Consider the following 72,089-nt stretch of genomic DNA (forward strand, 5'->3'; position numbering starts at 1 on the left):
ATTTAAGAGTCTTATGGCTTGGGTATACAAGCTGTTCAAGAACATGTTGGTGTCAGGCTTGGAGCTCCGGTTCCGCTTGCCGTGCAGAAACAGAGAGAACAGTCAATGGCCTGGGTGGCTAGAGTCTTCAACAATTTCCCGGGCCTGATATAGAGGTCCTGGATGGCAGGGAGCTCGTCCCAAGTGATGTACTGGGCTGTCCGCACCACCCTCTGTAGCGCCATGCAATCGAGGGTCAATGCAGTTGCCATACCAAGCAGTGATGCAGCCAGTCAAAATGCTCTCAATGGTGCAGCTGTAGAACTCTTTTCAACCTCCAGAGGGGAAGATGTTGTGCCATCTTCACGAATGTTTGCGTGTGTGTGGACCATTTTATGTCCTTAGTGATTTGGACACTGAGGAACATGAAGCTCTTGATACACTGATTGGTGAAGTAGCGAATCTTCACTGTGGAGATAATGTCTGCGATGTATTTTGTAATGAAGCCGGTGACACGGAGTGGTCCACAATCAGCACCTTGGTCTGAGGGAGACGTTGTTGTCCTGGCACCACACTGCCAGGTCACTGACATCCTCCCTGTAGGCGGTGCCATCGTCACCGGTGATCAGGCCTACCACCGTTGCATCGTCAGCAAACTTGAAGATGGTGTTGGAGTCGTGCGTGGCCACGCAGTCGTGGGGGAACAGCGAGTGCAGGAGGGGACAAAGCACATACCCCTGTGGGGCACCCGTGTTGAGGGTCAGCAAGGCAGAGATGATGCTGCCTACCCTCACCACCTGGGGTCCGCCAAGTCCAGGATCCAGTTGCAGAGGGAGGTGTTCAGTCCAGGGTCCCAAGCTTGTTGACGTGTTGAACACTGAGCTGTAGTCAATGAACAGCATTCTCACATAGGTATTCCTCTTATCTAGGTGGGTGAGGACAGAGTAGAGTACAATTGAGATTGTGTCATCTAGGGATCTGTTGGGGTGGTATGCAAATTGTAATGGGTCTAGCGTGTCTGGGATGATGGAGTTGATGTGTGCCATAACTAGCCTTTCAAAGCAAATCAAATCCATTTTTATTGGTCACATACACATATTTAGCAGATGTTATTGTGGGTGTAGCGAAATGCTTGTAAAAGTTGCTTGGGAGTTAGAAGCAGAGCTGCCATATCTGTCGGCTCCATTTTACTTGATGATTACAGATGTGAGTGCTACAGGGCAGTAGTCATTGTGGCAGGTGGCCTTAGGAAGGATGGTGGTCATCGTGAAACATGTGGGGATTACAGACTGGGACAAGGAGAGGATGCAAATGACCGTGAATATGCCTGCCAGCTGTTCTGCACCTGCTCTGAGAACGCACCCTGGAATTCCGTCCAGCCCGCAGCGTTACGAGTGTTGACCTGATTAAAAACCTTAGTCACGTCGGCCTCAGAGAGCAAGATCACGCAGTCCCCTGGGTCAGCGGGGTCGCTCATGCACAGCTAGGTGTTGTTTTTGTCCAAGCGTACATAACATGCATTGAGTTCATCTGGTAGAGAGGCATCGTTGGGCAGATCATGGCTGGGTCTTCCTTAGTAATCGGTAATGGACTGGACTCCACCTTGTTCCTATATTGTCCCTTTACTTGTTTGATGGCTCTGCAGACGTCGTAGCAGGACTTCTTGTTCGTGTCCTCAGCCGTTACTTCAGGGTTGGCTACGATAGCCCTGTGAGTGGTAGCCCTGTCCTTTTGTTTAGTGCTTTTGATTGGGGAAGTAGCGAATCTTCACTGTGGAGATAATGTCTGCGATGTATTTTGTAATGAAGCCGGTGACACGGAGGTGGTTAGCGAAGTTCTATCTAATACCACACCCCCTCGGGCCTTATTGCTTAATTATAGACTTGGTGGTTAGAGTCCTGAATGCTGATTGGCTGGCAACGTTGGTAAACAATTTATTATAGCAATAAGGCACCTCGGGGGTTTGTGATATATGGACAATATACCATGGCTAAGGGCTGTGTCCAGGCACTCCGCGTTGCGTGGTACATAAGAACAGCCCTTAGCCGTGGTACAGTATATTGGCCATATACCACTCCTCCTCTTCCCGTTTTGCTTAATTATACACCATGCTGGATAAACTATATATTACGTACCCTGCAATGTATGCTTAAGAAGAACCATTGTATAAATAAATACATGTTATTTAGGTATCTGGTCTCGACACAGCTCTTTTTTTTAAAGAAAAACATACTTGGTCAGGTAGTCGTAATACTCCACTCCAGTAGATGGCGATGGGCCACCGGTAAAGCACTTTACTGACCCCGAGCTGGCTAGATTATTTATTTCATTTCAACGCCATTTTCGAACACGGTGTGAAGACTGCTGCTCGCTGGTAAGATTCGTCTGAGCCGTGTTGGGAGACTTTGGCGCAGATATAACGGGTACAATTGTGATTAATGGATGTGGGAATGAAAGCCGTTTACGATTTAACAACATCATGCACTGTAAAATTGTTTCGCTTTAGTCGAATAGTTCGATTGAACCGTCAACAAAAGCCAGCATCTTGCTAAGCTAACCGCGATGCTCCTCCACGGCTAATATTAGCTAATGGAAGCTAACAATGAGCAGCACTGCCAGATTAATACAATACATGTTTTTGCTGTCTAATTTATGAATGCATTTATTCATGCACTTGTTACTTATATGTAACTAACTAGCGAACGTATTAAGCTCCATTTAAACAATCGCGTTGTTGGTAGCTAACTAAGCACGTTAACTTGCTAGCTAACAATATAGTTAACTAATCAATGCTAATCAAGTCTCCCTCCTTTCTTCCAGATTGATATTTTTTGTCAACCCTTCAACGGAAACAAGGATCATTCGAGATGGGAGGTAATTACCTAACGTGATATGCACCCAGCGTCTTTTCCGGTCTCATTTCTTATATGTAAAAAATAAAAAACTATTAGCTTGGTTAGGGGCGTTTGGCCACATAACACAGCGTTGTCACAAATTACGTCGATAGGAGTGATGTGATTTGTGTAATTCTAATGAATGTAATTGTGAATGACTGGATGTGATACTTATGGTATCATATTTTCCTCTTTCCTTTCACTCATAGAACCTGCTCATCTCAGAGATTGTCCTCTTGATTGTAAGGTATATGTTGGGAACTTGGGCAACAGTGGAAACAAGACTGAGTTGGAGAGGGCGTTTGGGTACTATGGCCCTCTGCGTAGTGTGTGGGTGGCGAGGAACCCCCCAGGCTTTGCCTTTGTTGAGTTTGAGGACCCCAGAGATGCAACTGATGCTGTGAGAGAATTGGATGGGCGGTAAGCCACTACTTAAATACATTGTCCACCAAGAATGGGAAATTCAGTTCATCACTTGAGCAAAACAGTAAGTCATATGCCATATTCCAGTCTAACTAGTATGCTTCTGCAATTACTTTGTGAACAGGACTCTGTCTGGCTGCAGAGTGAGAGTTGAGTTGTCCAATGGTGAGAAACGCACGAGGAGCCGCGGACCTCCCCCCTCCTGGAGCCGTCGCCCTGGACGTGATGACTACAGCAGCAGGCGCCGTGGGAGCCCGCCTGTCAGACGCCGGTATGATACATCACCTTTCACCTAGATTTATTCTCACTTATCTTTAACATGTAGGCCAACAAGTGTTTATAACCTACCTACCTTGCCAGTCAACCCCACACCCTCCCTTCCATCCCTTCCAACTGTATCATATGTCCTATCATTTCAATTTAGTGGGCTGGATTTGGCAGGTAGACACACACACACCTGCACTGTCTGTAGGTTGGTTAGTGCTGTGATACTTTATAACATTTTTACTATGGACACAATCAGAGCTGGGAAAGGATCATTTACTCATCTGAGGGATTGGGTCCTTTTTTCAGGTCAAAATTTAGGTGATTTCGAAAGGTTTAATTCAGGCATCATTTCTTGATCTGGGCAATACATTTTTTTAAGGTAAATTCTTTAAGATAATAAACATTTATCACCCATCAAATTTCGGAAAAAGGGGGCACTTGTTTGATCATTTAATTGCTATCTGGATGTCAGTTTTGTTTCATTTTCTCAGTTTCGTTTTTTGCCATCGATCTATATTAATAAAAATGAACCCCGTTGCAGAGTCATCACCATGCCTCTTCTCACCACCCTCTGAGACAGTCAGTCAACTAGTCCTCTTACAGCATCATGTGACCACTGACCAGCGCCAGCACTGTGCCCCACCCAATCAGCTTCGCTGGTGCCGTGTCACATGACCCAGGCATGGCCAGTCGTCATGTTCCGCTCCAGCCTATTGGTTCCTGAGCATGCAGCTCTCAGCTTCCTCCTCCTCCTCCAACCTTAACCCAATCGTCAGCGTCGCAGCCCACCTCACAATTCTGACCTGTCAGCGATTTAACTACTTTCCCCAATTATCAACACAACTACCTACAAGCAGCACAGCAGGCCCCGGCTAACCACACAAAGACAGGGAAAATCTACATCTACTGTACCCCCTCCAGCCAACCAACTCCATAACTCCAACATTTGCAACATGTGGCAAATCCTCTCTGCAAATTCTACCTCCCTCGCCATCAGTCTGGCTTCCTTGCGTCATTTCTATCTTGTGTCCAAACCCCCAAAAATAGTAAGTTGCTTTTCTCCTGCTTTTTGTAGTGTCATGCTTACCACAGGTTTGGTTTAACAGCTGCTTGACAATATGCAATTGGCAGTCATAGAAATTGTGGCTTGAATTTAGTTTCAAACATCAACTTGAGAGTACAATTATTATCATTTAGGATCTCCCTCTCATAGATTACAAATAAAAAGCTTTTGTCCTGAAACTCAAAAGTTGTGGGGTCTTGGAGCTGCCTTGGTTAGCATTTAACTGTGTATTACGATTTTATGAGGTCCAATATTGGTAGTGTTTTAAGAAATGTGCCCTTTGTACGTTTGTACAACAAACAGTACAGGTATGTAGCTTTTAAGTCTGCATACTTGTATTTTATAGCTTCTAATTCATTGTCTCACTTTGTTTATATGCTTGTGTTCATTTAAACTTCCCCGTTCTCCTGAGTTTATAAGAGGTCTCATTTTGACCTTAGTTGGTTGTCCAGGCATTCTGTCCTCTAGCAGGGGTGCAGAGGATCCCCTGATCTGTTCTGTCTGCAGAAAGGAAGGCTGTGTGTGGTATTGTGTACTGATTGGAATGATGCTTCTTCAGGAATAAGGAATGTCATGTTTGACAGGTGTTATTGATGCAATAATACCCTGTATTAAAACTGTTTTTCCTTCTCCGTCCAGCTCTCCTAGGAGGAGGAGCTTCAGCCGCAGTCGCAGCAGGTGAGCCTAAATGCCTCTACCTTAACAGTTCTGTGGTAGCTATCTAACTAGTAGGGATGTAAAGGTTCACCAATCTGCATTGGTCCCTGGTTTTAAAAAGTTTAAAATACAAGTTCATATTACATTCTTTCTACCTTCCGAAAATACCTCATCTTTTGTAACTGACCACTAAGAGTCATCACCAGTCCTCTCCTTTAGTGGCAAACTGCATGTAACTGTTGCCAGTCATTTATATTTTTTATATTTTTCGCCTTTATTTAGCCAGGTAGGCTAGTTGAGAACAAGTTCTCATTTGCAACTGCGACCTGGCCGAGGTAAAGCATAGCAATTCGACACATACAACAACAGAGTTACACATGGAATAATCAAAACATAGTCAATAATACAGTAGAACAAAAGAAAACAGTCTATATACAGTGAGTACAAATGAGGTAAGTTAAGGCAATAAATAGGCCATGGTGGCGAAGTAATTACAATTATAGTAAATAAACACTGGAATGGTATATCTGCAGAAGATGAATGTGCAAGTAGAGATACTGGGGTAAAACGGAGCAAGATAAATAAATACAGTATGGGGATGTGGTAGATAGATGGGCTGTTTACAGATGGGCTATGTGCAGTGATCTGTGAGCAGCTCTGACAGCTGGTGCTTAAAGCTAGTGAGGGAGATATGAGTCTCCAGCTTCAGAGATTTTTGCAGTTCGTTCCAGTCATTGGCAGCAGAGAACTGGAAGGAAAGGCGACCAAATGAGGAATTTTGCATGTCATTTTGCATACCGAACAACACCAGGCAATATTTGTAGCCTAGTCAAACTGCACTGTGCCCAGCTTTGCGTGCTGACCAACATGAGTTAATCGGCCTGTTCCTGATCGTGCACATCTGCTCGGCACCTTCAGCATTCAAATGCTAAAATGGCTTGCGTGATATTAGGCTTTATTAGTTGAGTGAGAACCTCTGCAGTTTGCTAGGTTGTTATCTCTGCAAATGTTAAATGGTGGTTTACTGGAATAAACACTTATCTGGCTATACCTGCTGAGCAGGGCTTACTATAGATTTCATTTTGATTGTTCAAGTTCACCAACAGCAATGGTTTTGGTTTAAAAACATTTTTACATCTTAACATTAAGTTCCCTATTTGGGGGACTTTGAGCGGTTCTGGGCTGGGCGTTTTGGTGTTACAAAGCGCTTTATGAATGTTGTCGGGTCCCGTGTCTTATAGTGCAAGAAAGCCCCATCTCTCCCACTCCTGCTCTACCAGCGGGGCTGACCTGAAGTGTCAGGTTTCAGAAGCTACATTTGCTGAGTGACTTGTCACATTTCTGTGCCTATCTAGACAAAGGAATTATTTCCTGTCTAATAGTGTTGCACAGTATACCAGTTATATCACGGTACCAAAACAACATGATACTTATGATACCAACATTTTACAATACCGTAGTACCGTTTCATATGTTACTACAAAAATGTTCGTCCCCACAAATCTAAAGAACCCACTGCCACCTGTTTATACATGGTTCAGACGTTGTCGATACTAATTGATGCTCTATAGTTTTAAGTGACCATTGTTCAAATGTAATATTTCTGATAGTCTGAATACACGTGAGTACATTGGAAACGCGCTCTAATTCACTTGTTCTTCTCTAGGTCTCTGTCACGAGACCGAAGAAGAGATAGGTCTATCTCCAGAGACAGGAACCATAAACCTTCAAGATCCTTCTCAAGGTCCCGGAGGTAAGTGTGTGTTCATGATGTTAATAGCATCTGTTTTTTGCCTTTGTGTATGCACAGGCGTCTTCCTATATGGACATGTACAGTGGGGTTATTGACACCCTTGATGAAGATGCACAAAAATGACTGTATAAAATACATAATTTTGAAACACTATGCGCTAACATTGTTGTAAATTAAATTAATACAATTGTGCATAAGTAGATTTTGTTTAACAATTAAGAAAAAAGATATGGGTCAATCATCGACACCCCTGTGAGGATGATGCCACTGAGCCTTTTTCAGAAATGTTTTATGAGTTGGTAAACACATTAGAAGGAATCTTAGACCATTCCTACATACAGAGTCCTTCCAGATCGTTTGTCAGCTCTTATGGATTGCACTCTGCAATTCAAACTACAGGTTTTCAATGGGTTTCAAGTCCGGAGACCGAGATGGCCATTCAAAAACATCATGAACTTTACCCAGTACCAGGACATTTTAGCCAAAAACCCAATGTGTTTGAATAAAATTATCTATATGCACTGAGCTTGTTTGATGCTTAAAGCGCACTGTTGGATGAAATAATTAAGACTCACAATTACTTGAGGGAGCCCAATGGCCACACGGTGTAAAAAAAATATTAAAATAACAGTGAGTGTCTGTGACTGGCGAACGTCACAGGCACTCAAACAGGTAGCACAGTGTTGTCCGTGATGAAGCTGCAACATAATTAGAGCAAGTTCATTTCTTTCTTGTTTCTGACCGAAAAGTTATTTTACCCAAATAGCTCATTTGTTTATGAAAAATATTCCATATTCCCTTGCTCGCTTTACGTGAAATATGTATGCGTTGCATGCACGTCACCAATAGGGCCTCGCCTATAGCATATCATCACATCAATAAATGAGTTATAAAGTCCGAACACCGTAACATGTAACAGCAAAATGGATGCGGGGGACGTGGGAAACTAGAAACGTGAATGTTTACTGGTTGCTCAGGAGGGAAAGAGGAAGTTGGAGGTAGGAAAGACATTTGACTTAGTTGTAGAAACTACTGGAAATCAAGAAAAAATTGGGTAGAGGAGCAAGTGCTGCGTGTGTATTGTTTGCCAAACAGGTGCTGTTAGATTAAGCTATCTGTTTTTTTTCTGACAATTTGTAAACGTGGTAATAACATTAAATGGATGATAAATGTACCAGTCTGTTCTAACAAGAAAATAAAATGTAAGAAGTGTGTGTGTATTTTTCTTAAAGCCTTTATCACAGCAGCAACTAAAAACAGTTGTGTGAATTGCGGTTTATTTATTGTTTAGGCTAATTATCCAAAGCTCCCTTTTTATTTCATTTTAAAGCAAATGCTTGATTGCATTTCAAAGCATGAATGGCTCGTGATGAAATTAACGAATAAATGATTGCTATATAGGCCTATATATCGAAATATAGGCCTAAGTACGTTACTGTATTAAGACTAAACAGGATGCACTCTTAGGCCTACAACTCCATGGTGGTTATACAGGGCCACTACTAACAGTTAGGCTATTGATTATGGACCTAATTAAGTTGGTGTCTTCTCTCCTCAATTTTCTTAGACAATTAAGGCACGGGTTGTTTCCTTGTCTTTTTACTCCACTGCTGCCTCCGCTGCATTGTTCAACACCAACGTGCTGGTTAACCTCGCTATTATGCACATAGCAACAAAAAATCTATTTGACTGCTCAACTACAGAAATCTGTCGACCAGCAGTTTTTGACCAAACAATCGCCAAGTCGACTAAATTGGGTCAGCCCTAGTATGCACACTACTGGACGTCGCTCTGGATAAGAGAATCTAAATGTCTTTACGCAGTCATTTTTGCTCGTCTTTATCAAGGGTGTCAATAATTTTGGGCCCCACTGTATTTGTAGGGCTATGGGCATTGGATTGTAGTGCAAGTTATCATTTGTTTCTGACAGATCCTCGTTTTTTTCCCCCAGCCGCTCTAGGACCGCGGAGAGAAAGTGAGTGACAGTCTGAAGTCTAAGTCCAACCCCGAGGATGTCTCTTGTATTGAATCAGGTTTTGGATGAGTGCGTTTCCTTTTTAAATAATCTTTTAGATTTGTTTTTTCTTTCTTCCTTTTTATGAAGTGAAACGACCGTGTCTGTCAATCTTTGAAACAATTCCGTCTTTGCAAACTGTATCATTCACAAATTACTGTCTTTATTTTACCAAATGTGTCCTGTTTTAATTTGTTTAAATTACGTGACGCATTGTCCAATGAGTTAAAGGATTAATTTTGAAAATGTTTTCAGTCCACTTGGCAATTATTTCCCCCATAAATTCTGAAGTAAATACTTCATACAGGAAGTAGCTGTCACACTGCATGTTGAATAGAATGTGGTAACTCAACTACTTTGTATTTGTTTCTGTTAAACTGTTTGAAGTGATTGAATTAAACATTTGGTAACAGGTTTCCCTGGGCATAACTTTTTGGATTGTTTTGAGTTATGTTTCATTTACTTTTGATTGTGACTCACTGAATGCTAGGTTCTTGGATGGGAGATGGAAGGATAGGTGTGTAAATCAAAGCTTAGTCATTCAATTGTTCTTAAGATGGAAATTTGTGTGACTCAGGTTGAAAATCTGAGTCACAGATTGAATGATTTGGGTAACTCCATCTGCATTGCAAATGTATACCTTTTCGATTTATTCTAAGTTGAATAACTTGCAATCCCTTAAGTCATAGTGAAATAGGGCTGGGAAACAATGACCACTGCTAATTCAGAGCTGTATTTGGTTAAACAAAATCTGACTGATATTCCCTTTCACCCATCCAGGATTTACTGTAATCATAACGCCAGTTAAACCATGAAGGGTAATAGGCCCCTGTGTGTGATGTGTAAATACATCACTATTGGTTGGTAACAGTAAGAAATGGTCATGTTTTTTTTACTTTGCCATAACGTATTCACAGTGAAGTTCCATGACCAGAACTGCCTCAAAGCTATTAGTTTAGCAGTTTCAGGAAGGATCCTTTTTGTACAAGGATGTTTGCGCAGTACAGTTTGTTTCGACATAAGTGCTAGTCTCAATTGCACAGGAAGTCTTTGGTCACAGTTGCTGAAATCGGAAACGGTTTCAACAGAACAGTTAAACCTGGCATGCTGTACTAGCTAGGACATGACACCATAGTGTTTTTGGAGGTGTTTTTTTTTTTAAAGCATTTCCTGAACATCTCATGTGAAGGTAGTGGATTCTGGAGGTGAGTACATCAAGTATTGTGGTTGTTGGAGGAAGGTGTATGTCAGGGGTTCATTTGCATTGGAATTTTTCAAAAGATTAGGTATTACACTGACTACAATTCTTTAAACACATTTGTGATGACATGGTTTCAGCAATGAAAACACCAGCATCTACATTTACTGATGTCTGCAAAACTCCTTTTAAAGAGGACATTTGAATTTGAGAATTATGAGTAGGCAGTTTGATCTGCGTTTTTAAAAATGTTTTCCTCAAACCAGACCCTGGGCAATAAGCCGGAGCAGTTGAGAGGCAATGCGGATGTCTTGAGAGACTTCTGTGTGAGACTCTGGGGTGTTGTTGACACTGGAAACAGGAAATTATTCATCACACAGTGTTTTAAAATGGGGGGTAGTTGCAAACCTATTGTTTGCAAAACTTACATGTAATTGATAACCCCGCTGTGATTATTAGTTGGTGCATTTAATGTAAATGTGTATTTGCCTTAGCTTTTGTGAATATCGTGTCTAATCTTGGCCTTGAGTTAAATTATTTTTCAGCCAACCATTAGTGCATTAGTTACATAACTGGGAGTGTCGGCTTAAACATCTTAGTGCCTAAACTTTTGTGGTACCTTCACAATAAGTAATTGTATTGTGTAAAAGATGCAAAGAGCATATAACTGGAAGCCTTTTTAATTCCATCAAGGTTTAAGGATTAACAACCTACCGTCTGTGTGGTGGTATAGGAAGAACCATGTCTGACAAGAAATCAAGAAAAGTGAAAATGGGGTCATCACGAAGACGCCCTCGGAATCAAGATGAAAATGAGACTAAGAACGATGAGTCGGAAATGTCGTCAGGGCAAAGGAAAGGAGTTGGGGCTGATTCAGTTTCATTAACCATACAAACAGACCTTTTCTCATCAAAGGGCTTATATTCAATAACACCACAATTCGCGGAAGATGTTGATCCATCACTAAATGACCTTGCAGAGTCACAGCTGTCTCAACCTGAAAACCCATATCTACTACAATCACCTGACACCGCAGGGAAGAGGAAGAAATTGGGGTCTACTCGTAGGAATAAAGGCAAACAAGAAGAGACAGACTTTGGGGAGAAACAACATGACGAAACTGGAGACACAGAAGCATCCTTAGAACTTCAGGCATCCGTTGTGGAATATGAGTCCCACAGCAACACTGAAGGGCTCCTGGGACCAAACAAAATTGAAATGGACACTAAGAGCAGAAGTCAAAGTGAGTTTCTTTTGTTTGCTTCTAACACACCCGACCAATCAGATGACAGATGTAAAGAGGAAGTTGGTGAGGATACTGAACCTAGTAGTGAAGCTGTGGCTAGTTATAGCAGTGAATTGCTTCAAGATACTCCTGGAACTGACTCACTCCCCCATCTGTCTCTTGACCTTGCATTGCAAGCTGTTCAAGGATTCACTGCTGAACCCATAGCAGAGGATTGGAAGAAACAGGAAGAGGGGAGGCAGGAAATTCAGTATGCGGAGTCCTCCACATTAAACAGCTCTATGCGTTCATCAGATCAATTCCTTGAGTCAGATGCTTCAACCATCACAGAAGATTTTGAGTCATTCAACAACACAATAGTCCTCCAAAGTGGAGAAGGTGAAGAGAAACTTCAACCTGATCTAAATGAGTCAGAAGTCCAAGATGATATTAACTCTATTGGACCAGGCAATCAGGAAGCATTGCACCAAAGAGATGAAGCAGAGGATTTTGTTGATCTGATAGTTGAAGAAAATATAGTACTGGCATATAGACCTCATTTAAGACAACTAGACAATGTAGAAAGCTATCAACCTGAGCGAAGTGAAGATATCACCTCCTTTTTAAAATCAACCCCCTTAGACAGCTCTTTGGGTCATGCCGAACGTGCTCACACAGGATCCAACTTTCCAGGGAGAAGAAGAAAGATGGGTTCCACTCGCAGGGTGGAAGAACATGGAGAGAGTAAGATACGTAAATATCGCTATCTTTATGGTGAGGGTGAAGAGGTCATCATGGGAAAAGAACAAGTGTGTGGCATCGAAGAGACTGAGCGTGAAATGTCTATGGAGCCTAAAGGCAGCGCCAGTGGAGACGAGAAGGAAGGCGAGAAGATGGAAAAGGAGAATTTCCAAACAGAGGAAGACACAGAAAACATAGAAGAGATAGGAGAGCAGTTAGAGTGGGACATGGGAACAGTGGAAGGATTCGGTGTTAAAACATTGGAAAAGTCTCTGATGTTATTGGAACCGGAGCATAGAGCAGATGATGAGAAAGGAGAGGATGTTCTGATTGAACCAACCCCTTTTGACCATGCCATCTATTCATTTGGTATTGAGGATCAATTGTATAACAAAGACAACAGAGCCACTGTATTTATAGAAACTGGCAATATAGAAACTGAGAGCAACAGTGAAACAAGCATGGCCCACATAGTTGATCCATTGGAGGTCTTCAGTGTTGGACTGGAACAATCAGGAGACCCTTTTCTCAGCGAGGAGGAAGTTGGTGATTATACGTTGCTTGTGAATGATTCTGAAGTGAGTGACAGCAGCCAAATAATATATAATCATGCTCTTACAATTGAGTCAGATGACACCCCGAGCACTGATCCCAATATCTCTCCCAGTCAACTCATCCATACTCCATGTGTGGAAATCACTAACCCCTTTCTCAACCCACTATTACTACAGAGTATTCAAGGGAATGAGGAGAATGCAAACACTGACTCCAATACCATAGGCGGACTGGACACATCAGTCATTTTACTCAGCGAGGGGGAAGTTAGTGATCACGTGTTGCTTGTAAATGAAGTGAGTGTTGGCAGCCAAATGACGTATGATGGCGCAACTCTCACAACAGAGCCCTGCCAAACAGATGAGCCTTTGAGCACTGATCCTAATATCTCTGCTAGTCAACTCGTTCAAGCTTTATACTCGGATAAAAGCACCAACACCTTTCTCAAACCACCCTTACTGCAGAGTGTTCAGGACCAAGGTGATAATGCAGCAAACACAGACTCCAATCAGAATTCCTCTCCAAGCAGGAGGAGAAAGATGGGGTCAACTCGCAGGCATCCTGCACAAAGAGAAGAGGACACAGAGGAAAAACAAGAAGAAATAAAAAAAACGGAGGTGATAGAAGACAAGGGAGAGGACGTGGAGTTTGAAATGTTGATGGAATCAAAAGATGGCGCTGGTAAAGAGAAGAACGAAGGAGAAAAAAGAGATGAGAATGTCCTGACTGACCTCAGCTGTTCTGTCAGTACTTTAAATCAAAAGGGAAGAATGGATGGTAACGAAATGGATAGTAAGAGACAGTCAATCATAAATGATGAATCCATGCCAACACAACTCATTCTTCAAAGTGAATCCGAGTTGACTGATAGTAGCCAAACTCTTCGCAACCCTGATTTTCCCACTGTAGAGTCCTACCTGACCAATGACACACTGAACTCAAATCCTTACGTCTCTGGTTTGCAACACGAAGAAACATCATTGGAGGTAACACTCTGTGAATCAAGAGAAAACACTGACTCCCCTCCAGATCCCCCCTCACTGCAGAGTTCTCTTAGTCCGAAAGAAACGACAGGCCCTCCACAGAGGAAAAGGAAGATGGGTTCCACTCGCAGGACTCTTCGAGATAGACAAGGAGAGGAGAGAAAGGAGGATGAGAAAGAAAAAGATACAGAGGTTATAGAAGATGTAGGAGCGGTCGTGATAGCAGTAGAAATTGAGTCTAGCATAGAAAAGACTGAGCTTGAGGAACTTCTAGAAACGGTGACAGTGGAGCAGGTGACAGAGACAGAGACCTTAGTAGTAGAAGGAGAATCTGCCTTAAAGTCTGAGCTTGTAGAACCTAACGAAGTTAGAGAGGCGGAGGAGGTAGAAGTGAAAATAGCCACTGAGAGCGAAAGCAACCGAACGCCCTGTGGTTTAGCAGCCCAAGAGTCAGGTGATATGGTTTGTATAGATTCTCATAGACTCGCCCAAACTGCTTACATGGAACAACACCTTTCAACACCAAGCCCCAGTCTTCCTTCGGAATTCTCTCTCTCTCTGAGTTCCCAATCTCACAAGGATGTTGGTCAATCCAAAGCTACAGGGAAGAGAAGAAAGATGGGCTCTACCCGTCGGACACCAGGTGGACTCCACTCAGAGGAAGAAAAGCAGGAGACAGGAGAAAAGGTAACAGGGGAAGAGGTTCGAGGGGAAGTCATTGGAGATCCGGACGTCAATGTTATTTCGGAAAGATTTCAAGAGGAGCGCAGGGCTGAAGCTGTCAGTCTGGAGGACCAACAGGAGAGGAAGAGCACAGAGAAGGAGACAATATTCATGGAGGTACTGTGGCATTCCTTACAAATGATTCTCATAGCCTTCTTGACGTATGTAAAAATGTTATAATAAAGAAAAGAGAATTGTCACAACTAGGAATTTGATGTGTTTATCGGTAGGCTCATTGGATTTATTTATTTTTTAACCTGGCAAGTCAGTTAAGAACAAATTCTTATTTACAATGATGGCTTACAGTGGGTTAACTGCCTGGTTCAGGGGTAGAACGACAGATTTTTACCTTGTCAGCTCGGGGATTCGATCCAGCAATGTTTCGGTTACTGGCTCAATGCTCTAACCACTGGGCTACCTGCCTACCTGCCGCCCCAGAAAGAGGAACTTGTTTGAACTTCTACCTTTTGTCTAATATGTTTTTATATATATATATATATACTAGGAAATTGTTCATAGGCTGTAAGTCTGACCTCGGCCCTAACCTTTCAAAATACAGTGCCTTCAGAAAGAATTCATACCCCTTTCCACATGTTACAGCCTGAATTAAAAATTTATAAAATAGGTATTTTTTTTCCTCACCCATCTACATTCAAGACCCCATAATGACAAAGTGAAAACATGTTTTAAGATTTTTAGATTTTGTTTTTACATTTGAAATACAGAAATATCTCATTTACATAAGTATTCACATCCCTGAGTCAATACATTTTAGAATCACCTTTGGCAATGATTACAGCTGTGATTCCTTCTGGTTGCTTACCAGACCGCTCGCAGGACTTGCATCACGTCAAGCGTCACAAATAGAATCAAGTTCTAAATTAGCGCCTGGCTACGGTGATTGAATAACATATGTGTACATTTATATTGCAGCGCACGCGTTGCAAAATAAATGTACACATACATGTTATTCAATCACCGCACCCACACTGCTCGCACGCGTCTGCTTTGCCAGGCGCTAATATAGAACTTGGTTCTATTTGTGAGGCTTGATGCACTGCAAGTCCTGCCTCTCCCATCTCCTCATTGGTTTTGAGGAGCATTTACCCACTGGGGTGATTGAAATATGAACTGAGGTCCACAGTCCAGTTGGTGGTGGTAATGCACCTTAAAGTTGGTCGCCAACCATCATATAAAGTCCACTGAAATGTGTCCAACCCATCCGAAGAAGCCTAAAGGAGGAGAGATTACTAGAAACAAACTCGGCTTACCATTTTATCAGGTAAAATAACAACCCAATGTTTATCCCAGGACAAATTAGCTAGCAACAGCAAGCTAGCTAGCTAAATTGCAATAAATGTTTAATGCTTTTCGACCTGTCCCCAAATGAATATAGTTGGTTCAGAGTTAGTTTTGATATTTCAACCTGCTGATCACGTTTGGTGTGGGTGGACAAATCAACATGTGCGTGATGGCAGACGTTCTGGTCAGCATGAACTTTGCACACCTGGATTGTACAATATTTGCACATTATTCTTTTTAAAATTCTTCATGCTCTGCCAAGTTGGTTGTTGATCATTGCAAGACAGCCATTTTCAAGTCTTGCCATTAGATTTTCAAGCCAATTTAAGTCAACTTTAACTTCGCCACTCAGTAACATTTCAATGTCGTCTTGGTAAGCAACTTCAGTGTATGTTTGGCCTTGTGTTTTAGGTTATTGTCCGGCTGAAAAGTGAATTTGTCTCCCAGTGTCTGTTGGAAAGCAGACTGAACCAGGTTTTCCTCTAGGATTTGCTTGTGCTTAGCTCAATTCCATTTCTTTTTATCATACAAAAAAAACTCCTTAGTCCTTGCCGCTGACAAGTATACCCATAACATGATGCAACCACCACCATGCTTGAAAATATGAAGAGTAGTAGTCAATGATGTTGTGATGGATTTGTCCCAAACATAACGCTTTGTATTCAGGACATAAAATCATTTCTTTATCACAGTTTTACTTTAGTGCCTTATTGGAATATTTTTTATTCTGTACAGGCTTCCATCTTTTCACTCTGTCATTTAGGTTAGTATTGTGTAGTAACTACAATGTCGACCTTCGCCTCTCCTGAGTCCGTACGGGAGTTGCAGCGATGGGACAAAAAAAAACGGCTTGCCATAACAAAGGTGTTGAATAGTTCATGATTCAAGACACTTCAGCTTTTCATTTTTTATTAATGAGTGAACATTTCTAAAAACATAATTCCACTTTCACATTAGGGGGGTATTGTGTGTAAGCCAGTGACATAATAGCACAGGAGTGGAAGAAACAGGAAGAGTGGAGGCGGGAAAGTGAACATGCTGAGGCGGAGTCCTTCACATTTCCCAGCTCTAGGCATTTGTCATATCAATTCTTTGAGTCAGATGCTTCAACCATCCCAGAGGATTTTGAGTCATTCAATAACACAATAGTCCTCCAAAGTGAAGGTGAAGAGAAACTTCAACCTGCTCTATTTTAAATTCAGGGTGTAACACAACAAAATCTGGAAAAAGTCAAGGGGTGTGAATACTTTCTGAAGGCACGTATGTTAAACTTCTAATTTGTTACATTTAAATGTTTTACGAACTGTGTATACCAGATAGTATGTAGGATATTGAACACACAACAGTATCACACATTTCATGTTGAAGAGATTAGCATATCCTTTTAGTTTTGAGAGATAACGTTTTCTATTTGTCTAAGGTTGTTCCCTCAAGCACTGCTTTGAGTGGAGGGTCTGAACAAGTGGCTGCAGCTCCACAGCTAGGCCATGGGAATAAAAGAGGTCAAGAAAAGGCAGAGCGTGTGGAGAAGAGCCCGGTCACCAGAGAGAAGAAGAAACAGCCATCTGGTAAGAATTGAATGGCAGCAGTGAGGCAGTACACAGGGTATAAGGTTAGTCTTGAGTAAGTAAGTCAACCTGGAATTCATTTGCTGGAGATGCGTTGTTGAGGCCCTTTGCTCCACTTGACTTTGAGTGAGATCAGAGAAGTGATAGTGACTGTAATAGACCAGTCTCTCTGATCCCCCCCTCCAGGTACCTTAGGAAGCAATGGCTCTAGATCAAACCCCTACAACGTGGTGATGGTTGGGAACAGCAGTGTGGGCAAAACCTCCTTCATGAAGCGCTTCCAAAGTGGCGAGTTCTGTATGGACCACTATGCTACCATTGGTGAGTATCATTATCCTATTTGTATGTTTGGCACCATGCCCTTCCATGTCGTGTGAAGAAACAAACACCATGGTACAATATTACTGTGCTGCTCATTCATGTCTGGTTTCATGCTTGTTTGTTTCTGTTCTGAGCAGGTATTGATACCTGTATACAGCCTGTGACAGTGGATGGCAGCCCAGTGACTTTACAGTTATGGGATACTGCAGGTCAAGAAAGGTGACACTCTAGCCCTAAGTTCATCACAGTTGGTCATTGTACATCATGCATCCATACAGAATCTGTTCCTCTGTTCTGGTTTGAACCCATCATGTGTGTGTTTTTATTTGTCCGTATATAATTACATTCATATTAGACTATTGTAACATTTTATTATTTACTGTCTTCCCCAGGTATCACAGTATCACCAGGCAGGTGTTCCACAGAGCCCAGGGTCTAGTGCTGATGTATGACATCACTTCCTCTCAGAGCTTCTGTGACATCCGCTACTGGGTCAACTGCGTTCAGGTAGGGGGCATTTAAATCATGCCTTTCATTTTAGGACCAAAGAACAACTATGTAACAACACAAACAATTGTTTGCAGGATTCACTGTTTTTCCATTGGTATCTATTGTACCGTCATTAACTTTTGTATTTTGTAGGAGGGGGCCCCAGATGACGTCATCGTTATACTCCTTGGGAACAAGGCTGATTGTGCTAATCTAGAACGAGAGGTTCAGACTCATGAAGGGGAAAACCTGGCAACGGTATGTTAATGTTACTGTAACTTGAACAGCCAGAATTTGGGAAACTGGGCTGTAGGATTAACATGTGGTATGGGATGTGTTCTGAATGGGTATTTTACAGTTTTGTAGCTGGTGCTGAAATTGAGGTGTGTACCAAAGCAGGATTTAAATAATTCATCATAAATACAATACTATTATTGATGTCACTCTTACAGGGGTACGGCATGCTCTTTATGGAGTGTAGTGCTGCCACAGGTGACAATGTGACTCTGTCTATGGAAACGCTGGCAAGGTAAGACATGCAGACTTTAATGTAGAAGCTGTTGTTTGTGTTGTGTGTGTGGATTTGGCTGTTGTCTGTCTTGCGCATTGTCATCTTCTGCGTGTGGAAAATGACTCTCTGTGCATAGTCAAGCATTGATTTGGTGTGTGTTGCTTCAAGGACGATAAAGCAGTTGGGAGAGGAGACACGACAAGAAGAGGGAAGCTTGGTGTTGCAGAAAGAACCCCCAAAGAAGAAATCAGGCTGCTGCTGATCAAGGTGGAGAAGATTGGTACATCTCACAATCTGCAGCACAGTCGCACGCACACGCACGCACACACACATTTATGCCTCATACGCCCTTATGATTGTATTTTATTTCTAAATGTAATATATCAAATGCATTGAACAAGTCATGTAGTAATAGTGATGTGACACTTGAAATGATCCTCCCTTTGGTACTTCAATGACTGTTTATGGGGGGGAGAAATATAAAATCATTGAGGTATATGTTCATACCAACACTATTCATTTATAGTAGATAGTTATATATTATAGTTGTAGGGTTTCTATTTGCAGGAAAAACATCAAGCTATGCAGCTTATAAATGCCTAATAAATTCCTAATACATTCAACTGCCTCCATAATTAGTCATATTGACAGAAAATATGACTATTTATTTAACTATTACTGGGAGTTCCAGGAGCTGCCACTTCCGTTCCGCTCTTATTGACACAGTGCTTGATAGCTGCTGTTACATCACATTGTATCTCATCACTATATAGACTAGAAGACAGAGACGTTCAGAGTGTGATTTCATCGATTGTCATTTGTTACCTCGTCCGTCCTGTGGGTTCCAGAGCCACAGTAGGACCAGTACCATCAGGCTGAGGAACACAGCAAACACAATGAAGAAGACCTCTGCTGCCCACTGGCTGCGCTGCACACCTGTCACCACCAGGGGGAGCTCTGAGGGGATCAGGTTGGTCAGGTTCAACATGTAGCCCAGCGTCCAGCCAATGTCTGTGTCTGCCACCTGATAGACACCGATGATGTATATATAAATATATACTGTATCACAAGAGGTTGGTGCCACCTTCATTCGGGAGGACGGGCTCGTGGTAATGGCTGGGGTGGAATAAGTGGAATGGTATTGATGCCATTCCATTCACTCCGTTCCAGCCATTATTATGAGCTGTCCTCCCCTCAGCAGCCTCCACTGTCCTGTGTGTATGTATATGATAGATACACAGCTTCATTAGGGAAGCACGTCTATTAATATTGACTGCCGCATAAGAATATTGAGTTTATTCTGTGGTATAATTTCATTCATTTTGTGTCCTGAAATCTTTCAATAGGATGTTGACGTTTTTACATATGCTGTACAGTTAAACACACCTGTCTCTGGAAGTATATGTTTCCCCAGGTCTGGTTGAACTTGTAGCCGTCTAGTAGTACTGTCATTATGTAGTTGGCTGAGGCACAGTAATCACGAAGGTACTTGTCTTTTACAGCATACTCTTTCTTGAGCTGCCAAAAGAGTTATTAAGCATGTTGTAGCAACATTGGAAATTAGATCATTACGAGGTAAAGTTTGTAGGCTACTGTGGATTGATATCTGTGCTAAAAAGAATGACATGTTATGGATGCTCATACTCATTGTTCATTCTCAATCACCTGTTTAGCATGTGATTTGAGTATGATTCGATGAATCTGTGTACTGGTATACCGTTTCAAGGAAGTGTACCGGCAATGTGAAAGGTCAGCAGAGGTCTCTGTATCTCACCGAGTTCCAGGTCCTTTTGCAGAAAGTGTCTATTGTGGTGGTAGCCTGAGACAGAGAGGACTGAGGAGCCAGACCAAGGAAGTCAAAGGTGTAATAGTATGCTGAGAAAGCCTGGGGAAAGGGAACAGAATGATGGTGACGATATACACTGAGTGTACAAAACATTAGGAACACCTTCCTAATAATGACTTGCACCCCCTTTTGCCCTCAGAACAGCCTCAATTCGTCAGGGCATGGACTCGACAAGGTGTCGAAAGCATTCCACAGCACTCCATTGGTTCCCAGAGTTGTCAAGTTGGCTGGATGTCCTTTGGGTGATAGACTATTCTTGATACACACGGTAAACAACCCAGTAGGGTTACAGTTCTTGACACAGTCAAACCGGTGCGCCTGGTATGTACTAGCATACCCCTTTTAAAGGCACTTCAATATTTTGTGTTGCCTAGTCACCCTCTGAATGGCATACATACACAATTGTCTTAAATCCTTTAAGCTGTCTCTTCCCCTTCATCTGCACTGATTTGAAGTGGATTTAACAAGTGACATCTATAAGGGATCATAGCTTTCACCTAGATTCACCTAGTCTGTCATGGAAAGAGCAGGCATTCCTAATATTTTGTACACTGTATATACTGTTAGACATATTTCAAATACTTGGAGTGTTCAATTGAGCCTTCCTGGAGTGCCAGTTGAGTGGGGTTTGCATAGATATGGGACGAATACTCACAAAGAAGTTTCCAATGACAGGGGGCTGGTAGACCCCGTTGAAGCCACAGTCGGGGGCCAGGGAACAGGCAGCCAGGTTCGTGATGTTCTTTATCTGGTTGAGACACTGAAGTGGCTCACTGGTACCTGTGAAGGTGACCACTGAGGCTGGGTCAAAGGTCACGGGTCTGACCACGCAGGGGGAGTCATAGAGGTCACCCAGAGTCAGGGTTAGGTTGTCACCCAGGTGGTAGCAGGGGTGGTTGACTGGGCGGGTAGACCCACTCATCTGGTAGAGGAGGAAGTTTGCTTGAATCGTACAAGAACTTACCTAAGGCAGCCATGAAATGCTTCTGACTCAACTGAGACACATTCAGTCAAACAGCTTTAGGGCAATTCCACACTGAATTGGCCGAAATAAATGTATAATGTGTCTTAAAGAAGGCCTGGGTAAGGCCGAAATGTCACATACTGTATATCCCAACTTGAATGAATTATTAAATTATTTTGGATCCATATTTCAAAGGTATGCCAAACATCCTTTTCCCAAATTACCTTTCTTTGGATTTCATTTCAGGAAGATCCAAAACATCATATCTTTGTTTGTTCATTATCTTTCTTTAGAACACTACCGTCTGTTTGCTTTTTCTTCCTGAAAACTGGTTTTATACAATATCTACGTGTATGGGGAGTTTACCTGGTATTATTACCAGCATTTCGCTACACCTGCAATAACATCTGCTAAACGTGTATGTGAACAATAAAATGTGATTTGATTTACCTGAAACCTTTCTGCAATTTATTCAAGTTTCATCGAACTGGCGACCAGGCGGCTACTTACCTTGAGAAGATGAACCTGTAGCTGCCTCATGGTCTGCTCCTTGCCATAGCACAGGTAGCTGTGTGTGTACACCTCATACTGGTAACCATAGAGCTTGGGTCCCAGGGCGGAGGCAGGGTCCCGTACAGGCTGGCCGGGAGTAAAGGCTATCTGGGTGGAAGAGCCTCCCATATCCAGGGCACCCCAGATCTTCCTTCCTTTAGGACGCACCCATCCTCCCTCAAAGCCGTGCTGCTTAGGAGAAGCACAAATACTGTGTGTTAGCAATAGTTTTAAACTGCAGACCTGCAATTCACCAATATAACAGGTTATTACAGTGGTAACAAATGGTGCTCCTACTGTATATCCACAAACATCTGTTAATTTTTCCCAAACAAGCTTGATACCATTGTCTGAGGAGACAGAGCCTCTGTAGTTGGAATACCTCAGTCAAGGTTAACACTTTGACTCAACCTCGTAGATGGAGAAGCCGCTGCCCAAGGAATGGTTTGGGGGTAAACTGTGGGCGGCGCCGTCCCGGGCTGCCCCCTCCTACCACATTTTTTTCATTTGCAGAGGCATTCCAGACAGACAAGTGATGAGCAGGGTTTGTAAATAGCTGTGGGTTTTCCTGGGCATGTTGGAACATTGCAGATAGGAATGCCATGAATAGAAATGACATGATTCCTTAGAATCAGAGGCATGTTTTTGTTCTACGTAATTTCTTTCTGTACGTTGGCCAATGTTGTCTGTCCTTCTGCTGAACGCTAACCACAATAACAATTTGCCACAATAATGGAATTTGCGGTTCGCCTTTAAAATAAGTCCTTCGTTGAAAGTGTAGACTAGAATAACGCTAAACAAAGTTGGAATGTTACATAATTTTTAATTAAATACAATAATGAATTAGTTTGACAACTGTTGAAACCACACTGTGGATGTATTGGATGTATTTCAATACTGTATTCCCAACATCTCATTCTAATATTTCTACTACTATTGCATTTTAGTTGCACTGTTTGTACACACTGCATATTTATTTATGCACTGGATTCTTGACATAGCTCACTCTATATCTATAATATGAATGAGTGCAATGCCCTCATATCCAATGTTTCAGTACCCCTCCCTCAGAATCATATAAACTCAGCAAAAAAAAGAAATGTCCTCTCACTCTCAACAGTGTTTATTTTCAGCAAACTTAACATGTGTAAATATGTGTATGAACATAACACGATTCAACAACTGAGACATAAACTGAACAAGTTCCACAGACATGTGACTAACAGAAATGGAATCATGTGTCCCTGAACAAAGGGGGGGGTAAAAATATCTGGTGTGGCCACCAGCGGCAGTATCTGGTGTGGCCACCAGCTGCATTAAGTACTGCAGTGCATCTCCTCCTCTTGGACTGCACCAGATTTGCCAGTTCTTGCTGTGAGATGTTACCCCACTCTTCCACCAAGGCACCTGCAAGTTCCTGGACATTTCTGGGGGGAATGGCCCTAGCCCTCACCCTCCGATCCAACAGGTCCCAGACGTGCTCAATGGGATTGAGATCCGGGCTCTTCGCTGGCCATGGCAGAACACTGACATACCTGTCTTGCAGGAAATCATGCACAGAACAGGCAGTATGGCTGGTGGCATTGTCATGCAGGAGGGTCATGTCAGGATGAGCCTGCAGGAAGGGTACCACATGAGGGAGGAGGATGTCTTCCCTGTAACGCACAGCGTTGCCTGCAATGACAACAAGCTCTGTCCGATGATGCTGTAACACACCGCCCCAGACCATGACGGACCCTCCACCTCCAAATCGATCCCAATCCAGAGTACAGGCCTCAGTGTAACGCTCATTCCTTTGACGATAAACGCAAATCTGACCATCACCCCTGGTGAGACAAAACCGCAACTCGTCTGTGATGAGCACTTTTTGTCAGTCCTGTCTGGTCCAGCGACGGTGGATTCGCCTATGGGCACGTTGTTGCCGGTGATGTCTGGTGAGGACCTGCCTTACAACAGGCCTACAAGCCCTCAGTCCAGCCTCTCTCAGCCTATTGAGGACAGTCTGAGCACTGATAGAGGGATTGTGCATTCCTGGTGTAACTCGGGCAGTTGGTGTAACTCAGGCAGTTGTTGTTGCCATCCTGTACCTGTCCCGCAGGTGTGATGTTCGGATGTACCGATCCTGTGCAGGTGTTGTTACACGTGGTCTGCCACAGCGAGAATGATCAGCTGTCTGTCCTGTTTCCCTGTAGCTCTGTCTTAGGCGTCTCACAGTACGGACATTGCAATTTATTGCCCTGGCCACATCTGCAGTCCTCATGCCTCCGTGCAGCATGCCTAAGGCACGTTCACGCAGATGAGCAGGGACCCTGGGCATCTTTCTTTTGGTGTTTTTCAGATTCAGTAGAAAGGCCTCTTTAGTGTCCTTAGTTTTCATAACTGTGACCTTAATTGCTTACCTTCTGTAAGCTGTTAGTGTCTTAACGACTGTTCCACAGGTGCATGTTCATTAATTGTTTATGGTTAATTGAAGCATGGGAATTTTCCGAATTATCTTTGAAAGACAGTGTCCTGAAAAAGGGACCTTTCTTTTTTTGCTGAGATTAGGTTGTCAGTTCAGTCGTCCTTTCTTCTGACTGAAGGATACCTAATGATTGGCACTCCCCATCATCACACAGTGCTACAATGATGGGTTGTTTTACAGTATCTTGTTTAAATTCATCTGGTGTAGAGGTACAGATTGCATTTGGATTGCTGTTAGTGCTATTTGGGTTAATTGGATTAATTCCACCATTTCTTAATTCAAAAAGTAAAAAGAAATTGTGTGTTTTTTTAGCTAGGTATTACTCAACTGCTGGAGCTAGAAACACAAGCATTTTACTGCACCTGCAATAACATCTACAAATCTGTGTACACGACCAGTAAACTTTGATTTGAGTTAGACTGCATAATTGCATTGGGGGCATACTTATATTCACTGTACAGTCTTACCCTGTTTCATGGGTGCACAATCCATAGGTATCAGGCTTCTGAGTGACACCCACTATGTAGAGTTTACACAAATATTAGCGTCTTAGCTCTTATTGCCCACAGCCGTCCTGTTCTGTGTGCCGCAACGAGGGGTACTTGCATAGATGGGCCTTTGTGTGTGTGTGTGTGTGTGTGTGTGTGTGTGTGTGTGTGTGTGTGTGTGTGTAACCTATCCTCAGTGGTGGAAAAGTACCCAATTGTCATACCTTTTAATAGAAAATGACTCAAGTGAAAGTCGCCTAGTAAAATACTACTTGAGTAAAAGTCTAGAAGTATTTGGTTTTAAATATACTTAAGTATCAAAAGTCAATTTAATTGAAAAAATATACTTAAAAGCTCTTAAGGATCCGCCCCTTTTTTCGCCTAAATTTTCGCCTAAAATGACATACCCAAATCTAAAAGCCTGAATCAAGCATATGCATATTCTTGGTGCCATTTGAAAGGAAACACTTTTAAGTTTGTGGAAATGTGAAGGGAATGTAGGAGAATGTAACACGAGTATTGGTAAACAATAATACAAAGAAAAAAAAACAACATTATTTTGTCATTTTTTTTGTACCTTCTTTGAAATGCAAGAGAAAGGCCATAATGTATTATTCCAGGCCAGGTGCAATTTAGATTCTGGCCACTAGATGGCAGCAGTGTATGTGCAAAGTTTGTGCCTAATTTGTTTATTAATAACTTCATGTTCAAAATTGTGCGCTCTCAAGTAATAGCATGGTATTATTTAACTGTAATAGCTACTGTAAATTGGACAGTACAGTTATATTAACAAGAATGTAAGCTTTCTGCCAATATTATATGTCTATGTCCTGGGAAATGTTCTTGTTACTTGCAACCTCATGCTAATCGCATTAGCCTACGTTAGCTCAACCGTCCCATGGAAGGGACACCAATCCCGAAGAAGTTTTAAGTATCAAAAGTAAATGTACAAGTATAAATAATTTCAAATTGCTTATATTAAGCAAACCAGACATCACAATTTTCTTGTTTTTTTAATTTGCGGATAGCCAGGGGTGCACAACATTATTTACAAAAGAAGCATTTATGTTTAGTGAGTCCTCCAGATCTGAGGCAGTAGGGATGACCAGGGATGTTCTCTTGATAAGCGCATGAATTGGGCCATTTTCCTGTCCAGCTAAGCATTCAAAATGTAACGAGTACTTTTGGGTGTCAGGGAAAATGTATGGAGTAAAAAGTGTATTATTTTCATTAGGAATGTAGTAAAGTGAAAGTCTTCAAAAATATAAATAGTAAAGTACAGATACCCCAAATAATAACTTAAGTAGTACTTTAAAGTATTTTTATTTAAGTACTTTACACCACTGCCTATTCTATAGGCCCTATACACACCTTGATGAAGCCCTCTTGTAGATAGTTGGTGGTGATCCATCCGTAAGCCCCTTCCTCCATCCCAGAGAGAATTCGTGCCCCCCGAAAGTCAAAGGGATACCCCTGGATCACCTTGGTTACCTGCTCCAAAACCTGATCAGACTGGGTTTGATTCTGTAGCCTGGGGAGAGGACAATATTCAGTCACTCTTGCAGGACAATGGAAGTAAATTTCAGAAATGCTTATTTATTATAAAAAAAACTAGTTTTGCAGCCTGAAAGAGCACACAGTACCCAGTCATAATGTACAGGAGGTTAAATAGTCACCACATAGATAAGTGGGATGTTTTCCTCAACCTGGTCTCAGAGCATTTCATATTATTCTGTACCTAAATCCAAGACACTCTATTTAGTACCATATGTTAAGCTTCGGGGTGGTTGGTCGGAATGGTGGATGGGTGGGTGTATAACTTCAACATCTACCAACCCTGGATAGCAATCTAAAGGTTGCGAATTCAAATCTCATCAGACAACTTTAGCATTTTAGCAACATTTCAACTACTTAATACTTTTTAGCTACTTTGCAACTACTTAGCATGTTAGCTAACACGTCTCCTAACCCTAACCTTAACCCTTTTAGCTAACCCTTCACCTAACCCTAACCATTTTAGCTAACCCTTCACCTAACCCTAACCTTTACCGTTTTAGCTAAGCCTTCCCCCAACTCTAAACTTAAACCGTTAACCTAACTCCTAAACGTAACCTTAACCCTAACCCCTAGCCTTGCAAACGTTAACCACCTAGCTAGAATTCGTAACATATTGATAAGAGAATTATCTAATAAAGGTAAATGAATCAATAAACCATGATGAATTATTAGTCATACAGCATGGTTAATGAATAATCAATGTAATGATCAGTGTAGTGATCGATTGGTCTGATTAGTTCCAGAAAGTCCAGGAACCACTGGAGAGGGAAAGAAATGTGTGTGTATGCAATTAGTATATAGAGCTACAGAAACAGATGGTAAAGGGAGTAAAACTTCAAAGACTTCCTAACCTTGAAGGAAAGGAACAGGCTGAGCTAGAATGTGATAAAAAGCGTGAGAAGTCAATGGGAGTTGCAGGTCACCAACAGTTTGTGTGTAAATGCATGTGCGTAAGTAAGCAAGAACTATAAAATGACTGTTTTGTTATCCTGACCTCAGAATGTTCTCTGAATAAAGCTACAGAAACGTTTTGCAGAAAGCTGAGTCCTTGCCTAATTATTTTAACCCATTGTCTTACAAACCTTGGGCATTAGTCAAGGTGAATTGATTATTGATTATTATCATCAAGATATAAAATTCCTTTAACAATTTGTCCTTCGAGCCGGATCTCAAAAACTGCCGCTGTTGTTCCAAGGAGACACCGAAACCGTGCACGGGCGGATGAAATATCCGTAAATCAAAGACCTGGCCCTTTACTGTGGGTTCTTTACAGGCCGGTGGCAAACTGGTACGCGACAGAGGTGGTGACGAGATTCAATGAACATTGAAAAACTCAGCTGCAAATAACAAGGTTAGTAAGCTTTATTCATTGTTTTTGGGAATAGCACCTGTATGATTACTTTAAAATCAATTTTTATGCCATTTTTCTCGTAATAAAGCGATAATATTCCGACCGGGAATCTGCGTTTAGGTGAACAGAGGAAAGAAAACAAAGCATTCGGTCGACGTGGGCACGCGCCTGAGTCTCACAGTACTGTAACCAGCCACTACCCAAACGCACTACTTTTTTTCAGCCAGAGCCTGCAAAGCCACGGTTCAGCTTTTTGCCGCCTTCTGAGAGCCCATTGGAGCCGTAGGAAGTGTCACGTAACAGCAGAGATCCTTTGTAATGGATAGAGATGGCAAAGAAGGCCAAGAAATGGTCAGACAGGGTACTTCCTGTACAGAATCTTCTCAGGTTTTGGCCTGCCAAATGAGTTCTGTTATACACACAGACACCATTCAAACAGTTTTAGAAACTTTGGAGTGTTTTCTATCCAAAGCTAATAATTATATGCATATTCTAGTTTCTGGGCAGGAGTAATAATCAGATTAAATCGGGTACGTTTTTTATCCGGCTGTGAAAATACTGCCCCCTATCAATAACAGGTTAATACTACACACACAACCCGAACCATATGAAACAAACACCCTTCTGCCACGTCCTGAACAAACTACAATACAAATACTCCCTCTACTGGTCAGGACGTGACAATGACGTCAGTAATCTTCAGGTCGGAACTCTAGAGATCCCGACTTGAAATTACGAGTTGGATGACTGTTCAAAACTTATTTTCCCTGTCGGAGTTCGTTTAATTTTCCAGAATTCCTAGTTGTTTGAACTCACTGAAGTCTGAGACTTCCCAGTTCCGAATTTCCAGTTGTTTTGAACACGGCAAACGCCATGCTGGATCGACAACATGCCAAATGTATTCAACCTTTTCTGGCCCTTGGTGTTAAAAGTTTATCCTATTCATCTTGGAAAGAGACCCTTAAACCTGTTAGGGACAGACGTTCCGCTAGCAGAACTCCTCACCAATATCCAATGGTAGAGCGTGGCGTGAAATACAAATACCTTAAAAATGCTATAACTTCAATTTCTCAAACATATGACTATTTTACACCATTTTAAAGACAAGACTCTCGTTAAGCTAACCACATTGTCCGATTTCAAAAAGGAAAGCAAAACATTAGATTATATATGGAGAGTACCCTGCCAAAAATAAATCACACAGCCATTTTCAAAGCAAGCATATATGTCACAAAAACCAAAACCACAGCTAAATGCAGCACTAACCTTTGATGATCGTCATCAGATGACACTCCTAGGACATTATGTTATACAATACATGCATGTTTTGTTCAATCAAGTTCATATTTATATCAAAAAACAGCTTTTTACATTAGCATGTGATGTTCAGAACTAGCATACCCACCGCAAACTTCCGGTGAATTTACTAAATTACTCACGATAAACGTTTACAAAAAACAGAACAATTATTTTAAGAATTATAGATACAGAACTCCTTTATGCAATCGCGGTGTCAGATTTTAAAATAGCTTTTCGGCAAAAGCACATTTTGCAGTATTCTGAGTAGATAGCTCGGCCATCACAGGCTAGCTAATTTGACACCCACCAAGTTTGGTGCTCACCAAACTCAGATGTACTATAAGACAAATTGGATTACCTTGGCTGTTCTTCGTCAGAATGCACTCCCAGGACTTCTACTTCAACAACAAATGTTGTTTTGGTTCGAAATAATACATAGTTATATCCAAATAGCTCAGTTTTGTTCGTCCGTTCATGTCAGTATCCGAAGGGTGACGCGCGGGCGCATTTCGTGACAAAAAAATTCAAAATTCAAAATATTCCATTACCGTACTTCGAAGCATGTCAAACGCTGTTTAAAATCAATTGTTATGGTATTTTTCTCGTAAAATAGCGATAATATTCCAACTGGGCGACGTTATATTCATTCATAGACTGAAAGAAAAACATGGAGTCGTCTCGTGCACGCGCACCCCACTGTCATTGTTCCATGCCTGACCACTCACAAAAACTCCTGCTTTTTTTCGCCCAGAGACTGCAGAGACGTCATTCCGCTTTCTGGAGCCTTCTGAGAGCCAATGGAAGCCTTAGAAAATGTCACGTTACAGCAGAGATGCTGTATTTTTGATAGAGATGCCCTAGAAGGAGAACAAATTGTCAGACAGGGCACTTCAAGTATGGAATCTTCTCAGGTTTTGGCCTGTCATATGAGTTCTGTTATACTCACAGACACCATTCAAACAGTTTTAGAAACTTTAGAGTGTTTTCTATCAAAATCGACTAATTATATGAATATTCTACTTTCTGGGCAGGAGTAGTAACCAGATTAAATGGGGTACGTTTTTTATCCGGCCGTGAAAATACTGCCCCCTATCCCAAAGAGGTTAAATAAGGAATGAGTGGTAGCACCTAAATGTCTGCGTTGCATGATGAAATGAGTGATACACCTGTAGGTCAGCATTACATGATGAAATTAGTAATGCACCTGTGTGTCTGCATTGCATGATGGAATGAAGGATACAACTGTGTGTTGGCATTAAATGAGGAAACGATTGATGTGAGAGTGAAAGGCAAAAGCTATTGAGGTGAGAGTGAAAGGCAAAAGCGATTGATGTGAGAGTGAAAGGCAAAAGCGATTGATGTGAGAGTGAAAGGCGGGAGCAAGTAGAGGTTTTAATGTACTCTGGGTGTTAGACGCTGGAACTATCCGGAAGGGAGTTTGCATCTGGTGACCTGTCTTTATAAGTTTGTGTGGAGAAAAATGTTTTAAAGGGAACCAAGTATTCTGTGCAAATGGAAGATAGGAATCGGGTATAAGTTCAAACAGGAGGAGGAGGGGTCCGAAATGACTCCATGGTATCTGAGGCCACTACCAATATAAACTAGCTAAATGTTGAGTACCTAAAACGTAAAATTGTTGGAAAGACATTGGCCGGAAACGTAAATTGGAAGGCGAAATATAGTAATATAATTATGAGGGAGGAGGACAGAGACATGATTGCATTAATATAGGTCGCCTGTCTAAATACGTCTAGGAGGGGATGGTCAGATCTTCCGGAGGCGCAACCTAGGTCTGATTATCCATTGAAGAAGGGAAACCTAATATGGCAGAGTGAGATACAGATATTATTGTCAAAAGTTACATGAAACAACAGATAAATAGGCTGTTAACTAGGGCTTTACGACCCCTGGAAAATAGTTTATAGTTGCATACGTATGCGACCTAATGTCCGATCAAAAGTCACCGCTATAGATAAAGTTTCAAGAAAGAGATACACATAGATTGTACAACACATAGACACATTGGGAAGTTTCCACAGGGGTAAGAGGATAATTGCGTGTGAGATGGATAATGGATCTCTCAAAAGTCATGAAAGAAATTATTCTGGGACCCTATAGAAAATTACCAGTATGACATGGACAAAGGAAAATACAGCACACACATAGAGATCAATAGCAAGTACACACAGATTGTAATTGAATCAGAGTTTTATAAATTAAAGCACAGGATTTTCAGGATTTAGTTATAAACAACGATTGTGAAGTTTTTGAATTGGCTACAGTTGATTTGGCATTACAACAAGAACAGAAACCCTATTTAACACTAACAGTAATGGGAGAGAGAATCACATTTCTGTGTGATACTGGGGCGTGTCGCACAGCAATCTGTGCAGACGAGGCTCCCAAAGGGATAAAAAGTCATGGGAAACAGATAATAGTACGGTCAGCATCAGGACATCAATTCATGGAACGGTTATCTGATCCTATAACACTGAAACATGAGTCATCTGGGGGAGAAGCCACTGTCCCTGTTCTAATATCTAAACTATGCCCAGTCAACTTGTTAGGCCGAGATGTAATGACTAAACTGAATGTGGCCGTCACTCCCACTGAGAGGGGAATGAAGGCATACGTTGTCAAAGACAATATGGTCATCTGTGGGACGGGGAACCATGTTATTGGTACAGTCAGGATTTGTTGAGGGGGGGGATAACAGATATTCCTAAAACCTTGATGGAACTCTCCGACCAACTGGCACCAGGACTCATTAAAATGTCACCCGATGACTTACACTGTACTCTCTGGTATAACAAACGCCCAGGTCCAGATCTTGTCTATGAGGAGGCATTACTTAGAACCCCAGGGAGAACTATAGGGTTAAAGTGGTTACACTATGACAGCACTCATGTTGCTGTGGAAGTGGAGCTACTTCCACAAGACCAGACATTGTTCAGAGAAAGGTGGAGCCCCCATGTATCTCTCGCCAGGGAGCCCCCAGAAAGGTGGGAGGAAATGGGCCAGTGGGTGTCACAGGGGAGGAAAATCACAGACTGGGTAGACATGATTAGTGGAGATCAACACAGTCCCTCAACCGATAGGTATCGCAAGAAGCTATATTGGAGAGCTAATAGTGTTCCTTCTGTACACCTAGAAGCCAGGAAATCATAAAGGGGTATACACACATGGCATTTTGGAAGTTTTGTTTTCTGAGTTTTAATTAAACACGTGAAATTCTTTTGATAGGGAATGTTCTGGGAACCTGGGATACAAAATATGGATAAAGTTCTTAGCCTTCATTTGTCTAATGTAGTAAGAAACACGGTTCTGAAAGGGTGGTATGACTTTTGACCCCTCTAGTGGCTTCCCTGTGTGGTCTGATCAGCCACATTGAAAAGCCATTTGGATGGTGGATTTAAGGTCATTGGTGATATTGATTTTAAGGGAATTTGTAGAACTGATCATTATTATGGAGTTAAAGTTCTTAGACACAATTGATCATTTGAACCAATGAGAAGACTAAAAGGGCAAAGCCTTAGACTAAGGGTAGGCTTCCTTAAGTCTATTTTCCTAGAACAATAAGGGTAAAATAATTTTTCTTGGTGGAGTAAATTAGATTAGTCATTTTGATCTGATTATGTTATTTGAAAATATTTTGACCAGTAGCAGGGGTATTTTTTACATGATCTAGATATGTTTATTTTCCCTTAGGAAGTCAGCTGTTGTTGAATTCAGTGTAAGAGATTTAACACAACAAGGCTGTGGAATTGATATAATAGTATTACCATATTTTGTTGTGAATAAGTTTAATAATGGTAGACTTAGGTCAACAGGACAGGGATATATGACATCTGTAGGTGATCTAGGATCATTGAGGGTATTGTGATAAATTTAAGTAGATATGCAATATCTAGACAGGTTGATTTTTCTAAAACTCAGGAGTGCAACCAAGGAGACAATGAGACATTTAGTCAATATTTGGAAACAACCCATATTATGAGAAAAAGCAGGAGACAGATAGAAGGGCAGATGGAGAGATCCTCCCCGGCATTGCTGAAACCTTGAGGGTTGGGAGTAGCAGGAAGAAAGGAGGGGGGCCAGCAGGAGTAGATAGGAAGAGAATTTGGTTCACTTAGCTCTAGGATATTAATTCATGGAGAGACTATCGGCTCCGTTGGCAGGCATGTATTTTAGTTTTGATTTTGAGTTTATGTTTGGTAAATTCGCTAGGAGGAGATATGATCATTTTGCTGAAAGTAATTGTTACCCTAACCAAAAGGACAATGAAAGCTTAGTTGGTTTCAGGTGTTAGACACTGAACCATTGCCCAGACACTATTCTGCACAGTAGGCCAAAATAGTAGCATTGACTAGAACCGGTGAAATAAGAAAGGAGAGAAAAGTTACTATTTACACAGACAAGCACATAGACATTTAAAACCTTACAAAACAGCACAGATAAATCTTAAAGAAGATAAAACACTTGACAGAGAATTGTTACAGAATAGCCGAGGATGAAGGTCCCAGGGAGAATCGGACATGTGGAAAATGAAAGGGGGCATCCTACAAGAGAAGGTCTGACATAAGGATAATTTACTAATCTTACCAAAGACATTGTATGGATACGCAGCAATATTGATACATAGGCTAAGCAATGTATCAAGGGGAGGGAAGTATAGTAGAGTAGTTAGGAAAGAGTGATGGCCTAGAGGATAATTACTTAAACAATTTTTTTGTAAGATATCCATTCCAACAGTTGGAAATTGACCTTATTGAGATATTCCGAAATGAGGGGAAGAAGGGGTGTTTAACAAGAATAGATAAGTATAGCAAATGGGTAGAAGCGTTCCCAACTTACTTGGTGGACATGATTATGGTAGCTAAAATATTAAGTCAAGATATTATCCCTAGAGTTGGTTTACTAGGAGCCATCTCTTTAAATGATGGATGACAGTTTAGCTAATCAGGTAGAGCCTATAGAATGCCAGAGTTAGAGATACCAGAACAGGTAGACATAGAAGTTGAAGAAATACTAGCAGAGCACATGAGAAGACTGTTTGTTAACCAAACCCGTATGTCCAAGATTTTGTGTCCAACAGGTGAATTACAGGAGAAGGTGATTCACTCAGTACAACCAGGAGACTGGGTGTGGATCCAGTCCCTGAGGAGAAAAGACTGGAAGCAACACCGTTGGGAAGGCCCATACCAGGTTCTGTTAAACCACTGCCTTTGCCATTAGAAAAGCTGAAAGAGTCATTTGGGTCCACGTTACCCACTGCAAGAAGGTATGTACACATATGAGCACTGCTGATCACACACAGAGTTACATTTACATTTACATTTAAGTCATTTAGCAGACGCTCTTATCCAGAGCGACTTACAAATTTTAGGAGAAGAACCGAGTACCAACAGGGTCCGGGGATTACCTCCTTAAAGAAGATTCCCTATCCCGACCGTTCATCACTGTGTGTGCTCCTAGAGGTGTGAGTATGGGGTGGTACCTAGCAGAGAGACAGGGCAGGAGAGGGTTGGCGGTTTTTGGGAAGAGTAGAGACTCTGAGCTGCATCATAGTTTTGGTAACCTTTCTGATACATTCAGATCCACCACCTTCCGGTACTAATCATACGATACCATTGTCATTTATAAGAAGGAAAAGATAAACTATATAATACACTGATGAGTGACATACAGAATAAGGAATCAAAGAAGATCAAGATGTAGAATTTAAGGTAAACATTAAACAATTTCCTGGGGAAGCAGACAACTGTACAGGAATTGGGGTTGGCAAGATTGAAGTACTCAGCCAACACACCTTGGTTCACCTTAACTCCTGATGAGCACCAGTGTTATAGATACAAGAATGGCACCAAGAACTGAGATGATTTTAATGGCTGAAAGTAATCGTGAATGTGACTGACTTAGGTTTGAAAGATGAATAGAAAATGTTTAACCTCACAGCACCTATAACTGATGTAGGGTGGGCTAGTACCAGCAAAGGACGCATACGACAGAAATTACCACAAAGGGTGGTTAGGAACTTGCGCCCTGGGGTTATTGGTCCAACCAGTTCGAGTTAGTCATCAGAGGCCAGTTATAGGAGGCTAAAGTGGGCACAGGAGAAGTTTTGACCAGGCTGGGAGTAGCTTTGTCTAGATGGATGCTATTGGCATCCTCAGAGAAGTTCCAGATGAATACAAAGCTAAGAATCAAATACGTGAAGGCTTTAACACTACATTATTTTGGTGGTTGACAATGAATAAAAATGTGGATGGGATTAATGACATCTTTTATAATCAACAGAGATTCATGAATGAAAACGGGGATGCAGTAAAGAGGTTCTCTGACCAATTATCCGCCACCTCCCTCATGACCTGGTAAAATAGACTGACTCTCGATATGTTATTGGCAGAAGAGGGCGGTGTAGGTAGAATGATTGGGTTCATCGCTGCACGTACATTCCTGATAACACATCTCATGTTTGGGAAAATGGAAAGGTGTTGTAAGAACTGTATTATGGGCTGCTTTCACCTGTATGAGTGTGGTTGTGTTGTGTGGATGTTGTCTCGTCCCATGTGTGAGAGGTTTAATCACCAGGACTCTCGAGAGATCGATGACGCAGCAGTTGGTGAGATATGGACCGATTCCGAGCTCCGATCAGTGGGATGGCGAATGCGGGCCTCCAGGCCAGGAAGATGGCTCCGTTTCTTTTGATCATGAGATGCCAATGTTTGATAAAACAATTTTCAACGTTTAGATTGAATTTTCAACATTTAGATGGACTGTTCCTTTAATGAAAATTATGATGAAAATCCTGAATCGAAGTGTCATAATTGGAAATAGGCCCAGGACAGTCATTGATGAGTATAGAAGGAATATACATGTATTGGTCTTGTTAAATTCTTGTATCACAATTGTATACATATAGTGTGTGATTATTTGTGTTTCCATATAGCGTGTGATTATGTGTGATTACATATAATGTGTGATTATTTGTGTTTCCATATAGCGTGTGATTATTTGTGTTTCCATATAGCGTGTGATTATTTGTGTTTACATAAAGCATGTGATTAGTAGGGTTCTCATATAGCATTTGATCATCATGGTGAATTATTGAATCATTTAAGGGTGGAATTCATAAGAGAATTATCTAATAAAGGTAAATGAATCAATAAACCATGATGAATTATTAGTCATACAGCATGGTTAATGAATAATCAATGTAATGATCAATGTAGTGATCGATTGGTCTGATTAGTTCCAGAAAGTCCAGGAACCACTGGAGAGGGAAAGAAATGTGTGTGTATGCAATTAGTATAGAGAGCTACAGAAACAGATGGTAAAGGGAGTAAAACTTCAAAGAGTTCCTAACCTTGAAGGAAAGGAACAGGCTGAGCTAGAATGTGATAAAAAGCGTGAGAAGTCAATGGGAGTTGCAGGTCACCAACAGTTCGTGTGTAAATGCATGTGTGTAAGTAAGCAAGAACTATAAAATGACTGTTTTGTTATCCTGACCTCAGAACGTTCTCATGAATAAAGCTACAGAAACCTTTTGCAGAAAGCTGAGTCCTTGCCTAATTATTTTAACCCATTGTCTTACAAACCTTGGGCATTAGTCAAGGCGAATTGATTATTGATTATTAACATCAAGATATAAAATTCCTTTAACACATATATTACGTTTTGCAAATTCATAACGTATTGTAGGTTCTGCAAATTTGTAACATATAATACAAATTGTAATTCGTAACATATCATACAAATGGGTGATGGACATCCACAAATTAATACATACCATACGAAACGTAACATATCATACTAAATGGAATGTTCTGGAATTACGCACAGAATAATACGAAATGCTCTGAGACCAGGTTGTTTTCCTAGCGTATTCATTCATAAAGTATGATTATTGGGATGTGGAAATGGAAATTATTACATCTATCAAGATAAAACAGTGCAGTCTTGACTTACTGCAAGAGTCGCATGCCAGCGGTAGCACCAAGGTACACAGGAGTTTCCCTCAGCTGGTTGTCAGGGACGACTGCCAGTGCACTGTCCAGGCACTTCCTCAGACTGAGCCCTGCAGCAGGGGGGTCCCGGGCATAGCTAGAGATGCCATTTCCTATGGAAGAGCAGGGGGCGGGTGTGAGACACTAAAGGCATATACTGTATGTTTTGATATGACAACCATTACTGAGTGATAAATGATGAATTGTCTTGGCCTTGAGCTTAAGCTGCCATCAAAATAGGTCTAAGATGGCTGAGGGGCGTATTCTAACTTCTAAAGTACTGTTCCCCAGGCGCCGAAGACGTGGATGTCGATTATGGCAGCCCCCCGCACCTCTCTGATTCACATTTCAGTTGAATGCATTCAACTGACTAGGTATTCCCTTTTCCTTTCCCTTTCTAGGGGCGAATCCTAACTATTCTTCCATTGACATCAACTATTGTTGCCAAATTCTCTATAAATCCCAGATGAGTAACTCCAGGTTGGGGGATCACTGGAATTGTGCAACACTAACGTCAATACATGACAAAGTGAACATTTGAGTTATGTGGAAGTAAGGATTTACCCCTAAGAATGAGTAAAATAATAGAGCAGTAGTAATGGTTGACAGACAGCCCTTGGCACTGACCATCAACATCACAGACCAGCATCTGTGACACCACCCCAGTGTTGTTTTCTTTGTTGCCAGGCCAACGGTACATGTAGAGAGAAGTGTGTGTGGATCCAGCGTCAAACACCATCCCATACTGAAGGACACACAGACAGAGAAGTCAAATACCATTCCATATTGGGGAATCCTGGTGTGTATGGGAGAGCCTGTGTGTTTGATACAGAGAGGGATACAGAGGGAGAGAGCTAAACTAAGATTAACATTGTACTTACAGGGAGAATGTTTTTTTTCCTAACATTTTTATGACCCTTAGTGATGATAGGAATTGTATTTGTACACTCCCCTTTTGATGTTGAGTACCGTCCCATATTGGAAGCTTTACAGGGGCCCTGTCGTATCCCATGAGGTACACTACCGTTCAAAACTTTGGGGTCACTTAGAAATGTCCTTGTTTTTGAAAGAACAGCATATTTTTTATGGAATATCTACATAGGCGTACAGAGGCCCATTATCAGCAACCATCACTCCTGTGTTCCAATGGCACGTTGTGTTAGCTAATCCAAGTTTATCATTTTAAAATGCTAATCTGTTTTCTTTCAAAAACAAAGACATTTCTAAGTGACCCCAAACTTTTGAACGGTAGTGTATGTACTTTATAAAATAACATTGAAATCTGAGATATGATGAAAGCAATGTGATATCCAGAAGGGACAAGGGTGGAATTGGGAGGGAAAATGTTGGAACGGAGTTCCCAAAGTTAAAGGAATTCGACATGTAAAACTTTTTTGTAAAAGCTTTTTATGGTGAATTCCCGGAATTTTACATGGGTGATTTCCCATAGTGAATTTCCCTCAATTCTGCCCCTGATAAGGGTTGTCAAGTGAAGTAAATTACAGTAGTCACATCACAGAAAACAGTTGTAATTTCTCATCACCTGCATGCGATGGGGGAGATCCACTGAGTGGTGCTGAACTAATGTGAGGATTAGAGCGATGACGGCCATGCATCCCATCGCTACCACCACCACAGCCATTGCTGCCTGTTTCACCATTGACATCTTCATTCCAAATACACCTGTCAACCAACTCTTCCTGACGCACGCACACACAAGCACGCACACACAACAAAGCAAATTACACGTTGGTGTTCTTTTTATTGCCACCAATGCAGAAGATAACATCCATTTCACCATTGACATCTTCGAACACACCTGTAAGCCCACTCTCCCTTACACACATACACAGAGAGAGAGCCAATGTCACACTAGTAGGCCATTTGTTTAGAACCAATCAACCTTCGATTATCAAAAACAAATTACACCGGAGTTGTTTCATGCCATCAATGTGAACATTGTAGAGTTCATGTATTTCTTCATTAATAGACAAGATGGATACATAGTGAATCCTAAAAGCATTCCTATCTAATCTTACTTATCTGCTTTGTCTTATCTGATTCTCATCAGAGGGTCACGGACATTTATGTTACCACAGGAATTGTGAGTTTATTTTCTTTATGCTACTTGTCTCCTCTGCCACTGTATCCTCTTCTTCAAGGGGTAAAGAAATGACAAATCCTGCCCCACAATATCTCATCTTAAAATGCTGTCTGCACATGCAAACCTCATATCACATAACAGTACAGTATTTGTCTTGGTTTACTGCATATTGCTTTTATAGATAATGTTAAAATGATGCCTTTAAAATAATCATGAAAGACAAATAGGAGCAATGACTGACTAGTAGTCAACCATTAACAGAGAAAATACTTGAACTCTATGAAAACAAGGGATGACGATAGATGTTTTCCACTTAATCCTCCACGGTTCAACATGGTCAAAACAACTGGACTTACCGACAAGGAAGTTTCTTCTCTGTGATCTCTTCTCCCTGACCCCAAGGTCAAACTAGAACCATATGCGTTATCTTTGAAATGTTCTAAATTGACTGCAGTCTGGTAAGATCTTACACTGATCAGAGGATAGGCGTTCCACCTATCTCTTGTGCTCTCACTCACATACTCTATCTCTCCCATTCACTTGCTCTCTCTCTCTCTCTCTCTCTCTCTCTCTCTCTCTCTCTCTCTCTCTCTCTCTCTCTCTCTCTCTCTCTCTCTCTCGGTCTCTGTTTCCGTCTCTCTCACCTCTCCTTAATAAACTCACATTCTCCCTCCTCCTCCCAAGCTCTGATGTAAAGTTAAATGTGTCATCTTTATTCCTCACGTGATAGGTTGAACTGTAACGTTAAAGCTCTCACAACTACTCACAAATGATATTACATTGATCATGTGGACCTTTGAAGTGTGTGATGTCTCATGTTTGGCCATTCAACACGTATTGAAATTACATTTGATTGCAAAGTTGGTTGGCCCTCTTTGATGTCGCGTAAGTGTTAATACATTGCTATGTTTTCATTTATAAAGCCCATTTACAAAAGTCCCACTGTACCTAGCATCATTACTAAACTTTAGACATACTGTATGAGTTACCACAACGGTCACAGGAATAGCTAACTCTGGAAATTCCTTTGGTCTCTACTGAGTTAGGTACAGTAAATCAACTTTTAGTTTCTTGCACCTTATTTGTGGAACAATCTTCAACACTATCTTAAAGTGTATATTTTGGTGCCTCTAAGGGCAATTCAGAAAGCTGACTGAGGACTTTTTGTTTTCTGACTGAGGACTTTTTGTTTTCTATGACTGTGTTTTTCTTTCTGCTTGCATTTTGATTTCTGTATTTTATGTCATTTATGTAATTCAAGGCTCATCTGTAAAAGAGATCTTGGTCTCAGTATGACTTCCTGATGAAATAAAGGTTCAATAAAATAAAATAAATACAGGGAAGGAAAGTGGTTCCAAAAATGGTATCTTATCTTCACTATCCCACTGAAACCAGGCCCTACCCTCAGGATCACTACATTCCTAAATAACTCAATAACTAAACACAATACACAATATTTGTATGTAACTTTATATAGACTCAATTAATTTACTATAGTTTCATAGTTTGTGCAGTTACTCAATAGGGTGGGGTTCCATGGGAAAGTTAGGATATTTCCAAATATTTCATGACATAATATTATTTGTTGATCGTGTGCTTTCCAGAGCATTACATGTTTTGTTTCAGAAGTGAGTGTAACGAATGAAACATGTTTCTGAGCCAAGGATATTGACAGCTTTCGTGGATCACACAACAAACTGTGATAGAAGAGGCACAGACAGCACACTGTTGTGTGCAATGACAGAATGAGTTATTTGTAGCCACTAGCTCCTGTACACTGATAATACTTATATAAGTATTATTAAAGGATGTACTCTAAGACATATATATTTGTACTGAGGATGCCGTGGGTGATACATTTTTTAAACCTGAGACCAAATTTGATGTGTCACAGACAGGGCCCTTCAGTCCCCATACCAATGTTAAAATGTGTCATTCAATTTACATTGATAAGCAATCCTATACTGTAAGTGGTATAGAGATATACACTATCTAAACAAAAGTATGTGGACAACACTTCAAATTAGTGGATTTGGCTATTTCACCAAGACCCGTTGCCGAGAAGTGTATAAAATCGAGCACACCGCCATGCAATCTCCATAGACAAACATTGACAGTAGAATGGCCTTATTGAAGAGCTCAGTGACTTTCAACATGGCACAGTCATAGGATGCTACATTTCCAACAAGTCAGTTTGTCAGATTTCTGCCCTGCTAGAGCTTCCCCGGTCAACTGTAAGTGCTGTTATTGTGAAGTGGAAACATTTAGGAGCAACAACAGCTCAGCCGCAAAGTGGTAGGCCACACAAGCTCACAGAACAGGACCGCCGAGTGCTGAAGCGTGTAGTGCATAAAAATCGTTTGTCTTTGGTTGCACAGACAGCCTTGGTTGCACTTAACGCTACAGCATACAATTTGTCCTTGGTTGCACTTAACACTACAGCATACAATGACATTCTAGACGATTCTGTGCGATTCTGTGGCAACAGTTTGGGGAAAGCCCTTTCCGGTTTCAGCACAACAATGTCCCCGTGCACAAAGTGAGGTCCATACAGAAATGGTTTGTCGAGATCGGTGTGGAAGAACTTGACCTGCATGCACAGAGCCCTGACATCAACCCCCATCGAACACCTTTGGAATGAATTCGAGCCAGGCCTAATCGCCCAACATCAGTGCTCGACCTCACTAATGCTCTTGTGGCTGAATGGAAGCAAGTCCCCGCAGCAATGTTCCAGCATCTAGTGGAAAGCCTTCCCAGAAGAGTGGAGACTGTTATAGTAGCAAAGGGGGACCAACTCTGTATTAGTGCCCATGATTTTGGAATAAGATGTTCAACGAGCAGATGTCCACATACTTTTGGTCATGTAGTGTATCAATGTTAGATAACTTCCTCTAGCAGTTGCTGCATTTTTCCACATCTCCATGGCAATGACCCGCTGGACTCCGAACACCTGTGTGAGCAACCTCTCATATGTCTTTTCTCCACACTCACTATGGCACCATGACTAGTCCCCTACAAAGGCTTACCTCTGTCCTGTGCCTCCCACACAAAGACTGCAGCCCGTCACAGTCAATTATGAATTTACGTTCTGCATTGATAACGGTTAGGTGTGAATAAAAACGACCAATAATTACAGATCAGTCTCTGTTTACAGAATACCAGTGCTTCATTCAATTGTTCAGAATCATAAAAACATGGTAATTGCACAAGCATACACACAGGCATTCATGCACATGTACACACACACAAACACAGTCAAACACGTCAAGTTGCTTTATAGATGGAGCGATCGGTTACACGTTTTTGTTGTTGTGATTCCTTTTTTCATTAGATAACCATTTAAATACTTAACTATTTGCACTTAATCTTTATCAATCACCAAATCTCAGGACATTACCTGAAGCTGCATGGAACATTACCACTAAAGTTCCACAGAACTAGGGTTGCGAAAGTTATCAGATTTTTGTAACCTTACATGACAGAACATTACTAGGCTACTGGAGGCTAGTGATGTCGACTCCAAAATAATTAATTCCATTCTACCACTGAAGTTCCACAGAATATTACCAGATTCATGATGACAGATCAATACAACTGAAGTAGGCTAGAGCAATTGTTTTCCTCTCTTTTTGAGGAAAGCATTGAGCAACGGTTCCAGTCTTTGGTTCCACGGAAGCTCAATGGGACACGGTTTTGCTGAAACTAAGAAAAAAGAGAAATTGCCACATCCACCTGCATCACATGTTCTTCAAGTTGACCAAACATTCTGTTTAACATGAATAAAGACACAAGCCTACTGTTTGATATTTGTGCATACAATGTCACATATAGCACTGGATTCAGGGTAGGCTTATGTCTCTGTATCATCTTAATAGTTTTGCACTAACTATTAATTCATTGATTCTTGTGTTTCATTCTTGATAGCTCTAATAGAAAATTGCTTTACTTGGGTTTAGGTTGCATTAAATACTCCAGCACGTTCAGGTGGTGGGCCGTAGCAAGCTATCTGATTTAGCTTTTGAGATGATGGATCTCTGTCAAGAGAAGATCTGGTTTTTACATGTTGTGTATATTTATTTATTCGGAGTACATTTCTGTCTGTTGGCAATGCCAATTCTTGCCATTTATTTTTCAAAATACTTACTTTTATGTTTGCTAGCTGGACATGCAAAACCTGCCAAGTACTGAACTGTAAAGCAATCTAAACTTGTGAACTATCCATGGTACTATCTCTGCTGATCACCTCTGCCAATTACGTTATCCATACCTAAGGTAGTAGAAAGCTGGTTACAGCTCGAGAGAGATCTCCGTCCGACAAACTGCTGTCAGGTAAAGTATTTTTTATTTATTTCTAATCTATCTATTTAGTTATAGAAAAGTTATAGTTTACAGCTTGCACTGATGGTAAATATAACTATCTATTTAGTCATATTTAGTTCTATAACTATTTAGTTATATTTACCATCAATGCAAGCTGTAAAATGACTCTCAACATACTGTAGATAGCAGCAACCTTAGTAATGTAGCTAGCTTGCTAGCAAGTTATAACAAGTAGATATACTGCTAGCCAGCAGGAGCAGGTGGCTTTAATCACTAGCTAGCGTGTCATTCCTGGACAAGGAGTGTTTAGTTATTAGTTTATTCCAAGCAATAATTTAAGACTACAAAAATCTATAGGACAAGTAGTGTAAAGGTAATACAGTCATCAAGGCAGGACACACTAATGTATTTTATCCTGGCAAATAAGAGGTGCCACATTATCCCTGTCAATAGGTGGAGTAGGATGATCACGGAGCACCCTGCCTCAGACTATCAGGATGTTCATTTTCGAGCGTACAAACTACATTCCTTCGCTGTGATGATATATTTTATTCATTCTTGTCTCTCACAGGGTCTATTCAGCTCTCCTGTGTCCTGCTCCCAGAGATCAACCAAGTGTTATTCGCCAAGCATGAGCTGATTCCCTCACCTGTGAGGAGAACCATCCTACTGCAGTTTGAACTATTTAGACATTGTAGACATTGGGACCACATACTGTATGTCTTTGCCTGTTGTCTTTCTTTGTGGATTTTGGATTTTGTCTTATACAGTATAGTACATTTTAGTGTTGAAGAACACCTACTACAGATACACGTGCTTGTTTGAGCATCTTTATTCATTATTGTCTCTCACTTTTGTCTCCCACGATCTATTCACCAAGAAGTCCTACAGTTTGAATTAGTCCTGCCATCACTATTTAGATATTGAGACCACATATGCATTTGCCTGTTGTCTTTTCTTTGTGAGTTTTGTCTCACACAATCTAGTGCGTTTTAGAGTCGATGAACACCAACTGCAGATATACGTGCTTGTTTGAGCAGCTTGAAGACTAAATTAAATGTATAATCAGTTTACAGGTGACCAACATATTTTTTTACTATTGTAACATTCTATTGTCCCCGTCAAAAGCCCAGGCTTTTGCCATAGATGGTAGAGTTCTCGTCTCTGGACCACACAAGCTTTAGATTGCATTCTGATAAGGCACTTGTCTCTCTACATCGGTCAGGAACATTGTTGACCAGGATGGGATCCTTTCGATATGCCTATGGGGGCTTGGCACACAAATGGGGGAATACTGAAGCATGTGTTGATGATAGTTCTACAGTCTCCATCAGAGGCCCAGACTTTTGGCATAGACGGTAAAGCTCTAATTTCTGAACTGCAACATTGTAAGATTGTCCCCTCCACGGAACTTGAGATACATTGATTTGTAGGTTACACTATATTTACATACTTCAAATACTACCTTAGACTCTTGTAGAAAAAAAGAAGACTGCCCGAGAGAGACACCTTTGCTATTTGTTGCCGTACTCAACAAATGGTGGAACACTGTTAGAGATGGTGTTCTTTGCTCAAATACATATGCATGGATCGTACATTATGCAAAACATGCCAAGCCAATCTTTTTATTCAGTCTTTTAGTATACTATAAATATGCTGTCATCACACTTCAATACACTTATTAACAGTGTACTTTAAATTCATAGTTTTTTCAGTCTTTTTTATACTATAAATATACTATAATCAACCTTCAACACACTTATTAGCAGTGTGCTTTAAATTAATATTTGTTTCAGTCTTTTAGTATACTATAAATATGCTATCATCAACATTCAACGCATTTATTAAAAGTGTACTTTAAATGTATAGTTTTTCAGTATTTTAGTATACTATACATATACTATCATCAACATTTAATACACTTGTTAAAAGTGTACTTAAATTAATTGTTTTTCAGTCTTTCCGTATACTATAAATATACTATCATCAACCTTCAATACATTTATTAAAAGTGTACTTTAAATGAATTGTTTTCCCGTCTTTAAGAATCCTTTATGTTCATTATCATTGAACTTAAACACACATTAAAATTGTACTTCAATTTCAAATGCTTTAATTGTAATTTAGTATTTTCATTCAAAATACACATGGAGTTGTTTTAATAGTTAAATAATTTATACAGTACCAGTCAAACGTTTGGACACACCTACTCATTCAAGGGTTTTTCTTTATTTTGACTATTTTCTACATTGTAGAATAATAGTGAAGACATCACAACTATGAAATAACAGATATGGAATCATGTAGTAACCAAAAAAGTGTTAAACAAATCAAAATATATTTTAGATTTGAGATTCTTCAAAGTAGCCACCCTTTGCCTTGATGACAGCTTTGCACACTCTTGGCATTATCTAAGCAAGCTTCATGACTACATGATTCCATATGTGTTATTACATAGTTTTGATGTCTTCACTATTATTCTACAATGTAGAAAATAGTAAAAATAAAGAAAAACCCTTGGATGAGTAGGTGTGTCCAAACTTTTGACTGGTACTGTTTATTTTTTTATGAAACTCTGTGGGTGATAAAGTACACTATAAGTATACAGTGCCTTGCAAAGGTATTCATACCCCTTGGATTTCTTCACATTTTATTGTGTTACAAAGTGGGGTTAAAATGTATTTCATTGTAATTTCAAACAATGTCAACAATTTACTCAAAATACTATAATGTCAAAGTGGAATACTTTTTTATTTTTTTGGGGGGGGGGGATCAATAAAAATTAGATAACTAAAATATAGTCATTGCATACATTTACGGCCCCTTTGGTTAGGCAAGCCTAAATGAGTTCATGAGTAAAATTTGGCTTAACAAATCACATAATATGTTAGATGCTCACTCTGTGTGAAACAATACGGGTTGGCATGATTTTTTAATTACTATCCATCTACACTGGTTGCTTACCAAGAAGACAATGAATGTTCCAGAGTGGCCAAGTTACAGTTTTGAAATCTGCTTGGAAATCTATGGCAAGACTTGAAAATTGCTGTCTAGCCATGATCCGCACATCTTGACAGAGCTTGAAGAATTATGAAAAGAATAATGGGCTAGTAATGGGCTAAAGCTCATAGAGGCTTACCCAAGAATACTAACCGCTGTAATCACTGCCAATGGTGTTTCTAACATGTATTGACTCTGAATACTTACGCAACGACTACCATTCAAATACTTACGCAACACTACCATTCAAAAGTTTGGGGTCACTTAGAAATGTCCTTGTTCTTGAAAGAAAAGCAATTTTGTCCATTAAAATAACATCAAATTGATCAGAAATACAGTGTAGACATTGTTAATGTTGTAAATGACTACTGTAGCTGGAAACAGTTGATTTTTTATGGAATATCTACATAAGCTTACAGAGGCCCATTATCAGCAACCATCACTCCTGTGTTCCAATGGCACGTTGTGTTATCTAATCCAAGTTTATCATTTTAAAAGGCTAATTGATCATTAGAAAACCCTTTTGCAATTATGTTAGCATAGCTGAAAACTGTTTTTCTGATTAAGGAAGCAATAAAACTGGCCTTCTTTAGACTAGTTGAGTATCTGAAGCATCAGCATTTGTGGGTTCGATTACAGGCTCAAAATGACCAGACACAAAGAGCTTTCTTCTGAAACTCATCAGTCTATTCTTGTTCTGAGAAATGAAGGCTATTCCATGCGAGCAATTGCTAAGAAACTGAAGATCTCGTACAACGCTGTGTACTACAAAACAGAAGAGAACAGTACAGAACAGCGCAAATTGTCTCTAGCAAGAATAGAAAGAGGAGTGGGAGGCCCTGGTGCACAACTGAGCAAGAGGACAAGTACATTAGAGTGTCTAGTGTGAGAAACAGACACCTCACAAGTCCTCAACTGGCAGCTTCATTAAATAGTACCAGCAAAACACCAGTCTCAACGTCAACAGAAGAGGTGACTCTGGGATGCTGGCCTTCTAGGCAGAGTTCCTCTGTCCAGTGTCTGTGTTCTTTTGCCCATCTTAATCTTTTCTTTTTATTGGCCAGTCTGAGATATGGCTTTTTCTTTGCAAGTCTGCCTAGAAGGCCAGCATCCCGGAGTTGCCTTTTCACTGTTAACGGTGAGACTGGTGTTTTGCGGGTACTATTTTTTCCAACCTACACTGTGAATGTTTAAATGATGTATTCGATATAGAAAAGAAAAATACAATCATTTGTGTGTTATTAATTTAAGCACACTGTGTTTGTCTATTGTTGTGACTAAGATGAATATCAGATCAAATTGTATGTCTAATTTATGCAGAAATCCAGGTAATTCCAAGGGGTTCACATACTTTTTCTTGCCACTGTACATAAATTGCACTTAAGGTGTTTTCAAAGTATATTTATTTTGCTCTTTATCTAATATACTAAGAATATACTTAAGTACAAAAAAAGTGTCCCCATTTATATAATTTAAAATGTATTTAATATACTTAAATGCTAATAAAATACGAATGAAATTTACATTAAATGCATTAAGTATATTTAAAAATGTTTTATCATTTTAAATTTACTTAAGTATATTTATCACAGACTTACTTAAATATATTAATGAAGTATGATTTAAGCATATTTAAATATATGCATTTTTCACATGGGATGTCTCACACTCAGTCATAATAGAATAATAAATGGATTGGCAAGATTTTGGCACCATCAACTTTTAGAAGGTTAGTAGGAAAGTTGAGAATTTAAACCACCTAAATATACTCACTCACTAAACATTTAGTATTTGAAACTGAAACATTTATTTCCCAACTGCTTTTTCTATGATCTTACAGGCTCTTTATCATTCTCCATACTTTATATTCCAACACATCCAAGATTATGCATGCCCTCCATGGTATTGGGCAGCTGCTTTCTGAGAAAGTATCTTGTTAAGAAATCAAACTCTGGTTATCTTATTGCAGAGCACATTGTACAACTGTTTTTGGAGAATATTGCATTGCGAGGTATGCTATATGTGTAGGTTATGCCATATGTATTGGCTAATATGCATACGCAGTGGTCATTTTTAAAGGTCCCGCACAGTCATCATATTTCCTAAGTAAAAATAGCCTTTGAATGACCAAAACATCACCCATAATATTTGTACGCTATACTATGGGTGATGTTTACAATTTCATTGTTAATTATCAGGAAGCCTGAAAGAACAGGCTGAGTGGGTGGGGAGCTTATATTCATGAGCTCGCCTTGACTGACAGCTCTTTGAAACGCCCTTGTGGTCGTTGCCAGGTAACAAGGTAACCAATGGCCACATGTCATTGACGATAAGGTAAACAATGGGTCTCATGTCATTCCAACCTGGATTCAGGGGTAACATAGTAAATGTAAATCCGGGACACTCCATTTAGCATGATATGTTACATTTCGTATGGTATGTATTCATTTGTGGATGTCCATCATCCATGTCGAATGATATGCTATGAATTGCAATTCGTACAAAATGTTATGAATTGCAATTCGTACAGTATGTTAAGAATTTGTAAAACGTACAGTCGGAAGTTTACCTACACCTTAGCCAAATACATTTAAACTCAGTTTTTCACAATTCCTGACATTTAATCCTAGTAAAAATTCACTGTTTTAGGTCAGTTAGGATCACCACTTTATTTTAAGAATGTGAAATGTCAGAATAATAGTAGAGAGAATTATTTATTTCAGCTTTTACTTCTTTCATCACATTCCCAGTGGGTCAGAAGTTTACATACACTCAATTACTATTTGGTAGCATGCCTTTAAATTGTTTAACTTGGGTCAAACATTTTGGGTAGCCTTCCACAAGCTTCCCACAATAAGTTGGGTGAATTTTGGCCCATTCCTCCTGACAGAGCTGGTGTAACTGAGTCAGGTTTGTAGGCCTCCTTGCTCACACACACTTTTGCAGTTCTGCACACACATTTTCTATAGGATTGAGGTCAGGGCTTTGTGATGGCCACTCCAATACCTTGACTTTGTTGTCCTTACGCCATTTTGCTACAACTTTGGAAGTATGCTTGGGGTCATTGTCCATTTGGAAGACCCATTTGCGACCAAGCTTTACCTTCCTGACTGATGTCTTGAGATGTTGCTTCAATATATCCACATAATTTTCCTACCTCACGATGCCATCTTTTTTGTGAAGTGCACCAGTCCCTCCTGCAGCAAAGCACACCCACAACATGATGCTGCCACCCCCGTGCTTCACAATTGGGATGGTGTTCTTCGGCTTGCAAGCCTCCCCCTTTTTCCTCCAAACATAACAATGGTCATTATGGCCAAACAGTTCTATTTTTGTTTCATCAGACCCAAGGTCAATTCTCCAAAAAGTGCGATCTTTGTCCCCATGTGTAGTTGCAAACCGTAGTCTGGCTTTTTTTATGGCGGTTTTGGAGCAGTGGCTTCTTCCTTGCTGAGCGGCCTTTCAGGTTATGTCGATATAAGACTCGTTTTACTGTGGATATAGATACTTTTGTACCTAGCCACCTAGCCACTTATTTAACATTAGCCACAACAATTAGGAAATCATAACATATACTATGTTATTTTTATTGTATGTTTTATTTTTTCCTCGGTAGAGCTTTGAGATAGCTCTGTAATGAAAAGCTATACAAATTAAATGTATTTCTATTACTTAAGGGAATGTAAATGAAAACAATTTCTTGGTGCCTCTTCATTAGCATTATAAATGATCATATGTTCAGAATTGTACTGTATGTATTGATCAGACATTTATTTTATAATTTACAATACACCAGCAAAGCCAAAATATTGATCAACATGAACACTCATGAGAAATAATGGTGAGACACACAGGAGGCTGCTGAGGACAGCTCATAATAATGGCTGGAATGGAACGAATGGAATGGTATCAAACACATGGAAACCATGTGTTGGATGTATTTTATACTATTCCACTTATTCCTCTCCAACAATTACCACGAGCCTGTCCCCCCCAATTAAGGTGCCACCAACCTTCTGTGGTGATTTGATTTTTTAAGAATTAGAGCCATAAGCATAATATAGGCACCTGGCCATCCTACAGTGTGCAGGACCCATTGATTTGTACAATTTGTAACACTCATCTCCCATCGGAATGCTAGATGAATAACAATACAAAGTAACAAACTGTGATGTCATATCACGTAAAAGTGAATTACTTAGGCTTTAGGGAATGCAACCATCTACAGAGATTGATGGGGAGGGGAGCAGGAGAGGAGGGGGACCCATGTACCCCGCTTCAATCAAGCAGGATTCAGTCGTCCACTTGGTTTCAGTCACCCTCAAGATTGACGCGGGAAACAAATCCAGATGTGGCATCCTTCTTGTAAGGCCTCTCACACTGAGCAGACAGGGGTCCTGGGATGGTCAGCTCGCACAGCTTCCCCACATACGACGTTGGATCAAGGGTGACCTCGTTGAAGAGGTGATCAAGGAGCCTGTCTACGTAGCCTGTAATGTTTTTGAAAAGGGAAATGTTTGTTAAATGGGTAGTGAATTTAATTTCCTTTTATTTACTGTTCTGATTATGATGCTATCAATTCGATGATGTAGGGATCTCATTCTACAATGTGTTTTCTGGTGTTTTTTAAGTACTCAATTTGAAATATGCAATATTTAGTTGTGTACTTTTTTGTGAAACTTTTCAATATTTGTATTTTTTGTTTTTGTGTGCCTGGAATGCTCAATTGATGCAGATTTGAAATGAATAACTATGACAGTATGTTGGGTCTGTCTTCACAGTCTTCACAGCATATTCCTTCTTCTTTGCCTTGGGAAAGCTGCTTTTATACACTGCATTCCTGCTGCAGTGGTTGCCTAGGAAGCTGTGCATATAAAGATGTTGAATTTTCTAAAATGTCAATCATTACAGCTTGATGATAGTGGAAAGACAAAAGGAAATGGAAAGTGAAATAATAATCCCCCTTCATTCTTCTGAAAATAGTATAAGGTTAATTTTACACTATTGCCTCCAGTCACAACAGTGTCCTTTTGCCTGTATGCTGGTAAAAAGCTTGCCCTGTGGGGGAAAATTATATGACATACAGTGACATAGACTCTGAATGACCTTAAATGATAAATCCCATATTGGTCTTTCACAGTCAGGCAAACCGAAGCTGTACTGTGCAAGTTGTCTAACGTTTGCCCCCTACGGAGCAGCAAGAGGAACTGCCCCTCCCTACCTTCAGACTCTGCTCAAACCCTACACCCCACCCGAATACTCCGTTCTGCCACCTCTGGTCTCTTGGCCCTCCCGCTCAGCTCAGACCAAGCTCTTCTCTGTCCTGGCACCACAATGGTGGAACCAGCTTCCCCCTGAAGCTAGGACAGCAGAGTCCCTGCCCATCTTCAGAAAACTTGTGAAACCCTACCTCTTCAAAGAGTAAAATAAAAACAGTAACACTTTTCCCTCTTACTACCTTTGACTTTGCTGATAGCTACTTTATTGAGGAAAAATGTACTTGCTATGGCGTGGTTGTCCCACCTGGCTATGTTAAGATGAATGTACTAACTGCAAGTCACTGGATATTTGTATTTATTTAACTAGGCAAGTCAGTTAACAACAAATTCTTATTTACAATGACAGCCTACCCCAGCCAAACCCTAACAATGCTGGACCAATTGTGCGCCACCCTATGGGACTCCCAATCACGGCCAGTTGTGATACAGCCTGGAATCGAACCAGGGTCTGTCATGACGCCTCTAGCACTGAGATGCAGTGCCTTAGACCGCTGCGCCACTCAGGAGCCCATAACAGTGTCTGCTAAATGACTAAAATGTGAACGTAAATTTTGTAATAAATTCACAGGTTTCAGATTTTCTCCAGGTTTTCACTCTCAAAGTCACGCTTTTTAAAAAATAGAAAAACAACTAAGTGTGATGTTTTAAGTCTACAAACAATAGCACATCAGGATACCACTTTTGAGGTCTGGTCTGAGGTCTGATTTTTTTGTCTAGTTGGCCTTAAATTCAACTGGTCAGGCACCTAGCACTGTTGTTTGGTAGTGGTGTTTCTGTAGTGCACATGAGATGGAGTTTTCAAAACAAATAGCCACTGGATTGATGCAAATAATCATAATACAGTATAATTCTGCCAGGTAGGCATAGGGTACTTTGTAGCTAGTTAACATTTAATTGAGAAGGTTTGGGGAAAAGCTTTTCCAGCTACCAGAAAATGGTTAGGCCTATCATTAGCATCACTATATTTTTTCATGTTCCTGAATTACATGAAACCTGGATGTTTTACTTCATATTATGAGGCATGTCTTACCTTGTTTCAAGGTAACCTATAGCCAAAATCCCACCATAGAACCGTTTTTATTTTATAAAGACTTCCTCATATGCGTGTTCCTGTTTTATTGGTTTTCAAATCAACTTTATTTCATTGTCTAGCATCCAAAGCCATTATCCTAGTCATATAAGCAACCCGTGACAGTTGTTGGATCTTTAGATCTCCCCTGACTTCAACATTTGTAACTGATATTTCCATCTCTGTCCATGAAACCGCTTGCATGTTTGGTGCCCATTTTAGAACATTGTTTTCCCGGAAATTGCATTTTGGAACGTTTGCGTGTAGACCTACCGCCGCGTGCACATTGATGCGTTTAAAATGTGAAGAAATAATAGTTTATCAACATTTTAAGCTAAACATTCTGATCTGTTCCATCAGCCTTATTAATGAATACTTGGTACCTCCACTACACTACTTTGATACGAATCCTGGAAATTAAAAAGTGAGTATACACAATGCCCCCCAAAAAAGTGAGTATACTGTGGGTATACCTGTGTATACCTGCGTAAAAGGTGGGTATACCTGCGTATACCCTCCACTACACCACTGGATGAAAGGGTACCGATATGTTTGGTCATACATTCTGCTTGAGCAGATGTAAACAAAGCCAAAGCAAGGCATAGGCGCACATGTGATGACGGTTTTAAGGCCGTACATATTTAACTTAGTTAAGATGATAAGATGCTACCATTGGTGTATAAAATGTCTGGCTTTATGTGACGTTGCATAATAGCGGAAGTAAATCCTTGGTAATGCCTGCTTCCTGAATCCAAGTGTTTGACACGGGGAGGGGACCAGTAACTTTATGATCAAGCTTTATCAATGTACCAGCTACAGTCATTTTTCAAACTTGGGTCACCCTACTTTGAACTGGTTTCATCCAAATATCATCCAATTTGATGAAAAACATGATTCGGGACCTTTAAACCTCCATTCTAGCATAGGCTATGAAACACACATGCTTTTATTTGGGTTTCTATGAAAATTATATGATTGAATGTTTCTTTAAACCTGCAGCTAGTTACTTGAAATGAGCAAATCGTGGCAAAACATGACTCGAAATTGAATTCACTGAAAGAGATAGTTAATAAACACTAGCTGGCTAGACTAGTCAACTGTAACATTGGCTATCTTTCAATACATTAGATAAATGGTCAACGGAGTTACCTCTGCATACGATCAAGACCATTCATATTGCATGCTACATTTTTCAAGTGCACTCGAAACGAGATATTTATCTTATTTTAGTCTTTGGAACTAGCGTTAGTTACACTGAAAGAATTCGATTATGCTGAGCCGCTGGGCATCGGCGTTGGCCTGTTACGATCGGGCGAATCGGGGAGGGAGGCGCGCCCATCTCAAATCGAACCGTAATCTGCGCTGCTCGGTCATTTTGTCAACAAAGCAGTATGCTGCATCGTCCATAAAAAACACGTCCTTTTTACATTAATAAATGTTTGAATGTTCTTACTAGTTTTCATTGGGAAGGCAGATAAAGTTAATTTTTTATTTTTATCAAAAGTAATTCCTTTTGCATGGGGAAACAGAGATGCTGCTTTCAAGTGCTATTCGGGAACTATAGGAAACTCTGGCATTTTCGACTTGCTAACTGGTTGTATAGTGAACAAAAATATAAACGCAACAATTTCAAAGATTTTACTGAGTTACAGTTCATATGAGTAAATCAGTCAATTGAAATAATTAATTAGGCCCTAAGCTATGGATTTCACATGAATGGTAATATAGATATGCATCTGTTGGTCACAAATGCCTTAAAACGCAATGGGTACAGGGATCTCGTCACTGTATTCGAATTGCCGTCAATAAAATTGAATTATGTTCGTTGTCCGTAGCTTATGACTGCCCATAGCATAACCCCACCGCCACCATGGGGCACTCTGTTCACAATGTTGATGTCAGCAAACCGCTCTCCCAAACAATGCCATACACGTGGTCTGCGGTTGTGAGGCCAGTTGGATGTACTGCCAAATTCTGTGAAATGACGTTGAACGCGGCTTATAGTAAAGAAATGAACATTCAATTCTATGGCAACAGCTCTGGTGGACATTCCTGCAGTCAGCATGCCAATTATACACTCCCTCAAAATCTGAGGCATTGTGTTGTGAACAAAACTGCACATTTTATTGTCCCCAGCACAAGTTGCACCTGTGTAATGATCATGCCGTTTAATCAGCATATTGATGTGCAACACCTGGCAGTTTGATGGATTATCTTGGCAAAGGAGAAATGCTCACTGACAGGGATGTAAACATATTTGTGCACAACATTTTAGAGAAATAAGATTTTTGTGTGTATGGAACATTTCTGGGATTTTTTATTTCAACTATGAAACACTTTACATGTTGCATTTATATTTTTGTTCAGTGTAGTTCACAGGACGATGGTGGCACCTTAATTGGGGAGGCCCGGCTCATGGTCATGGCTGGAGTGGAATCAGTGGAATGGCATCAAATACATTAAAAACATGATTTGATGTCATTCCATTTGTTCTGTTCCGTCCTCCCCTCAGCAGACTCCACTGGTGTAGTTATGCCGCATTAAACTAATCAGAAAGTCGGACATTTCCGAATATCCTAGTTCCGACTAGTATGTAAACATGTCGATAATCCTACTAATTACTACACGTGCGAAACTACGTCACTTTTGTTTTGAGCCGACCTTGCCGTGGGCTTTGAACGGGGCACCTGGCTCACGCCCGGGAGGTAGTCCGGTTCCAAATCGAATGCAATCAACTCAGCCGCTGCTAAATACGCCTACGGCATTAATCGAAATCCCTCACTGACAGCGGAGGACGATTTTAATATTCGAAGCAGACCATTGGCTGCCTTCATAACGAGGGATATGTACGGAAGTTGTGATTGGTTCCAAGTTTAGCAATTCGCAAATTTGCCTGCGCAGACATTGTTAAAATATTGATTGAAAGTACCAACACATTTCACAGTAATCATAAAAACATTTCATTTTCATATACAAAAATCTGTATTTTCAGGATGGCCCACAATTTAGGTGGCAGCAAAGACAGTAGTCAAAGACATTACAATATGAAGACAGGCAGAAACTGCTTATCCAATATAAATCCCCGATCACGCTTGTATGCGATACCGTGAAGACTTTAGCTAAACGTAGCTCATGCGCAGAAACATATTTTCGGGTCTAACGGTCGTCACGTGCCAAAATTCGTACGTGTATGCCGTCAAATCAAAGGCACCCCAATATAAAGTCGTTTCAGTATGTCACTTTACCGAGGTTGCAGTAATAACATGTTCAACTACTTAAGACATGGGCTCGAATCTAGGTTGTGCCTTTAGATTTCGAGAAAATTAACAACTATGGAAGAATGGTCTGCTTTGTCTGCTTAGCAAGCGTTCCCGGATGTCTCGCGATGTTGCGCCTCTGTTTTTTTCTTTCTTTTTTCTTTCTTTTTTTTATTAACAAATATCAACAAACAAAAGAGGAATAGTCACATGCAAACATGCATTCAAACAAACTATTTACATTGCCAGGAATCCTAAACAAACAAATCATATTCATGAATAATACAACAAGTTTTAATTGCCTTTTTGTTTTTCATTTTAGTTAAAGTGGTGCCATATTGTTTGAACTCATTTATAAAGTGAAAAAAGTTCGGTTTTGAATTAGACCATTTGCATTTGTGAATATGAAATTTACCTAGTATAATTAGCAGTTGAATTATATATAATATCTTTATCTATGTCAGAATTTCTGAAATAAATCATTATATGAAAACCATTAAGTAGTACAACCGGTCCTATTTTTTTGTAACAAAATTCTGTATATCAATCCAAAACATTCTACTGTAAATACAGGCAAAAAAAAAGAAAAATGGTCTCCTTCTCCATTACACAGAAATCACAGTTATATTCAATATTCAGCTTGAATCTTTCCAAAACATGTTTCACAGGATAAATTCTATGTAACATTTTAAATGAAACTTCCTTTACTTTGTTACTGATACAATATTTGTTAGCAATTTTCCATGCTTTTCCCCATTGTATATCACCATAGATATATGACCAAAATAATCTTGCTGAGGGAATTGCAGTATCACAAACAATATTCCTAATCTGTTTATTACTACATTTATCTTTGATGTTAATATTGCCAATGAATATATTTTCATGTAAATCTATGTTACATCAACCACAGAGGAATTTAAAAGAGATACAACCCCCCTTGGAATCGCATCAAAAATAATAGCATATTCTTTCGGGGTTATTGAAATTTTAAACTTATCAAGAAATTCCCAATATGAGAGTAGATATCCATCCTTATTCAGTAACTGACCAACCAAAATAATTTTATTCTCAAACCAGTTACGAAAAGAGACTTATTTTTAAATCGTATATCTTTGTTGTTCCATAAAAAGTATCTGTGAGGGGAAAAATTGTGTTTATGCGCTAACATACAAACTAAAATTGCCTGCTTATGGAATTTGGCCAACTTTACTGGGATTTTATCAATATCAAAATTACATCGAAGCAAAAATTCTAAACCACCAACAGAGTCAAATAAATACTTAGGGGAGACATTCCAAATACTGTTCTGGTTCTTAACATACTTCAGAATCCAATTTATTTTTAAAGTATTATTTAGAGCATTGAAATCTAAAACCTCAAGACCTCCTTGTTCTTGGGTATTAGTGAGAATATATTTTTGTAGATAATGAGGCTTGTTCCTCCAAATAAAATTATAAAGAATCTTATCTAAGTCCTTTACAATTTTAGGGGGTAAGTCAAGTGATAACGAGACATAAACCGATCTGGATAACCCTTCAGCTTTGGATAATAAAACCCGACCGTATAACGAAATATCTCTCATCAACCAGAGGTTACATTTCTTCTTTGTTTTCTCAATAATGGGGTTATAGTTCAATTCACTCCTTTGTTTTCCATCCTTGCATATAACAATTCCAAGATAAGTAACCTTCTCTTTAATTGGGATACCATATACTTCTTGTAAAACACAATGCTTGAGTGGAAATAAGACTGACTTATTGATATTAATTTTCAAATCCAAAACTAAGGAAAAGTCTTCAATACAGGAAACTGCTTTAGAAACCTCATTCCTGTCTCTTAAAAATATGGTGGTATCATCAACCAGTTGACAAAGTTTAAATTCCTTGCCAAGTGCTGAAACACCTTGAAAATTCCCTTTCTTGATATAAAGAGCCACAATTTGAGTAACCAATAAAAATAAAAATGGACTAAATGGGCAGCCCTGCCTAATGCCACGGCCAATATAAAATCTTTGGGATGTCCCGTGAGCTAATTTTACAGAGCTAGTACAACCACTATATAAAGTTTGGACTGCTTTAAAAAAAAGTCACCAAACCCCAAAAAACGTATTGCTTTGAACAGAAACTCATGTTCTACAGTGTCTAAAACTTTATAAAAATCAACAAGCATAAGAAAACTATCATCAAGGATGAGGCCATTATAGTCAATCATATCTAAGATCAACCTGATGTTATTACTAATGTGTCAACCATGCATTAAACCAGATTGTCAATTATATGATGCAAGCCTTGTTTCAGCCTCTTAGCAAATACAAGGGCAAATAATTTCCCATCATTATTCAACAGGCTAATGGGTCTCCAGTTGTCTATATAAAGAGTATTCTTATTAGGTTTGGGAATCAAAGTAATTACACCTTGCTTTAAGGAAGCCGGTAACTCCCCTTTTTCTATTGATTCTTGAAACATAGCAAGAATAAAAGGAATCAATTTATCATTGAATGCTTGATAAGAGAATGATCTAATAAAGGTAAATGAATCAATAAACCATGATGAATTATTAGTCATACAGCATGGTTAATGAATAATCAATGTAATGATCAATGTAGTGATCGATTGGTCTGATTAGTTCCAGAAAGTCCAGGAACCACTGGAGAGGGAAAGAAATGTGTGTGTATGCAATTAGTATAGAGAGCTACAGAAACAGATGGTAAAGGGAGACTTCCTAACCTTGAAGGAAAGGAACAGGCTGAGCTAGAATATGATAAACAGCGTGAGAAGTCAATGGGGGTTGCAGGTCACCAACAGTTTGTGTGTAAATGCATGTGCGTAAGTAAGCAAGAACTATAAAATGACTGTTTTGTTATCCTGACCTCAGAACGTTCTCATGAATAAAGCTACAGAAACCTTTTGCAGAAAGCTGAGTCCTTGCCTAATTATTTTAACCCATTGTCTTACAAACCTTGGGCATTAGTCAAGGCGAATTGATTATTGATTGTTATCATCAAGATATAAAATTCCTTTAACAATGCTTTATAAAACTCGCTTATTAAACCATCATTTCCAGGGGACCTATTGTCCTTAAGGTTTTTAATACAGTCTTTTATCTCAATTTCAAATAACTCATCACAAAAATCCCTGAAATCATTATCTATCTTCTTAGCAATCTTTGCTACATTGTCTAAGAAAAGATCCATATATATTTTTTTATTTTTTTGTCTCTGGGTTTAGAAACTCTGTGACACACTTGTAGGTGATGTCATGGTGACGTTGGCTAGCTAAGGTCAAAGGTAGAAACACGTAGTGGTGGTAAAACGACCCAATTATCAAACTCAAATCAAATCGTATTGGTCACATACACATATTTTGCACTTGAGTAAAAGTAAAGATACCTTTACAGAAAATGACTCAAGTAAAAGTGGAAGTCACCCAGTAAAAGACTACTTGAGTAAAAGTCTAAAAGTATTTGGTTTTAAATATACTTAAGTATCAAAAGTAAAAGTAAATCATTTCAAATTCCTTACATTAAGCAAACCAGACTGCACAATGTTCTTGTTTTTTAAATTTACGGATAGCCTGGAGCGCACTCAAACACTCAGACATAATTTACAAACAAAGCATTTGTGTTTAGTCAGTCCTTTTTTTTATTATTATTTTTATTAACAACAAATCAATACAGGAAGTACATGTGGGAACACAAGTATATATAAATAATATTCAAAGGACAATTGGGCTAGGGGGGATAGGGGGCGGGGCTGGGGGTGGGGCTAGGGGGTACAATATCACATTACACAAGGCCCTTAAGGGACATACATACACTTATTATTCTAACAGCTTTTTCGTTAGTAGAGTATTTAATTGTCTTAAAATACAGTTCAATTTCTTTTTGTAAGGTAAGAAAATGTGGTGTTTTGTTTGTAAATTTACATTTGTGAATATGAAATTTGGCCAAAAGAATAATGAAATTAATTACATAAAAATGTTTCAGCTTATTTCTATCGTAAGTAAAGAATCCAAGCAGTACATCTCTCCACAATAGTGTAAGATCTTCATAAATGTGTTCAATTATAAATCTACTGATGTCTTGCCACAGTTTTCTTACATGAATACAATGCCAAAAAAGATGCAACACTGTTTCTGGGTGGTCATTACAAAAGGAGCAATTTGAGTTGATGTTTTCCTTAAACTTCTTCATATAGTGGTTGGCAGGATAATATTTATGAATAATTTTAGAGGAAACTTACTTAATTTTGTTAACAAGTATGTATGTGTGTAGCAACATCCAAACTTTTTTCCAACAGATATTATCAATAAATCCATTCCAATAAGGCATGACATAAGGTCATGGTCAAGGTCATAGATACATAAGGTCAAGGTCATAGATACAACATCCTGCTGAAACAAGGTTCGTATTGCTCCGTTGTTGAATGGACTAAAAGAGAAAAAAATCTCTCCTACTGATGAGTCAACAGGGTCAACTGAAGGTAGGCTCTGAGGGTCAAGTCTTGACGTTCCTGAATAATAAAGCAACACCTGAGGGAATGGCATCTAAAACAATTGCAAAGTCTTTAGGTGTTACAGGGACCTGGTAAAATGATAAGAATTCCTTATAACTGAGTAAAAGACCCTCTGCATTTACCAGTTGGCTCACCAATAGGATATCATTTCGGAACCAATATTCTAAAAACAAAGAAGTATTTTTATACAATATATCCCGATTATTCCATATATAATATCTGTGTGGAGAAAAATTATGCTTATAAATTAAGGACCATGACAAGAAAACCTGCCGATGAAAAGCAGAAAGTTTTACTGGAACTTTGTCAATATTATAATTGCAAACCAACATGAAGTTAAGGCCACCAAAAGTAGAGAAGACATGATGAGGAATAAAATTCCACATATAAGTGGGTCTTCTTAGGAATTGTTTTATCCAATTGATCTTAAAAGTATTATTTAAGGTAGTAAAGTCCAGAAAATTCAGCCCACCATTCTCATAAGTGTTCATTACAACAGTTTTCCTAATGTAATGGGTATGGTTTCTCCACAGAAAGTTGAAAAGCATTTGGTCTATCTCGTTGCTTATTTTACTGTCAAGATATAAAGATAGAGTGCCATATGTTAGTCTAGAGATAACTTCGGCCTTGGTTATTAGGACTCTTCCTTTTAAAGATAAGTCCCCCTATAGCCATTGATTTAGCTTCTTCTGGCTTTTTTTAATAAGAGGGTTAAAATTTAGTAAGCCTCTAGACTTCTGACCCTTTGTAATGGTTATGCCTAAATATGTAAGTTCTTCTTTTACTAGAATACTATAATATGAAGGTGTCACACAATCTTTGACAGCCATGAGTTCACATTTATTAATGTTAAGAGATAGACTAGACGATTTGGAAAACGATTGTATCACATTGATCGACATGAGAATTTGGTTAGCATCTTTCAGAAAAAGTGTACAGTTGTGGGCAAAAATCTTGAGAATGACACAAATATACATTTTCACAAAGTCTGCTGCCTGAGTTTATATGATGGCAATTTGCATATACTCCAGAATGTTATGAAGAGTGATCAGATGAATTGCAATTAATTGCAAAGTCCCTCTTTGCCATGCAAATGAACTGAATCCCCCAAAAACATTTCCACTGCATTTCAGCCATGCCACAAAAGGACCAGCTGACATCATGTCAGTGATTCTCTCGTTAGCACAGGTGTGAGTGCTGACGAGGACAAGGCTGGAGATCACTCTGTCATGCTGATTGAGTTTGAATAACAGACTGGAAGCGTCAAATGGAGGGTGGTGCTTGGAATCATTGTTCTTCCTCTGTCAACCATGGTTACCTGCAAGGAAACACGTGACGTCATCATTGCTTTGCACAAAAAGGGCTTCACAGGCAAGGATTTTGCTGCCAGTAAGATTACACCTAAATCAATCATTTATCGGATCATCAAGAACTTCAAGAAGAGGGGTTCAATTGTTGTGAAGAAGGCTTCAGGGCGCCCAAGAAAGTCCAGCAAGTGCTAGGACCGTCTCCTAAAGTTGATTCAGCTGCGGGATCGGGGCATCACCAGTACAGAGCTTGCTCAGGAATGGCAGCAGGCAGGTGTGAGTGCATCTGCATGCACAGTGAGGTGAAGACTTTTGGAGGATGGCCTGGTGTCAAGAAGGGCAGCAAGAAGCCACTTCTCTCCAGGAAAAACATCAGGGACAGACTGATTTTCTGCAAAAAGGTATAGGGATTGTACTGCTGAGGACTGGGGTAAAGTCATTTTCTCTGATGAATCCCCTTTCCGATTTTTTGGGGCATCCGGAAAAAAGCTTGTCCGGAGAAGACAAGGTGAGTGCTACCATCAGTCCTGTGTCATGCCAACAGTAAAGCATCCTGAGACCATTCATGTGTGGGGTTGCTTCTCAGCCAAGGGAGTGGGCTCACTCACAATTTTGCCTAAGAACACAGCCATGAATAAGGAATGGTACCAACACATCCTCCGAGAGCATGTTCTCCCAACCATTTGGTGACGAACAATGCCTTTTCCACGCATGATGGAGCACCGTGCCATAAGGCAAAAGTGATAACTAAGTGGCTCGGGGAACAAAATATCGATATTTTGGGTCCATGGCCAAAATTCTGACCAACTCCAAGCATTGATTATGCAAGAATGGGCTGCCATCAGTCAGGATATGGCCCAGAAGTTAATTGACAGCATGCCAGGGTGGATTGCAGAGGTCTTGTAAAAAGAAGGGTCAACACTGCAAATATTGACTCTTTGCATCAACTTCATGTAATTGTCAATGAAAGCCTTTGACACTTATGAAATGCTTGTAATTATACTTCAGTATTCCATAGTAACATCTGACAAAAATATCTAAAGACACTGAAGCAGCAAACTTAGTGGAAATTAATATTTGTGTCATTCTCAAAACTTTTGGCTATGACTGTAGTATCGTCAGCCAGCTGGCTTATAATAATTTCTTTACCAGCTATGGAAATACCTTGTACGAGACTATCATTTAAAGAATTTGTAAGAAGTTGGGTGATCAATAAAAACAGGTATGGAGAGATAGGACAACCTTGCCTAATTCCTCTCTTTAACTCAAATCTAGGTGAGGTGCCATATTTCAATTTGATAGCGCTGTAACCATTTGTATAGAGAGTAGCCTTACAGAAAAAATCCCCAAAGCCAAGTCTCTCAAGGGAGTGGAAGAGGAACTGATGCTCTACTGTGTCAAATGCATTATAAAAATCAAAAAATAATATGAAGCTATCCTCGGTTAGTAGGTCTGAGTAGTCAAGTATGTCTAATACTAGTCTGATATTGTTAGAAATATGTCTGTTCCTCATAAAGACTGTGTTTCATCAATGATTGCATCTAGGATTTATTTTAATTATTTTTGCAAGTAGTAAGGTTAATATCTTATAGTCATTATTAAGAAGACAAATTGGACGCAAGTTATCGATGAGCAGCACTTCTTTTTTAGGCTTAGGTAGCAGTGTTATTAACCCCTAACTCATTGTAAGAGGGAGAACATTGTTTTTAATACGCTCTAAAAAGACTTCAAATAGGAAGTTCAGAAAATAATTTGTAAAATTCTGATGTAATTCCATCAACACCTGGTGATTTATTGTTCTTTAGATGTTTGATAGACTCTATAATCTCTTCAACTTTGAATGGTTCATCATACTGTTTAGATTCTATATCACTGATAACGTGAACATTATTCAGTGAGTCAAAAAACATCTGTGTAAGGTTCTGGGTGTAGCTGGTGCAGAAGTCAGGCGCAGGACAGCAGAGATGAGTAACACAATGAACTTTACTCAAAATATCAAAATACATGAAGTAATACCAAGCCCACAAACATCGGACCGAACTTACAATAAAACAATCACTCACAAAAACCATGGGGAAAACAAAGGGTTAAATAATGAACATGTAATTGGGGAATTGAAACCAGGTGTGTAAAACAAAGACAAAACAAATGGAAAATGAAAAGTGGATAGGCGATGGCTAGAAGGCCAGTGACGTCGACCGCCGAACGCCGCCCGAACAAGGAGAGGGACCGAGTTCGGCGGAAAACGTGACAGTACAACCCTTGACGCATGGCTCCAGCAGCGCGTCGACACCGACCTCGGAGACGACCGGGAGGACGAGGCACAGGGCGATCCGGATGGAGACGGTGGAACTCCCGCAGCCACGAAGGGTCCAAAACATCCTCCACCGGCACCCAGCATCTCTCCTCCGAACCGTACCCCTCCCACTCCACGAGGTACTGAAGGCCCCTCGCCCGACGCCTCGAGTCCAGTATGGCTCGAACAGCATACAGCATTCGATATCCAGAGGGGGTGGAGGAACCTCCCGCACCTCAGACTCCTGGAGTGGACCAGGGGTAGTCCACTTGTCATTCCAATCTCCTTTGCATTAGCGTAGCCTCTTCTGTAGCTTGTCTACTATGTGTCTGTCTATCCCTGTTCTCTCCCCTCTGCACAGGCCATACAAACGCTCCACACCGCGTGGCCGCTGCCACTCTAACCTGGTGGTCCCAGCGCGCACGACCCACGTGGAGTTCCAGGTCTCCTGCAGCCTCTGGAACTGCCGGTCTGCGGCCAACAAGGCTGAGTTCATCTCAGCCTATGCTACCCTCCAGTCCCTAGACTTCCTGGCGCTGACGGAAACATGGATTACCACAGAGAACACTGCTACTCCTACTGCTCTCTCCTCGTCTGCCTACGTGTTCTCGCATACCCCTAGAGCATCGAGCCAGCGGGGTGGTGGCACTGGAATCCTCATCTCTCCCAAGTGGACATTCTCTCTTTCTCCCCTGACCCATCTGTCTATCTCCTCATTTGAATTCCATGCTGTCACAGTTACCAGCCCTTTCAAGCTTAACATCCTTATCGTTTATCGCCCTCCAGGTTCCCTTGGAGAGTTCATCAATGAGCTTGACAAGTTCCTTTCCTGAGGATGGCTCACCTCTCACAGTTCTGGGTGACTTTAACCTCCCCACGTCTACCTTTGACGCATTCCTCTCTGCATCCTTCTTTCCACTCCTCTCCTCTTTTGACCTCACCCTCTCACCTTCCCCCCCTACTCACAAGGCAGGCAATACGCTTGACCTCATCTTTACTAGATGCTGTTCTTCCACTAATCTCATTGCAACTCCCCTCCAAGTCTCCGACCACTACCTTGTATCCTTTTCCCTCTCGCTCTCATCCAACACTTCTCACACTGCCCCTACTCGGATGGTATTGCGCCGTCCCAACCTTCGCTCTCTCTCTCCCGCTACTCTCTCCTCTTCCATCCTATCATCTCTTCCCTCTGCTCAAACCTTCTCCAACCTATCTCCTGATTCTGCCTCCTCAACCCTCCTCTCCTCCCTCTCTGCATCCTTTGATTTCCTCTGTCCCCTATCCTCCAGGCCGGCTCGGTCCTCCCCTCCTGCTCCGTGGCTCGACGACTCACTGCGAGCTCACAGAACAGGGCTCCGGGCAGCCGAGCGGAAATGTAGGAAAACTCGCCTCCCTGCGGACCTGGCATCCTTTCACTCCCTCCTCTCTACATTTTCCTGTTCTGTCTCTGCTGCTAAAGCCACTTTCTACCACTCTAAACTCCAAGCATCTGCCTCTAACCCTAGGAAGCTCTTTGCTACCTTCTCCTCCCTCCTGAATCCTCCTCCCCCTCCCCCCTCCTCCCTCTCTGCGGATGACTTCGTCAACCATTTTGAAAAGAAGGTTGACGACATCCGATCCTCGTTTGCTAAGTCAAACGACACCGCTGGTCCTGCTCACACGGCCCTACCCTGTGCTTTGACCTCTTTCTCCCCTCTCTCTCCAGATGAAATCTCGCGTCTTGTGACGGCCGGCCGCCCAACAACCTGCCCACTTGACCCTATCCCCTCCTCTCTTCTCCAGACCATTTCCGGAGACCTTCTCCCCTACCTCACCTCGCTCATCAACTCATCCTTGACCGCTGGCTACGTCCCTTCCGTCTTCAAGAGAGCGAGAGTTGCACCCCTTCTGAAAAAACCTACACTCGATCCCTCCGATGTCAACATCTACAGACCAGTATCCCTTCTTTCCTTTCTCTCCAAAACTCTTGAACGTGCCGTCCTTGGCCAGCTCTCTTCCTATCTCTCTCAGAATGACCTTCTTGATCCTAATCAGTCAGGTTTCAAGACTGGGCATTCAACTGAGACTGCTCTTCTCTGTGCCACGGAGGCTCTTCGCACTGCTAAAGCTAACTCTCTCTCCTCTGCTCTCCTCCTCCTAGACCTATCTGCTGCCTTTGATACTGTGAACCATCAGATCCTCCTCTCCACCCTCTCCGACCTGGGCATCTCCGGCGCGGCCCACGCTTGGATTGCGTCCTACCTGACAGGTCGCTCCTACCAGGTGGCGTGGCGAGAATCTGTCTCCGCACCACGTGCTCTCACCACTGGTGTCCCCCAGGGCTCTGTTCTAGGCCCTCTCCTATTCTCGCTATACACCAAGTCACTTGGCTCTGTCATATCCTCACATGGTCTCTCATATCATTGCTATGCAGATGACACACAATTAATCTTCTCCTTTCCCCCTTCTGACAACCAGGTGGCGAATCGCATCTCTGCATGTCTGGCAGACATATCAGTGTGGATGACGGATCACCACCTCAAGCTGAACCTCGGCAAGACGGAGCTGCTCTTCCTCCCGGGGAAGGACTGCCCGTTCCATGATCTTGCCATCACGGTTGACAACTCCCTTGTGTCCTCCTCCCAGAGTGCTAAGAGCCTCGGCGTGACCCTGGACAACACCCTGTCGTTCTCCACTAACATCAAGGCGGTGACCCGATCCTGTAGGTTCATGCTCTACAACATTCGCAGAGTACGACCCTGCCTCACACAGGAAGCGGCGCAGGTCCTAATCCAGGCACTTGTCATCTCCCGTCTGGATTACTGCAACTCGTTGTTGGCTGGGCTCCCTGCTTGTGCCATTAAACCCCTACAACTCATCCAGAACGCCGCAGCCCGTCTGGTGTTCAACCTTCCCAAGTTCTCTCACGTCGCCCCGCTCCTCCGCTCTCTCCACTGGCTTCCAGTCGAAGCTCGCATCCGCTACAAGACCATGGTGCTTGCCTATGGAGCTGTGAGGGGAAGGGCACCTCCGTACCTTCAGGCTCTGATCAGGCCCTACACCCAAACAAGGGCACTGCATTCATCCACCTCTGGCCTGCTCGCCTCCCTACCTCCGAGGAAGCACAGTTCCCGCTCAGCCCAGTCAAAACTGTTCGCTGCTCTGGCAACCCAATGGTGGAACAAGCTCCCTCACGACGCCAGGACAGCGGAGTCAATCACCACCTTCCGGAGACACCTGAAACCCCACCTCTTTAAGGAATACCTGGGATAGGATAAAGTAATCCTTCTAACCCCCCCTTAAAAGATTTAGATGCACTATTGTAAAGTGGTTGTTCCACTGGATATTATAAGGTGAATGCACCAATTTGTAAGTCGCTCTGGATAAGAGCGTCTGCTAAATGACTTAAATGTAAATGTAAATGGACCAGCCACCACCGGCCTGCGGAGAGACACATGGAACGAGGGGTTAATACGGTAATCTGGGGGAAGTTGCAACCTGTAGCAAACCTCGTTCAATCTCCTCAGGACTTTGAATGGTCCCATAAACTGCGGGCCCAGCTTCTGGCAGGGCAGGCGGAGGGACAGGTTTGAGGTCGAGAGCCAGACCTGGTCCCCCTCACTGCGGTGGCGATCGGCGCTCGCCTTCTGACGCCTCACGGCCCGTTGCAGGTGCACATGCGCGGCGTCCCAGGTCTCCTCCAAGCACTTAAACCATTCGTCCACCGGAGGAGCTTCGATCTGGCTCTGATGCCAAGGTGCCAGAACCGGCTGATACCCCAACACGCACCGAAAGGGCGAAATGTTCGTTGAGGAATGGCGGAGCGAGTTCTGGGCCATCTCTGCCAATGGAACGTACCTCGCCCACTCCCCTGGCCGGTCCTGGCAATACGACCGCAGAAACCTACCCACATCCTGGTTTACTCTCTCCACCTGCCCAATACTCTCGGGGTGAAAACCAGAGGTCAGGCTGATCGAGACCCCCAGACGTTCCATGAACGCCCTCCAGACCCTTGACGTGAACTGGGGACCTCGATCAGACACTATATCCTCAGGCACCCCGTAGTTCCGGAAGACGTGTGTAAACAGGGCCTCCGCAGTCTGTAGGGCCGTAGGGAGACCGGGCAAAGGAAGGAGACGGCAGGACTTAGAAAACCAATCCACAACGACCAGGATAGTGGTGTTACCCTGTGAGGGAGGAAGATCTGTGAGGAAATCCACCGATAGGTGCGACCACGGCCGTTGTGGAACGGGTAAGGGCTGTAACTTACCTCTGGGCAGGTGCCTATGGGCCTTGCACTGGGCGCACACCGAGCAGGAGGAAACATAAACCCTCACGTCCTTGGCCAAGGTGGACCACCAGTACTTCCCACTAAGACAGCACACCGTCCGACCGATGCCAGGATGACCAGAGGAGGGTGACGTGTGGGCCCAATAGATCAAACAGTCACGGACAGCAGACGGAACGTACAGCTGGACACTGGGGGGAGTGGGCTCTGTCCGTAACGCCAGCTCGATGTCCGCGTCCAGCTCCCACACCACCGGTGCCACCAGGCAAGAGGCCGGAAGAATGGGAGTGTTATCTATGGACCGCTCCTCTGTGTCATACATCCGGGACAGTGCATCTGCCGTAGCGTTCTGGGAACCTGGTCTGTAGGACAGGGTGAAAACAAAACGGGTAAAGAACAGGGCCCACCTTGCCTGGCGAGGGTTCAGTCTCCTCGCCGCCCGGATGTACTCCAGATTGCGGTGGTCAGTCCAGATGAGGAAAGGGTGTTTAGCCCCCTCGAGCCAATGTCTCCACGCCTTCAGAGCCTTGACAACAGCCAACAGCTCCTGGTCCCCCACATCATAGTTTCGCTCCGCCGGGCTGAGCTCCTTCAAAAAGAAAGCACAGGGGCGGAGCTTTGGTGGCGTACCCGAGCGCTGAGAGAGCACGGCTCCTATCCCAGCCTCGGATGCATCCACCTCCACTATGAACGCCAAAGAGGGATCCGGATGAGCCAGCATGGTAGCCGAGGTAAACAGAGCCTTCAGGTGACCAAAAGCCCTGTTCCTTCTCAGCCGACCACTGCAGTCGCACCGGTCCCCCCTTCAGCAGTTAGGTAATGGGAGCCATTACCTGACCAAAGCCCCGGATAAACCTCCGGTAGTAGCTGGCAAACCCTAGAAACTACTGCACTTCCTTTACCGTGGTGGGAGTCGGCCAATTACGCACAGCTGAAATGCGGTACCCTAGGAAGGAGACAGACTGTTGGAAGAACAGACATTTCTCAGCCTTGACATACAGGTCATGCTCCAACAGTCAACCAAGCACCCTGCGTACCAGGGACACATGCTCGGCGCGTGTAGCGGAGTATATCAGAGTGTCATCGATATACACCACTACACCCTGCCCGTGCAAGTCCCGGAAAATCTCATCTACAAATGCCTGGAAGACTGATGGAGCATTCATCAACCCGTACGGCATGACGAGGTACTCATAGTGCCCTGAGGTGGTACTAAATGCCGTCTTCTACTTGCCCCCTCCCGGATACACACCAGGTTGTAAGCGCTCCTGAGATCCAATTTTGTGAAGAAGCGCGCACCGTGCATTGACTCTATCGCACTGGCTATGAGAGGCAGCAGGTAGTTGATACATTTACATTTACGTCATTTAGCAGACGCTCTTATCCAGAGCGACTTACAAATTGGTGCAATCACCTTATGATATCCAGTGGAACAACCACTTTACAATAGTACATCTATATCTTTTTTTTGGGGGGGGGGATGTTAGAAGGATTACTTTATCCTATCCCAGGTATTCCTTAAAGAGGTGGGGTTTCAGGTGTCTCCGGAAGGTGGTGATTGACTCCACTGTCCTGGCGTCGTGAGGGAGCTTGTTCCACCATTGGGGTGCCAGAGCAGCGAACAGTTTTGACTGGGCTGAGCGGGAACTGTGCTTCCGCAGAGGTAGGGAGGCGAGCAGGCCAGAGGTGGATGAACGCATTGCCCTTCTTTGGGTGTAGGGACTGATCAGAGCCTGAAGGTATGGAGGTGCCGTTCCCCTCACAGCTCCGTAGGCAAGCACCATGGTCTTGTAGCAGATGCGAGCTTCAACTGGAAGCCAGTGGAGTGTGCGGAGGAGCGGGGTGACGTGAGAGAACTTGGGAAGGTTGAACACCAGACGGGCTGCGGCGTTCTGGATGAGTTGTAGGGGTTTAACTTGTTATGGATAGGGGGCAGTATTTTCACGGCCGGATAAAAAACGTACCCGATTTAATCTGATTATTACTCCTGCCCAGAAACTAGAATATGCATATAATTATTAGCTTTGGGTAGAAAACACTCCAAAGTTTCTAAAACTGTTTGAATGGTGTCTGTGAGTATAACAGAACTCATTTGGCAGGCCAAAACCTGAGAAGATTCCAAACAGGAAGCGCCCTCTCTGACCATTTCTTGGCCTTCTTGATCGTCTTTATCCAAAACAGGGGATCTCTGCTGTAACGTGATATTTTCTAACGCTCCCATAGGCTCTCAGAAGGCGCCAGAACGTTGAATGATGACTTTGCAGGCCATGGCTGAAAAACAGTAGCGCATTTGGTAAGTGGTCGATCTGAGAACAATGAGACTGGCGCACTCGTGCACGAGACGACTCCATGTTTTTATTTTCAGTCTTTGAACGAAAACAACGACTCCCGGTCAGAATATTATCGCTTTTTTATGAGAAAAATCGCATAAAAATTGATTTTAAACAGCGTTTGACATGCTTCGAAGTACGGTAATGGAATATTTTTACATTTTCTGTCACGAAACGCACCGGGCGCGTCACCCTTCTTTACCCTTCGGATAGTGTCTTGAACGCACAACAAAACGCCGCTATTTGGATATAACTATGGATTATTTGGAACCAAACCAACATTTGTTATTGAAGTAGAAGTCCTGGGAGTGCATTCTGACGAAGAACAGCAAAGGTAATCCAATTTTCTTATAGTAAATCTGAGTTTGGTGAGTACCAAACTTGATGGGTGTCAAAATAGCTAGCCATGATGGCCGGGCTATCTACTCAGAATATTGCAAAATGTGCTTTCACCGAAAAGCTATTTTAAAATCGGACACCGCGATTGCATAAAGGAGTTCTGTATCTATAATTCTTAAAATAATTGTTATGTTTTTTGTGAACGTTTATCGTGAGTCATTTAGTAAATTCACCGGTGGTGTTCGGTGGGAATGCTAGTTCTGAACGTCACATGCTAATGTAAAAAGCTGGTTTTTGATATAAATATGAACTTGATTGAACAAAACGTGCAAGTATTGTATAACATAATGTCCTAGGAGTGTCATCTGATGAAGATCATCAAAGGTTAGTGCTGCATTTAGCTGTGGTTTTGTTTTTTGTGACATTATATGCTAGCTTGAAAAATGGGTGTCTGATTATTTCTGGCTGGGTACTCTGCTGACATAATCTAATGTTTTGCTTTCGCTGTAAAGCCTTTTTGAAATCGGACAGTGTGGTTAGATAAAGGAGAGTCTTGTCTTTAAAATGGTGTAAAATAGTCATATGTTTGAAAAATTGAAGTTTTCAGGTTTTCGAGGAGTTTGTATTTCACGCCACGCCTATCATTGGATATTGGAGCAGGTGTTCCGCTAGCGGAACGTCTAGATGTAAGAGGTTAATGGCACAGGCAGGGAGCCCCGCCAACAGCGAGTTGCAGTAATCCAGACGGGAGATGACAAGTGCCTGGATTAGGACCTGCGCCGCTTCCTGTGTAAGGCAGGGTCGTACTCTGC

The 72,089-nt window shown here is 41.4% G+C and overlaps 3 protein-coding genes and 1 long non-coding RNA gene across 11 annotated transcripts; 2 read left to right on the plus strand and 2 right to left on the minus strand.

Annotated features, from left to right (window-relative positions):
* The first annotated feature begins 2,256 nt into the window (after positions 1-2,256).
* On the plus strand, positions 2,257-9,466 carry LOC106565348 (serine/arginine-rich splicing factor 3). Of its 2 annotated transcripts, none has more exons than XM_014132347.2 (7): positions 2,257-2,353; positions 2,800-2,853; positions 3,083-3,293; positions 3,421-3,567; positions 5,266-5,304; positions 6,950-7,036; positions 8,988-9,466. In XM_014132347.2, the coding sequence occupies exons 2-7, from the start codon at positions 2,847-2,849 to the stop codon at positions 9,013-9,015; spliced, it is 519 nt and encodes a 172-aa protein (XP_013987822.1). In that variant the 5' UTR covers positions 2,257-2,353; positions 2,800-2,846; the 3' UTR covers positions 9,016-9,466. The 2 variants fall into 2 exon arrangements, with proteins under 2 accessions (XP_013987822.1, XP_013987824.1); XM_014132349.2 differs by having other exon boundaries at positions 2,309-2,402.
* A 490-nt stretch (positions 9,467-9,956) lies between these two features.
* LOC100196383 (Ras-related protein Rab-37) lies at positions 9,957-20,551 on the plus strand. Of its 5 annotated transcripts, none has more exons than XM_014132284.2 (10): positions 9,957-10,255; positions 10,942-14,592; positions 17,198-17,345; positions 17,532-17,666; positions 17,804-17,885; positions 18,059-18,173; positions 18,309-18,413; positions 18,608-18,684; positions 18,835-18,946; positions 19,515-20,551. In XM_014132284.2, the coding sequence occupies exons 2-9, from the start codon at positions 10,990-10,992 to the stop codon at positions 18,926-18,928; spliced, it is 4,359 nt and encodes a 1,452-aa protein (XP_013987759.2). In that variant the 5' UTR covers positions 9,957-10,255; positions 10,942-10,989; the 3' UTR covers positions 18,929-18,946; positions 19,515-20,551.
* On the minus strand, positions 19,012-39,897 carry LOC106565347 (ectonucleoside triphosphate diphosphohydrolase 8). 3 transcript variants are annotated; one of them, XM_014132346.2, is made up of 10 exons: positions 39,654-39,897; positions 38,737-38,893; positions 37,821-37,938; positions 37,156-37,306; positions 26,352-26,511; positions 21,987-22,217; positions 21,168-21,434; positions 20,441-20,551; positions 20,053-20,184; positions 19,012-19,690 (listed from the first exon to the last, which is right to left on the minus strand). In XM_014132346.2, the coding sequence occupies exons 2-10, from the start codon at positions 38,863-38,865 to the stop codon at positions 19,481-19,483; spliced, it is 1,509 nt and encodes a 502-aa protein (XP_013987821.2). In that variant the 5' UTR covers positions 38,866-38,893; positions 39,654-39,897; the 3' UTR covers positions 19,012-19,480. The 3 variants fall into 3 exon arrangements, with proteins under 3 accessions (XP_013987821.2, XP_045547481.1, XP_045547482.1); XM_045691525.1 differs by having other exon boundaries at positions 38,737-38,889; positions 39,654-39,861; XM_045691526.1 differs by lacking the exon at positions 38,737-38,893 and having other exon boundaries at positions 39,654-39,865.
* A 10,467-nt stretch (positions 39,898-50,364) lies between these two features.
* LOC106565500 (uncharacterized) lies at positions 50,365-54,392 on the minus strand. The gene is made up of 2 exons (XR_001319676.2): positions 54,115-54,392; positions 50,365-51,107 (listed from the first exon to the last, which is right to left on the minus strand). It is a non-coding gene; the product is annotated as an uncharacterized lncRNA (long non-coding RNA).
* Between the last annotated feature and the right edge of the window lie 17,697 nt (positions 54,393-72,089).

This window comes from Salmo salar, chromosome ssa12, assembly GCF_905237065.1.
Source record: "Salmo salar chromosome ssa12, Ssal_v3.1, whole genome shotgun sequence".
Lineage (NCBI taxonomy): Eukaryota > Metazoa > Chordata > Actinopteri > Salmoniformes > Salmonidae > Salmo > Salmo salar.

What these genes read in the sequence shown, in the direction of transcription:
- LOC106565348 (XM_014132347.2), top strand. An exon ending in AGCCCGCCTGTCAGACGCCG is followed by an intron (nt 3,568 to 5,265) that starts GTATGATACATC and finishes TTCTCCGTCCAG; the next exon opens with CTCTCCTAGGAGGAGGAGCT. An exon ending in TTCAGCCGCAGTCGCAGCAG is followed by an intron (nt 5,305 to 6,949) that starts GTGAGCCTAAAT and finishes GTTCTTCTCTAG; the next exon opens with GTCTCTGTCACGAGACCGAA.
- LOC100196383 (XM_014132284.2), top strand. Translation starts at nt 10,990, where the DNA reads ATGTCTGACAAGAAATCAAGAAAAGTGAAAATGGGGTCATCACGAAGA. An exon ending in AAGGGGAAAACCTGGCAACG is followed by an intron (nt 18,414 to 18,607) that starts GTATGTTAATGT and finishes TCACTCTTACAG; the next exon opens with GGGTACGGCATGCTCTTTAT. An exon ending in TCTATGGAAACGCTGGCAAG is followed by an intron (nt 18,685 to 18,834) that starts GTAAGACATGCA and finishes TGTTGCTTCAAG; the next exon opens with GACGATAAAGCAGTTGGGAG.
- LOC106565347 (XM_045691525.1), bottom strand. Translation starts at nt 39,833, where the DNA reads ATGGGAGAGATAGAGTATGTGAGTGAGAGCACAAGAGATAGGTGGAAC. An exon ending in GCAAAAGGACCTGGAACTCG is followed by an intron (nt 20,185 to 20,440) that starts GTGAGATACAGA and finishes CTCTTTTGGCAG; the next exon opens with CTCAAGAAAGAGTATGCTGT. An exon ending in ACATATACTTCCAGAGACAG is followed by an intron (nt 19,691 to 20,052) that starts GTGTGTTTAACT and finishes GGTGTCTATCAG; the next exon opens with GTGGCAGACACAGACATTGG.